At 45.3% G+C, this 60,948-nt stretch overlaps 2 protein-coding genes across 4 annotated transcripts; both read left to right on the top strand.

Annotated features, from left to right (window-relative positions):
• The first annotated feature begins 236 nt into the window (after window positions 1–236).
• LOC119656714 (monocarboxylate transporter 9) lies at window positions 237–30,315 on the top strand. 3 transcript variants are annotated; one of them, XM_038063234.1, is made up of 8 exons: window positions 237–326; window positions 13,713–13,842; window positions 13,930–14,200; window positions 14,497–15,007; window positions 15,067–15,214; window positions 15,278–15,422; window positions 29,794–29,914; window positions 30,003–30,315. In XM_038063234.1, the coding sequence occupies exons 1-8, from the start codon at window positions 265–267 to the stop codon at window positions 30,235–30,237; spliced, it is 1,623 nt and encodes a 540-aa protein (XP_037919162.1). In that variant the 5' UTR covers window positions 237–264; the 3' UTR covers window positions 30,238–30,315. The 3 variants fall into 3 exon arrangements, with proteins under 3 accessions (XP_037919162.1, XP_037919163.1, XP_037919161.1); XM_038063235.1 differs by having other exon boundaries at window positions 266–332; XM_038063233.1 differs by lacking the exon at window positions 237–326 and adding an exon at window positions 5,166–5,270.
• A 10,653-nt stretch (window positions 30,316–40,968) lies between these two features.
• On the top strand, window positions 40,969–48,552 carry LOC119658361. Its single transcript, XM_038065721.1, has 4 exons — window positions 40,969–41,007; window positions 47,852–48,013; window positions 48,082–48,252; window positions 48,321–48,552. The coding sequence occupies exons 2-4, from the start codon at window positions 47,858–47,860 to the stop codon at window positions 48,495–48,497; spliced, it is 504 nt and encodes a 167-aa protein (XP_037921649.1). The 5' UTR covers window positions 40,969–41,007; window positions 47,852–47,857; the 3' UTR covers window positions 48,498–48,552.
• Window positions 48,553–60,948: the final 12,396 nt, after the last annotated feature.

Below are 60,948 nucleotides of genomic sequence, written 5' to 3'. Positions count from 1 at the left end.
TTGCTCACTCTGCGGCTACTCAGCAGTAAATCTCAATTCAAATGAAATTGAGGTAAGCCGAAGTGCCATAAAAAAACTTGAAATAGGTGTAAGCATTGCAAACTTCTTTCGGCCTTCCTTGAAGAAGATCAACAGAAACAGTGTAATCTCAACGTTCCCGATAACGATAGTGCGTGTTTGCGGAGGCGCTCTAGTGTCACGAGTAAATGTTTTAATGAGGTCCCAACTCTTCCAAACTTTAACATAAAGTGAAATTATCGTGAAATGCAGTGTTGGTGCCAATTCATTGATGAGGTTTTCCTCCAATCTGTTCAACCAACAATTAGGTATGAGTAAGTGAAAAAAGTCCAGCTAGGGTCCATATCCAATCTTGTTTGTGTCAAACCTAGCACCGAAGAATTTGAAGAAAGTATCTGGTCTATGAAACTCACCAAATATTTCAATTACCCCTTCAAGTATCAGACTTAGGTTGTTAGATAGAAAGCCTAATGGTGAAATTGTCCATTCCTTACCAGTTAGCCCATGCCCCCCCCCTTTGCCCCTGTGCTAACAATTAAAATTAAGCTATTGCCCCTGTATTTGGATTCCCCCCAAATCCTCTTGAAAGTTTAGCTTAGATCAAAGGCATTACCCCAGGTTGAGATGTTAACCTATGAGCCAGGCTTTACAATTTACTCTGTCGCCAAAGACGGTATCATCTAAGTTAGATTTCCCCAAATCTCCTTAAAAGTTTTACTACTATTCCTAACCTAATTACATTCCTCGAGCCTAAGGAAGTAAAGGATTCCTTTTTTTTGTTGAGGATGCTGGGAGTCCTGACTGCGCATCCACTTGATGACGGAACGCACCATTTGGGAAGCAACTTACTTCCTCTCCTGTAACCCAAAAAAAGGAGTCCGTGGACCACAAGACAGGAGGTAAGTTGCTTCCCAAGTGGCCCAGTCCGTTATCAAGTGGGTGCACACTCAGGACTACCAGCATCCTCAATAAAAAAAAATTTTTTTCGGCCTGATGTAGGTTTGAACTTAGGACGGATTTTATTATTATTATATAATTCTCACTCATGTCGTGTTTGCGATTATATATAAATGGAGCGATTACACACCTGTCGCCAATTTCGGTCACGCTGCTCCCAGAGCGGAGGTGAGGCAACGTCTGATGATTTGCCTCTGCCCTGGACGAAACCGTCAGTCAATATTTTTTCTTTCTATTGTAATCAGGTTCGTTATTATGAGCTTCTGGCATTTATAACGTCCGCAGCCCTCTTTATTACGCCATGCTCGTTAGCATAAGGTGGATGTTCCTGATGCCCCAATTTTTTCAAATGTTTCCCTATGTGCTTTTTTTGTGCCCTAGGGTAAATGCACTCAAAGCTTTTTTTGCTTTCAGTACCTCCCTGCAAAAATTCCCAAATGCAGAAAAGAGATGCTGCCCAACAAGCTCCTCCGGCTGCACTGGCCATGTTTCAAGCTCAGAAATGCTTGCATTTACTAGTCTCTGCCTTGGATAAGATGGTTTCCGCCCTATTTCTAGTTCCCACTCCGTATTTGCAAGGGTCTTACTTCCTCTGATCCATAAGCCTAGGTACGCGAGGTTTGTCACCATTTGTATAGTAATGCCTTGCACTTTCAGCTGTGGCCTCCTGGACAATCGTTCAACGGGATTTGCGGCGTTTTACTCGCTGAGAGTTTATTTGAAATTACTGCACCTGTGGCATTCCGGGTAAGGTCTTCAATTTCGCACTACTAACTCTTTTTTCTTCCCTCTGGAAATTGTCCTCCATTGCTATCCTGCGGTTCCTGAGAGAAATCAGGCCATAGAACGCAGGGCCGCACTCTCTTGCAGCTCTTGAAGTACCGCTGGCCACCAAAAATGGTCGAAGGCTCCTTCAATATCAAAGGCGATAAAAAGCACATAGGATTTTTGGCTGATTTACACAATATTTTCCACTTTGTAAATTGCATCCTCGGTGCCCTTCCCTCTATGGAACTGTCGCTTCGTAACTCTTGGCCTGTCGTTAAGGATAGAATCCAGTCTGTTAAGAATCAGCCTTTCCACCACTTTGCCAGCCACCGGGAGCAAGCATATTGGCCTGTACGACTTCATCTTTGTTTAATATTTTCCCTCCCCCTTGTATATCGCTCAAATTGATCCCATCTTCCTGATTGGAGGGAAAACTTGCTCCGCAAACATCGATCATACATGCCCAGCATCTCTTGTGGAATCGCATCTACCGCCCTTTTAGGGATTTCCACTTCGATTTGGTCGACCCCTGGTGCCTTCATTAGCATCATCATCAACGGCGCAACAACCGGTATCCGGTCTAGGCCTGCCTTAATAAGGAACTCCAGACATCCACCAATTCGATATCCCTAAAAGCTGTCAGGCATCCTAACCTACGCCATCGCTCCATCGCAGGCAAGGTCTTCCTTGTCCTCTTTTTCTACCACGGATATTGCCCTTATAGACTTTCCGGGCTGGATCATCCTCATCCATACGGATTAAGTGACCCGCCCACCGTAACCTATTGAATCGGATTTTATCCACAACCTGACGGTCATGGTATCGCTCATAGATTTCGTCGTTATGTAGGCTACGGAATCATCCATCCTCATGTAGGGGGCAAAAAATTCTTCGGAGGATTCTTCTCTCGAACGCAGCCAATTTTTCTTGCTCCGAGTCTCCGAGGAATACATGAGGACTGGCAAGATCATTGTCTTGTACAGTACGAGCTTTAACCCTATGATGAAACGTTTCAAGCGGAACAGTTTTTGTAAGTTGAAATAGGATCAGTTGGCTGACAACAGCCGTGCGCGGATTTTATCATCGTAGCTGTTATCGGTTATGATTTTCGACCCTAGATAGGAGAAATTATCAACGGTCTCAAAGTTGTATTCTTCTATCCTTATTCTTCTTCGTGTTTGACCAGTGCGGTTTGATATTGATTGGTTGATTTTCGCTGCTGACGTTGCCGCCATATATTTTGTCTTGCCTTCATTGCTGTGCAGCCACAAGATCTCGCGCCGATTACTGCCTGCTCGATCTGGATGAAGGCAGTTTGTACGTCTCGGGTGGTTCTTCCCATCATGTCGATATCGTCAGCATAGGCCAGTAGTTGGGTGGACTTAAAGAGGATCGTACCTCTTGCATTTACCTCGGCATCACGGATCACTTTCTCGAGAGCCAGGTTAAACAGGACGCATGATAGCCCATCCCCTTGTCGTAGACCGTTGTTGATGTCGAATGGTCTTGAGAGTGATCCTGCTGCTTTTATCTGGCCTCGCACATTGGTCAGGGTCAGCCTAGTCAGCCTAGTCAGTCTTATTAATTTCGTCGGGATACCGAATTCTCTCATCGCCGTGTACAGTTTTACCCTGGCTATGCTATCATAGGCGGCTTTAAAGACGACGAATAGATGGTGCAACTGTTGTGCAAAGAAGTTGCCGGCTCCAGAAAGAAATTGCCGAAAACAAATCAGCTGATTTCAGGGGATACTGGATGGTATTTTTTGCACGGTAATTCGATAAAATCTTCATGACGTTTGGAATTAATAATATTCAAAACATATGTAGGTAAGTTGGTTTTATCAGAGTCCATGGTTAGTATGAGTAGATTTTATATTACTTTTCTGAGTTGCCTATCTTTGGACAAAATTCATCGGTTTGAATCTTCGCTTAATGCGGGCGAAATATTATGGGGATAATGCAGATCTTTATGAGAGTTATCAATACTGGAACGGATACGATCTATAGAAAACAACCAAACGAGATAGATAACTCGGTTTTTAAAGATTTCTGCGAACATATGAATATTGAGTACCTTTATTCTGTTATTTACTTAGGATATCCTTTTTTTAAATTCAAAGCCAATAATGGAGACGAAGTTATTGCGTGGGACTTGTGCCGTGGCCTTGATCACATCCGAAATGAGAATATCCGCGATTGATACGGGGTTGCACCGATCCTGGAAATTTACGATTTTAAAAATCTAATGATAAATTCACGTTCGACGTCCACAAAAACCTTTATATTTCATTTTGGACCAAATTGGTAGATATTTTTTTTTATCCGCCATCTTGAATTTTACTCATTTAACTTCAAATTCCTAAGAAAAGTCTTATAAGAATTGATACTGGTCGTGATAACTGTCTAAAAACTTTAAACGTGTTTTTCTCGAAACCATATTTTTCATCATATCTTCAGGCACAGGTCTTGATTCATTGATCTAATTCACATCGTTCAAACTCTGCCCAACAGAATATACGTTTTTGTATGGTGTATACCTTACCGAGAATGGACAATTGTTAGTACATAATTTTTGAGGAAAGTCCAGGTAAAAAAACATGAATAATTGATATGATTGATTGATTTGCTTTATATTTTGTCCAAATTCATTCTAAATAGGTATAAGCCACAGATAATTTCATAAACTATAAGGACTTTACTGAATTCAGTTCACTATAAGAGGCTGTAGACCTAAAATTTGCAGACGATGTTGAATGGCAGACGAGAGCCGTCATTTCTTAGCCGGAAGTCTGTATGCCTTTTTATTATTCCACAAAAAAATATTTTCGACGGAATGGAAAGAACCATTCCTTAATGGAGACAGTAGAAATCCTCACCTCCACAGTGAGGTGCTGTATTCAAATAAAGCTAATGATAAGATACCATATTATTGTACTTTTTCAGGACTTAACTGCTTCCTAATAGAAAAAAAAAATTTCGAATCAATATAAGTCATAATATAACATAAGGCATGATAGTCTGAATCTTTTACAAAATAATGTTACAAAACCCTCCATATCTGAAACACCAAACTACTGGTTTCTGACTTGGATTCTTATACTTTCATCGGTAATTAGGATTGCAGTCAATATATTAACGACTTTTTCAGGTATTTTTCACTTCACTTCACCTCCTCATGGTTGATTAGCATCTCAAAAAATTAATTCGTTCCGAGCTTAATGCTATTTTCTGGTTCTCAGCTTTTTGCTACATTATTCTCTGAGCTCACCTCAGCATTCGGATGTCCCACTGTGATTGTAGTTCATTCATCAATTTTTGGGGAGTGGTGCTATACTGCTATTTTCTCCTCTTACTTACCAATGGCAGTTCATAACAAAATTCTGCTTGTGAAACGGCTTACAGACCGCGAAAATACCTTGTGGAGGTTGGCACTGTATTCACAATGTCTTCAAGAAGGCTAGCCAAAGTACAACATGCAACCATGGTATTATGTTCTGAAAAGCAAGGTTCGGCTCTTTATACAGGGTAAGTACGATATCAGCAGCCACAGGGCTACAACGCTAGGAAGCTAGAAGGTAGTTGGATGGAAAGTATGTAAAGTAAATGTACAACGTCTTGAGATTGATTGTGCCCCTTCGGTGGTTATAGTGTTCTTAGCACAACTATAGCATGTGAGTAAATCCTATTACCGACAAAAATGTTGAGTCCCCTATTTGTAAGTGCTGCAGCGATTCACCTGATATCGGGCGTATCTTCTGGGTGTTTCACTTTGATGGTTCGACTTTGAATTCTTTGAAAATCTTAGAAAGTCACGTGCGCTCCAGCCCCGACGCACAAACGTCGGAGGTAGAGCGTGCACAGGTAGGACTCGCACCCTCTAAAAACCACTCCTGTCTCTCCAGCCCCAGCCCCGCAGAACCACCATTTAGGTATTACTTCGCGGGGTGAGTTTGCCCCTAGGCACTAGTCCTTCTCCTCCTTGTTGCTTTCCTCCTTTAGCAACTCCTGCTGTATTTTTATGATTACGGAGGAAACCGCTGCTAACTTTGGGCAGTGAAACACTATATGCTCTAGATCCTCCGGTATGCCACCGCGTCTAGCAAAATCCGGTAAATCATCCAACCTAAATCGGTGCGGATATTGCTTATAACAACCACCCCGTCCCATTAGAAGGTGGGTAATATTGTTGGAGGGGGTGTCACCTCCTATTGCCTGCAATGTGCCAATGATTCATACCCTCCTTCCCTTCTCACAGTAAGCAGAGTCAGCTGCACAGTCCTTGCTGATATGGCCTTCCGCTTCGCATCCTCTGCATTAGTTCAACCTGTTATTTGAACTAGTGCATGCCTTCGCAATGTGACCGAATCCAAGGCATCAAAAGCATGGTGTCAATCCCCCTGCTCCCTAAGCTGCCACATAACCCAGCCGATTGTTACTCTTCTCGATGCTTGTAGTGTGATCTATAGCACTGTCGGTTTCCTCTCCTAATCCGATTTGACTCAAGAATTTTCTGCTGCTACATCCTTGAATGTTTTGAGCTCCAATATAAGGTCTTCTCTCTGATATTTATCCCCTCTACCATGGACGTGGCTTTCTTTGTCTTTGCATTCTGTTTGCTGTTCTCCAACTGTAGTGATCTTCCCAATGATCCTGTCTGGCTGCCCAGCCTCATGGATGTATATTTCAGTATTGCAGTATTACGAAGACTTCCGATACATTAGTTTGTATCTGTTATTAGAACTCGTTGTTTGTTAGTTTTTGCTTCTCTGTTCTTGCTGGAGTTCATTTAATCTTCATGAGTGTGACCGCCCCATAACCCCCTTAACTCAGAGAGACCAACATTGCTCAATCCAGATATCAGCGAGGCTTCATTTGAATACAAGTAGTGGATATAGAGGTAAAGATTTTGAAATGACGCTACTGCGCTCTGTTGACGTTGAAAATTACCTCATTCTCCCACCCTTATCCCCAGATGGCTACCATGAAATGTTACTTCCCAGGTAAGAATCTTGTCTACACCAGCAGGTTTAGGTCATTCCAGTTCTTAGAGGATCCTTTGGATTGTGACTATTGCAGTGTTTACTCCAATGTAATTGGCCTCAGCATCTTTCTACAAGATTATGACTTCCGATTTCTACACTGAAGGTACTATTCAACTTTTTTCCTCCTAGAATACAGTGCGCACCGGGTCCTGGAATGTGACGACCCCTTCGGGATAGTGAGGAAACTCGTTCAAACCGAAGTGAAGCAAATAATTTCAATAATCAGGGCGTCTCATTTGCTAGAAAATCAAAGGAAACCATTCCCACGATGATACACACTGTCTCGCCTGAAACTGTCCGAACTGCACACCGTCAGCGCGATAGCTGGTAAGCGCCGAATTCATCCTACTTCGCCGCACATAGGAGAATAGATTTTCACTACCTTTTCGATAAGGAGTCAAAGAATATATTTGGACCGCCTGATATTAGATATCATCTTCACTAGAGATGAATGAACCTTTGCTGTCTTTTCCCGTCCAAGTGCCTTCGAAACTCAGCTTATATGGCTACCATTCACCCCTTCGTGGGATGCAGCGCGTCAACAATATCCACTACCGCTTCCAATCACATCACATATTGGCACTAGGTCTCTGCAGCGACCAAATTCTTCGTTTTTAATAGTCTCAGGTCAGCGTACTCCGATGATACGATGCAAACAAGTGTTGGCTAAGGTTTGGAGCCTTCGAGTGACAGTCGGGGTCACATTCCATGTGCTACTCCCATATAGCAATACAGAAAACACACTAGCATAGAAAAATCTTGACTCAATCTTGGTATTGAGATATCCGCTTTTCCAGATTTGAGACAAGGCAGCCAAGGCGGATCTAACGCGCGCCTGGCAACATCCAGTTTGGTACTACGATCGGCAGAAACCACACTTCCTAGATATACAAATTGATTGACGCCCAGATAAGAAGAATACGATCACCAGTCAGACTGAGAACCTTAGTTTTGTTGGTATTTATCTTCAGTCAAACTCTAATTACCTCTCTTTCCAAATCCAGAGCCATTTGTACTTGTGCTGAAATCATTGGGTTCTGCCGCTCTTTAGCCAGTGCAATAGCAAATTCTCTCTTGTCATGACGTACTCTGCGCTGAACGGGGATTTCACACGGTATCAAAGTTCGAGCGCATCACACTCCCATCGCTCGCAGCGGTCAATGGATCCTTCAGTCCCTTCCGTTCATCAATCTGCTTCCTTGATTTCGCAGTCAGCCAGATTCTATGAAGCCTCTTTGGAAGGTGGCCGACGACTTCCGTAGCACTTCAGAAAATACCATTTTTGATGGCAGCCCAGTGCTCATCGATATTCTCAGCTGAGTTGTATCTGCCGTTCGGTCAGCAAGATAGCTCTCCCCCTGTCGGGCGACAGCTGGATCATAAAAGCGGTCGATGTTGAACTTGGAGGTCGCAGGTGTGGTAAACATAACATGCAAGCAAATGTAAGCGATAGCCCTTGCAGTACCTCTCCTGTTATGCACATCTAGGAAACAACTCCTAAATCTACTGCTGATCGCAAAATGGTCAATCTATCAGTAATAGAGTGTCGGCCATTTGAAACCCAACTGACTTTATGGCAGGGTCTGTGCTCGAACAATTTGCCACCAAGGACGAGGCGGTGAAAGCTGCAGAAATCCACGAGCCTCCTACTATTATCGTTACGGTCGCCAAAACCATGCTTCCCCATCACATATCCGAGCAAATTGTTGTCAGAGCCCACCATGGCGTTCAAATCAACCATAACAATCACAATGTCATCTTTAGAAAGCATCTCCTGAACTGCATGTAATTGCTCGTAGAAAGCATCCTTCTCCACTATATCGGATTCCGTCCCCACGTACTCGAGGAGGGTGATCAGACCCGAGTCTGCAAGGAACTCATCTGAAGTGGCTCTGCCACGAAGCCTCACCGAAGGTTATCTGGTACCATGGGAACCGGGATGGCCCTCTGAGAGCATATGCTCCAGGAGAATTCCTGGAGAATGTGTTCTCGGCCCGGTTATTTGCGGTTGGCCTCCTAGTGGGAGTTTCATGGTGGTTGTGGTTATGCCTACGTCGCGGGCAGAGCTCCTCGGAGCTCAAGCGTGGAGTTGCGCTGTACAACTCGGGCGCTGTACCCCTTAGTTGCGACAGAGGTGTTAAATAGGCCTCGCATCCACTGGTATGAATGCTGAGCCTGCACTCAGTATAAACCAGGACCGCTGTGCTTGCATGGCGGGGCTCTGATTGTGGTCACAAAATCAATCCGCGTCCGAAGAGGACTGTGGGATTAAGCCTTCACGGCAGGTACTCACGTTAAACCCCCAGGACTTTCCACTATATCGGAAGTTTCCGTTGGTTAATAGCATTATACAATTGTGATGCTTCTTAACCTAAACTTAAATCTTGCAGTCAGTCGTCTGTCAGCAAGTGATTCAAGATTCAAATGAGCTTGTGAACCTCTCGGGCCTGGTCTCGTTTGGAGTACCGTCCACTCCTCACCCCCCCCCCCTCATCCTTTCCGTCTCTGTTGCCCTTGGACCGTGACCTCCTTCTAAGAACGAAAGGAATGCCTCTTCCTCGAAAGTCTCAGTAAACAATCCAACCAGCCTGGCTTTTCTATTACGAGTGTGACTTCGATTTCCTCTGTTTCTAGTCTCCAAGAAGATGGCCTGATGATTGTCATGGGCGTAGTTCCCACTCACATGCCAGACCATCCTTCTCATTAACGAGGTATTGCGGTATGTCAAGTCGTTGATAGAGCCTAATCCTCCTAATTTCGGAAGGTTGACGCACATCTAATATTTCCTAGTACTAGTACAGCTCCGCAAATATCATCCGTGCTGTCGCCCTTTATGGTTCTGAGTGTTGGCCGACTATAAAAGACAATGAACTGCGTCTTGCGGTAATGGAGACGAAGATCTTGCGTTGGACTAGTGGCGTGACACGTTTTGATCACATCCGAAATGAGGATATCTGCAATTATTATGGGGTTGCACCGATTGTGAAAAAATTGAGAGAGAGGCGTCTTCGATGATATGGTCACGCAATTGGTGCTAACGAAAATTCACTTGTCAAGATTGGTCTGAACATCAAAGTCCACAATCATTGCCGACATTTGGAGCAGTTCCACCAGTCAGCGCAACTGAAGTCGAGGAGGCAATAAAACAAATGAAATCGGGGAAAGCAACAGGATCTGACGACATCGCATCTGAGCTCTGGAAAGCGAAGAGCTGGGACCCAACACTGTGGCTCAGTGAATTCTTTAACCGGGTTATTCAGGAAGGAAGAACACCATCTGACTGGCAAGAAAGTACCACTGTTCCAATATGGAAAAAGAAAGGTAGCCCAGCAGATTGTTCAAATTACCGTCCGATCCGGTTACTTTCCCATACCATGAAGATTTTTGAACGCATTCTTGACAACCGTATTCGCCAAATCGTTGAAATAACCGTGAATCAAGCCGGATTTGTCAAGAACTGCGGAACTACTGACGCAATACACGCTGCGCGGTTACTCATGGAGAAACACCGTGAGAAGCATCGCCCTCTTTACATTGCCTTTCAGGATCTAGAGAAAGCGTTTGACCATGTACCACACGAACTCATCTGGTATGCTTTACGACAACACTTCGTGCCAGAAGAACTCGTGCGCTGGGTTCAATTGCTCTACCACGATCCGAAAAGTAAAGTTCGAAGTATGGCGGGTGTATCAAAACCGCTTCGTGTCTCTGTTGGAGTTCATCAAGGAAGTGCCCTCTCACCACTCCTCTTTGTTCTTGTTATGGACACCGTCACACGGGATATCCAACGTCCAGCGCCCTACACACTGCTTTATGCAGATGATGTTTTAATAGCATCTGATAGCAAAAATGATCTCGAGCAACTTGTTCAAAAATGGAATGATCGCCTCATGCAACACGGTCTCAGATTGAATTTAAACAAAACTGAATTTTTGACGACCGATCCCCATGAAACAGGCACAATCACTGTCAGCGGCAGTGATCTGCCCAGAACTGAGCGATTTAAATACCTCGGGTCAACGCTATCAGCCAATGGAGAACTGCGTTATGAAATTGCTTCACGCATTAACGCAACCTGGATGAAGTGGCGTTCCACAACTGGTCCTTTGTGATCGACGTATCAACGAACGTCTCAAATCTAAAATTTACCGCAATGTCGTCCGTCCAGTCGCTCTCTATGGTTCTGAGTGTTGGCCGACCATAAAAGACAATGAACGGCATCTTGCGGTAATGGAGACGAAGATGCTACGTTGGACTAGTGCCGTCACACGTTTAGATCACATCCGAAATGAGGATATCCGCGATCGTTATGGGGTTGCACCGATCGTCGAAAGCCTCGAGATTGCACCCTGATCAGGCATTCGATAGAGCCAAATGGCGAAGCCGATCACGACGAGCCGACCCCGCTTGTGAACGGGACAAAGGCTGAAGAAAAAAAAAATAACTGCTACCTTTTCCCTTGGGCGGGAAACAGTCCTTCCTCAAAGCAAAATTCAAATGAGCTTGTGAATCTCTTGAACCTGGCGGTAGCAGCCAACCTGAGTAACTTGTTCTAAACACCGTCCATTCCTGGGGCATTCTTACCTCCAATAATTTCGTAGACCGCCACAGTTTCTCCTTAATAACCTCAGGAATGGAGAGAACATCCTGTCGAACCGATGGATGAGGACCACCCTCCGCATACTAGAGAAAAAGTGTGGCAATTATTTTCAACAAGATCCGCTTGTATTTCAATTGAGTGAATTTTGCCCACGTATCTTGTACATTACAACCTTGAAAGCACCGCCCCACAGACTCGTATTAGCGTGGAAGCTAGCTGCCTATAACAATTCCGTTTGCTTCGCCTTGCTCTTTGTGCGAACTGTGCTTGCTCGCAAACACAATGATCTTAACAGTGAGTTTTCCTGGTTCCACCAGTAGTTCTGTTGCGATGCCAACTCCCTCGAGGCGTCATACGGTCGCATGCTCCTGTTATACGTTAACACACTTAACCTACCATTCCTCTCATACCGTAACTGCCTTCCAAGATCCAAAGGAATGGCTCTTCCCAAAAAGTCCTGGTAAACAAGCCAATAATCCTGGCTTTTTTAATACGAGTGCGCCTCCGATTATTGCTTCCTCATTTCCAGTATCCGGATGGTCCCATGATTGACATGGGCGTAGCCCCCACTCATAGGCCAGACGATCCCTGTCACGAACAAGGTATCGGGGTATGTCAGATCAACGATCGAGCCTAATCCTCTATCTCGGAAGATCGATACACTTCCAATGTAACACTAGTACAGCTTCGCAAAAATTTCAATGAGGTCTTGGCTCGGAATACCTAATTAAGGTCCACGAAACAAAATGGTCGGCTTTTGTTTTAGGGCTATAATTCCAAGCAACCAACACCAAGCTATCGAACATCTGCTCACACTGTGCCTTTGTAGCACCGGAGGGAGCATGGCAGCTATATATATGGGCGTCATTGGTGGAGAGGCGTTATTCTTCTTTGCTCCTTGCCAGGAGCTGCCGGAGTATTCAGCTCCCTGCCGTCAACTGCATTGACGTTACCACTTGATGCATAGGCGTTTTTCTCTTCATGCCTATAAAGCAGCTTAATGCCCCCCAGAGCCTGGATGTTTTGATGGGTATCCCACCTCTCTTTAATAAACTACCGCAGTTCATTTACACATTGTTCAAATGGAAGAAACGCTGTTCCGGTTTCGTCCTTTTTACTCAATTTAAACAAAAGATCTTTCCAATTTCGTAACGAACAACGCAAGGTCATCTTTCCCTCTAGTGGTAACCGCCCCCCCCCTACTCACTTGGATTTCTTCCTGAAGGATCCGGCGCAGATCTTCTCCCCTTCTACCTCCTGTAGCATTAGTTATCCCAGCAGTCGAATTTCCCGGTGTTGATGTACCGCGTGCTCACTGAACTGGGTTTTCTAGTACATTGTGTGCCATACCACATATTAAAGATCTTGGAGAATGAGCATCTAGGTCTCTTGGTGAGCTATAATCGCTTCGATCTATCCTGCAATACACTGTTTGACCCTTACTGAAAACATTTTACTAAAAAGAGATAAGTGCGAACATGTTTGTGTCCATATCCACATGATGTCGGACCGGACCAAATGGAGAGCCACTTGCTCCCACCCGGACTTAGGACTCCTCAATCTTTAAACAAAAATTGTCTAGCTCCAGCCAAGCTTTGGCCGAACTGTGGGCGGATTTACGTTGGATATAATTCGTACCCTTGCTGTGTTTTTTACAAATTATAGAAAGGGAGCTTATAACACCTGCGAGCCGCTTTGGTCACGCTGCTCCCATGACAGAGGTGAGGCAGCGTCTGATGAGTTACCTCTGCCTTGGTGCGAAACTTTAGCCGTTTTCGACCCTCTTTTCATACTTTCCAAACTAAGTAAAAACATTCGGTTGCTGGTTGCTGGTATTTACCTGGTGAATAATATGCAGAAGAATGTCTCCCTTGTTTAGTATCTCTCTGTCAATACACTCTTAAGTAAATTGTATTCCTTCCGAATTATACCAAAAGCTCTTCTTAGACTACCTACTCACATGTAGTCCACTAAACGAATCTTAAAAAGGCGTATACCTATTATGCATGGTCAGGTATCTAAACAGGAAGCACCTACTAAGTACTGCAAATAAACAGTGCAGACCAACAGTAGCTCTGCCTTTCAATTGTCTGTTTACCCCGTGTCAAAAGGAGAGTGCAGTTGAAAACAATCTATTCAATTCCACGCATCAAAAACAACTTGACACCTAATTTGAACTGCTTGGAAGATGCTAAGATAAAAATCAAAGATAAGAGAAATCAAGATAACAACAGCAAATAAGCTGCTGAAGCTACTGATGAATCTGCGAAAGAGATCTCCTCAGTCAAGCTCACAACTCAACTAGTGCAACTTTGAACATTCCAGCCAGCCACCGTACCTCAAAATGAAGGAGAAGTCGAAGCAAGGCCCAGAGGATACTGCCAAAAGATACCGGTTGGAGCCACCAGAAGGAGGATGGGGCTACTTAGTCGGCATAGGAATGGCATTGCCCTTTGTAAGTGATCAGTGCTGTGTTCGCTACTTAGAAAGGATTAGTAGACCTAACCCGTTTTAACGAGAGATTTAATTCCTTTAATCCCAGATTTGTGCATTCTCATCCATGCCTTGCTTTGGACTCATATACAATGACTTTTTGAAGCAACTTGGGGAAGGAACCAGTGCGGTCGCAGTTATCACCAGTTCGTTTTTCAGCGCCATGAGTTTTGCCGGTCTCTTTTCGAATACTTTGTTTAATAAATTTTCCATGAGAAAAGTCGGATTAGTTGGAGGAATTATGTACTTTGTTGGTGCATTGTTTCAGATTTTTGTGCAGTCCACGACGCAGTTATTTGTCGGATTCAGTTTACTCCAGGGTAAGATGTGAAATTTGTTAACTAAGTTGTTATGTTATTTTCGAAAACTGATTGCTGTTATTATTGACATTTTTGAGTGTATTTCGTCTTTTTTGTGTCATAAAGTAAACAATTTATTTAATATGATATTAAACACAACAACATTCCTGTTGCCGACCTGTTGCCAACTGTTGCTGACTTTCATAGTGCTGTTGACTCGAAACTCAGCGATAATATAAAAGTTGCCAACAGATAGGCAACACGAATGTTGCTAGATTTAACAACTAATTTAATAACCCAACAATATGTTCACTTAGGAGCTGCAATTGGGCTCATAATCCCAACAGCCTACACCCTCTTCAATCATTACTTCGTCGAGCGGCGCGTGATGATGATGAGCATTGCACAATCTATAATTGGCGTTGGCATCATGTTTTACCCAGTGCTCACTCAAAAACTCATGGAGTGGTACGGTTTCCGAGGTTGCTTAGCGGTTTTAGCGGCCATAAGTTCCCATGCGATATTTGGAATGTTATGCATGCATCCTGTTGAATGGCACATGAGGAAAGTGCCCATTCCCGAGGACGAACTTGACTCACCAGAATTAAATGGAAAAGCAACGATTGATATGCATCATTTGGAACCTCTAATGGAAGATATTGTATCTAAGCCTAAGCCTCGAAAATCTGTGGATACTGCACCCAACTCTAGGCTTGCCAGTGCACTAACGTCTAGACGCCCTTCAAGCATTGCTAGCATGGGCAACTGGACAGGGCCTGTCATACTGAGTGAAGCTATGGAATACAGTCCTAAACCGGGAGGAAAATGGTTTGTATGAAATTTACGACTGTTGCACCAAGATTTCGGTATCAATTGAAATTTTACAGGCAATACCTTGTGGACTTCTTGGATCTGACTTTGCTGAAGGACGCAGTCTATGTGAATATTGTGCTTGGAATCTCATTCGCCTTATATTCGGACATCGCATTTCTCACCATTCAGCCCATGTACCTTTTTGAGATTGGATTCACAGAGGTATGCATTTGCTGTAGTTCTCACTGAGCTTCATCAATGTCATCTGACATTCTCTTCATTCAGGTTGAAACTGCTAACATAATCGCAATGGGGGCTGCAGCAGATTTATTTTCAAGAGTTTTCCTAGCCGTTAGTAGTGCGTTTGTCAGTGTCCCTTCAAGATATGTCTACCTTGCTGGGTCTTTGTTTTCGATTGTTGCAAGAACAGGTAAGTGAAACTATTGTACAGTATATGAAGCTGTGCTTTCCCTGCTTCATATAATATATTCACTCCAGCAGCACCCCATTTCACGTTGGACGAAATATTTTAACATTTTTTAAAGAACATTAAATCCATTGTTCTCGTTCCTCTCACATTTTTACATTACATACTTAGCAAGCTAAGATGTCAGCGTCTGTTTTACCACCGACGCTCTGGCAGCCACGCCCAGAATGTTGTGTTTAGTTGACCCAGTTAAAGCAGTATCTGTTAAGCCCGCCATCCACGAACAGTACGGCCTGTCAGTTACAACTCAATAGTCCGCATTCGTCCGGCGGTCGTGACGTGGATGAAGGCTCTAGCCTGTCAATTTAGACTGACATGAGAGAGAATCGGTGACTTATCCTGAATGCTGAGAATTGAAGGCTGTTGCTGTAAATGGAAGGAACGTCAATGCTCCAAGGCTTAATCCGGGCGATTAGACCCGAGTTTGCACGGGGATTCGTCTGAAGTGGCTTTCGGTCACGACACCTTTACCGGGGGTATACTGGTACCATGGGAACTGGGATAGCCCCTGAATTCACATGTTTCAGAAGAAATTCTCAGATCGGTTGTAGCGGTTGGGCCTCTAGTGGGAGTTTCATGGGGGTTGCGGTTACGTCCAAGCGGACAGAGACCTTCAGGCCTCAAATGGCCTCAACAAGGGTGCCCTACTCCAAAGTTCGGTAGAGATTCAGGTAGGCCTTGCATCCACCAGTATGAAGAAGATGAGCCATGTACTCGGTATGGACTGATACCGTAGTGCTTATCTTAAGTTAACCCTCACGTTAAACCACCAAGACGTAATTCCTTGTAGATAGACAAGCTGTTGGGGAGTGTCGTCCTTATGAAGCTTCACTGGAGGTTGTTTGGTACCATGGAATCGGGATGGCCCTCTGAGAGCATATGCTCCAGGACAATGCCTATAGAAAGTACTCCCGCCTCGGTTATTCACGGTTACCCCAATTATAGAAGTTTCATCGTGGTTGTGCTTACTTCACGGACTTAAGCGTGGAGTTGCGCTGTGGATGTGTTAGATAGTCCTCGTGTCCACTGAAATGAATGCTGAGTCCGCACACAGTATAAACCAGTACCGTGTTGATAATCACGGCTGTGAATTGTGGTCTCGAAATCAATCCATGTCCGAAGAGGACCATGAAATTATACCTACAGGGCAAATACTCACGTCAGACCACCGGGACCTTCACTTCTTATGAATAAAATGGCTAATCACAGTAAGAAGCGGATATGCACTGCTTCTCCAAACAAAAGTGAAATCATTTCGGTCAACAAGATCGCTGAGCTGGACGGTTTCTCGACGAAGAGTGTAAAAATAATAGTTGAGATTGTCTTGCCTTAAATCTAGCAATGTAATTATCTCAACATCCACATTAAGATAGCCCATTCCAACCTTTATTGTTAGAAATACCACTCAGAATAGTTTCGACCGGTACACCTCCGGGAGGTTCATCACATTAATTCTTCTGTTTCATCCTCGAATTTTCCGAAAACACCAACAACAATCGGTACTACCATTTCTGAGAAAAACACGTGTGATAGACAGACAGACAGGCAGAAGCTGTTAGCGACTGAGAAAGTTCGAATTGGATGAGTAGTCTACCGTTTATAGTATGCCTTATGGCTCATGCTTTCGTATTTAGTGAAGGCAAACATCAGCGGCATTGATTTATCCGATCGATACTGAAGGTATGGGAAGCTTAGCTTCGGCTTCTGAGACGCCGCTGCCTGACTCTGTCTAACAATACTGGCATCACATCTAAGTTTCCCTGGTCGACTAATCCCCCGCCTTTATGTACCACACACCATCCGAGAGACATGGCAACAGTCAACTGGGTTCCAATCTTCTCCCCACTAACGTGTGACCAAGAACTAAACACCTTCTATATCACCTTATCTGATATTATTCCCTATTACGTCCCCTCCTCTCCTAAGTGCTTGCGCTTTTACCCTGTCTGGTTCACCACTGATCCAGTCTTCTAAAACTTATGCTGACTTAGTTTCTTTTTTAAAACTCTGCGTTCTACGGTCAAATCCTTAATACGTAAATCCAGAAACGAACATCTGACCAGTGCTGAAGACTCACTGAAGCGCGGAAACCTGAAACTTTTCTGGTCCCACATTCGTAACTCCCGCAGTTTTGCGCAGCTATCCGCTCTATCCATTAAATTCTGGCTCCTCGGCTAACACCCCCGACTATCTTGTGGTTTACTCTGCCCCCACTTCCCCTCAGTCTATGTTCCCTCTCCTTCCTTCTCTTCCCTTCCGATAGTGGATGTAGCCTGCCCACATCGCCTACCATTCCCCTCCTTACCACTCTTCTTGTGCAGTATCCCATTGGCAAACTTGATGCCAATGTCGGCCCTGGCTACGATGGTCATCCAAGCCCCTTTTTGATTAAAACTGATCAGTCCATCTCCCTTCCCCTATCCCTTATTTTCAATAAAAACCACGAAAGAATCATATCCCGGCTTGAGGAAAGAGGTTCTCATCATCCCCATTCACAAAAGCAGCGATCGTACTCTTGCCAAGAATTGCCGCCCCATTTGACTCAAGACCTCGGAACTACTTTCTACGGCTCCATTCGGAAGCGGACGTAAAACCGTGAGGGACGCCTATAGAATCATCATTTCCACAGATCACGTGCCCATCCTCCATATTAAAAATGTTCTAAAGGTTATTCCCCAGCAAGAGAAGGATACTGAATCTTCCAGTAACCTCGGAATGTGACGCCAATACTACCAGTCACCAGAGACGAACTACTAGAGATCTGCAACAGAATAAGCTGGACGAAGTACCAAATAAGGCTCTTAAAATCGCAGTGAAGTCCAGACCGGACATGTTTGCTGAATTCTTCGAAGCGTGCATGTCCGAAGGGATATTTTTTACGCCATTGAAGCGCCAGTATTGCTGCCTAAGGCTGGTCCATGTCAGCCATCCTCATGTAGACCCATATGTCTTCTGGACACTATGGGGAAAATGTTAGAGCGTTAAGAGAGGAGGACTTTCAAATCGATATCGTATGGGTTCCGTAAAGCCAGATCAACCATTGATGCATCAAATTGGTAACTGGCTTGACCGACGATGCAATTCACAGAAAGGGTAGTGCCAGTTACTATTGCGTGGTAGTGACGCTGGACATTAGGAATGTATTCAATTCGCCCAATTGGAATCTAACACGGAAATACCAGCGAAAATTGGCATTTCCACCTATCTCGCAATTATTGTTAACTGTTATTTGGCAGCAAGGAGGCTTTAGTATGAATCCGATAACGGATCTCAGGAGTACGTTGCTTTCGCGGGTGTCCCACAGGGCTCAGTATTGGGTCCACTACTGCGGAATATCATGAACAACGATACTCTTAATCTTCCCCCCATGGTAGTGGGATACGCCGGCGACATAGCACTGGTTGGGTTTGCACAGCATCTCGAAGATGCTGAATTATACTCAGACGAAGCAATCAGTACAGTTAAAGGTTGTTTAGAAAGTTCTGATATGACACTTGTGGAGGAAAAAAAGCAAGTGGTCCTCATCACCAAGCGCCGCAAAAAAAAATTACCCCCGCATTCAAATGGGAGAGACGGGAAGCTCAGTTACAGGCAACAGTTGCAGTATGTTTGGGAAAAAGTGGTGAGCTCAGTCATCGTCGAGGCGTTGCAAATATCAGTTAACGTTAACAAACTGAGTTCGGTCTACAGGAAGATAGCCCTGAGGTGTACTCTGCCTTCAGGACTGTTTCAGATGATGCAGCGTTTGTTATCTTGAGAATGATACAGACATCTTGGCAGATGAGATAACGAACATATACAATGCGAAGCCAGTCTTCCCCTTAGAGATCTCCCAGAAATCTATGAATAGATGAGAGGATCGTTGGGAATGCTCCGGAAAGAATCGGTGGAGTCACAGGCTCATCGCTGCCATCACGGCAACTATAATCAGTTTCTCGCAGGCCATAGATGATTACGCCAGTACCTGCACAGGTTTAAATTGGATACCTTACCCGATTATCTAAACTGCGACGGGTGCCAGAGGTCTCAGAACATGTATTCTTCCACAGTCCAAGATTTGCGAAAGAAAGGAGGAAACTAGAGGAGACTTATAGGATAGGTGCTGGTACCAAAAAATCTGTTACCGAGAATGCTAGCATGGGAGAACAAACTGCGAAAGGCAAAGGAGATAAGAAAAGCGCAGTTACGTACCCGCGTAGAGAAGAAAGGTGACTAAGCTAGAATGGGCAGACTGTGCCCCGTAGGTGGGAGTCGGGGGTGGTTTCAGTGGGTAAAAATCCCACACACTGGCATGTGAAGTACCAAAATTCCACCTCCTCAAAAAAAAGAGAGACAGACAGTAAATAAGGCTTTGTTTTACACAAAACCTTAATAAGAGCCATAAGGCAGCAATCCTATTTTGTATTTCATTTCATCTCGAAATGAATGAAAGCTAGATTTAGGACCGTTTCAGGGGTCGTGGTAATAAGATTTCTGATATTTGTGGTTGTGTTTTTAATTGAAATTCTTTTACATCGAGATGAAATTTTGATGGAATACGAAAGCATTTGTTGGCATAAAACAGGCAGAAAAGACAGAAAAACCATCATTAAATTTTTCGGCACCCAATAAAAGGTAAATCTAGCCAAGTATGCCTTGTAAAATGTAATGTAATTATGTGTATTTAAATATTTCAATGATTCCAACTAAAAATACCCAAACATATCGGAAGTATTCCAATAGATAATTTTAAATTTTCCACTGAACGGAACATAATTTCTCTGAACAGCTGATTATCCTTGTGTGTTTCATTCCCTAACGTTCTATAAGTGGAACGTCATTGTCAGATGCCAGATGTCATTAAAATGCATAAGGCAAATTTTCCTAACGATTTGTGAGTGATGAGCTGCAATGAATTTCCTTTCGTTTCAAAATGTCCTTCAGATTTCTGACGAAGCTATTTAGCTTTTTGGAATAGCTCTGCCCTCTTGGTTGACATTGACAAACTCGGATGATAATTTGGCCAGCCTGTAAACTACTTGGCCATTACACATTTTTTGCCCGAATAATTAGCAGAAACTATTTCTATTTAGGACCAATACTTTGTGGGCTACTTGGTTCCTTATTCCCCAATTCTGAGGTCACGGCTGGCACGAAAATGCAAAGTTTGATACGCGATGATATTTCTGGGGTCCAATTTACCAATCTTTACAACTACTATGAAGTCCGTTCTAGCAATGTGGTTTATTGTTAATGTCAGTTGGGAGTAGAATTTGCACTTTGCTCTTTTGCTAACTAGATAATTCTCGATAACTCATATTAGCAGAACCCTTGCCTCATTCTTCTTCCCCCAAAGACAGGAAATCTTTGGGAGACTGTTGATTTTCTGATACCGGATTTATTTCACTGTCACACGCCTAAAAGATAAATAAAAAAAATATCTTTCTTTTATATAACACGTGCCCCCCAAAAAATCAAGATCATGGGAAGATATTTGATAATCGCATCTTAACGCGTAACCGTAATCATAATCTTAACTGGTTTATTGTTGTTGAAATACTTGCAAAATTTATTGTCTACTCCAAATACTATATTTAACTTGAAAGATGGATAGCGTAAAAAAGCTTTCTGCTGAATTCTATTTAAACATTTAAACAAGAAAATTAACAAAAAGTTTGTCAACATGCGATAAGGGAATGAGAAAAAATTTAACCTGTCACATGTGGTTGTTAACCGGGACTAACAGATCCATTTTTTTCCCAAGAACTATGGCGAACCTTGGCTGGTAGTCGACCTAGCAATGGTGCTAATTAAAATTCGGCTTAGTGGGGGATGAGGTATGATTTTTGTTCAGATAGTTGGTCTTGACAACATAATTACGGGAAATGGCTTCATCAGACGCTGCCTTACCTCTGCCCTGGGAGCAGAGTCGGCGAAGTAGTTCGCAGATGTCAAAGGCTCCTTCATATAATTCGCAGAACACGACATGACAGCGAATCATATCATCATCATCAACGGCGCAAAAATCGAAATCCGGTCCAGGCCTGCCTTAATAAGGAACTCCAGACATGCCGGTTTTGCGCCGAGGTCCACCAATTCGATATCCTTAAAAGCTGTCTGGCGTCCTGACCTACGCCATCGCTCCATCTTAGGCAGGGTCTGCCTCGTCTTCTTTTCCTACCATAGATATTGCCCTTATAGACTTTCCGGGTGGGATCATCCTCATCCATACGGATTAAGTGACCCGCCCACCGTAACCTATTGAGCCGGATTTTATCCACAACCGGACGGTCATGGTATCGCTCATAGATTTCGTCATTGTGTAGGCTACAGAATCGTCGTCGTATCCTTAAACAAAATGGAGAATTGTCTTTTTTTGAAAAAAATTTCCCAATATAGGAGTGTAAGGTACAAATGCAAGAATTTAAAACCAAAAAAGTCCCATGCCTAAGGAAAGAAAAAAGTCATATGCTCCGCATCGAAAGTGTTAAAACAAAAAAGCATAACCATATATTTTAAAGACAAATTTTATCTGCTTCATTACGTTGGTTTCCTTTACCTATTTCTATATAAATATGGACGTTGCTCAGCCTGTCCTGATGAGGACCAAAAAATATGGTCTTTTCATCCCCATGTACATGTATATATATATATATAAAAAATGTTTGTAGAAATGCCTTTGTGGGTTAAATTACAGAACGCAGACATTTTTTCTCAAATTTATGAAGATAAAAAAATTGGTTAACTGGCGCTCTTGCAAAGCTCTGTGGATTTGGTAGGCGCAATTTTTCGGGGCTTCTGTGTAAATGAACCACTAAGATGGGTAATCTTAATTGAAGATAGATAAAAAGAGTGGAATATCATGCATGCATACTGAAGGAGCCCGAATAGTGGTAGGGGAATGGGGAGCACTTACAGTAACAGATTTTGAAAAATACCAGTCGTTTTTAAATTAGAGACCTTCCAAATTGAGTAGGTTTACGCAAAGAGGATGGGACTCTCGCAACGGTATACCATGGACGACCAAGTAAACACCTCCCTATCGTCAGAGAGCAAGCTGTAATACATTACTTCGTACTAGCCACTGGTCTCTCACCCTTGGGAGCCTTCAAGTCAGGAAATTCCTTTCACCACCAGGAGGGAGGAGGAGACAAAAATTAGGACGGAGAGGAGGAAGGGAACTGTTAGTACAACCACCAGTCGAGCTGTAGCTTGTTCGTAGCAAGAAGAAGTCGAACTTATTGTGAAACAGGGGTCCATCTGTTAGTGCTCCTCAGCATCTCTCTGACAATGTCGAGGATCATGTCTTCCCACTCTTGTGCCAGTAAGACTGACAACCTCCATGCTTACTTCGAAGCTCGGTAAGGAAATAATCAATCCTACCACGCGATTCAGCCACAGACCTAAGCTGACGATGAGTCGTGCAGTGCATCCGTTTCTTCCCTAGATTTGCCAAGAGAGTTTCCACTAGTTTAGTGCTGTGTGCGCTGCCATTCCTTACGAGCAGTCGCCACCCTTGAGTCTTCTCCCTTTCCCTTGAAATAGTTTTACCTTGCTTAGTAAGAAGAGTAACGGGAATGACTCCGCGATCACTTTCACAACCGATTCTGAGACATTACGATAGGCAGACTCTACCCGTAAAGCTCTCCACCTCTGCACTTGCGCAAGGCGTTGCACTCATTAGAAGACGCTTCCTGCTAGATGTAGGACCTCAATGTTTGCCATTAGCCAACTTAAGGCCAAAACTCCGCTACAGGCTTCTATGCTTCCGCTTTGATTGGCTCAAAAAGCTCATCTTCAAATACGGCGTAAATCTAAGGCTTTTGCTCTATTATCAACGCGTCAATTGACATGAGACGCAGGAGCTCCGCCCTAGGATGATAAAAAATAAAATAAAATATCCGTAAGATATAGCCCGGGACATAGACTAAATTTTTTATTGTGCCTAGCATGTCTTTCAATCTTGCTTATCATTTTCTAACACCAAGGGTTACGAAGAGCACCACGTTCAGGATCGACGGCTGTGTGACTGAGCACAATCAACCCCATCCACAACCTCTATGATAGCATCCCCCCGTGGGTCTTCTTGCTCTAAAGCTGAACTGTCTTGGAGATAAATCCCCGGCAACACGTATCGCTCCAATGAATCAACTCCGGATGAGCTTTTTGAGCACAACCTTATTAAACATTCAGAGTGGACGATATGCAGACGGCAGGTCTACTTTCCCTTTGTTAATCAGCGCAAACCTCACAACTTTCCAGAGAGGAAAAATGGCTCTTTCATACAAGTGTTAGATATTGATGGAACACCTGTTTATATATCTCTACCAGGAAGAACGCTGGGATGGTGCGCACTGAGAGATGGTATCAGCAACTTCAAGCGCGATGTATTGATGGTTACTTGCCGAGAAGTCTTCCAAAGCTCGCCACCCGTTCATCAACGACACCAGTGATTCCGACGTGGAGGTTACGTCCGGAGTGCTTCCTTCGCAACACCGACAAGTTGGCGTGAACCCGAGCCCTGTTCTTGACCCAATTTTGAAAACCGATTTCACTCTGGAAGGCATAAAAATTATGTCGAAAATCTAGCATCGTCTCATTCGGTGTTAGATAGACTCTGAATAATGTTATTATTAAACACTGATTCGAGGCAAAGCCATCCCCGGATTCGGACAAGAACTTGAACTCGAGTGCCGTGCCGAACCCAGATGTCAGCGTTACCTGATAAGTCGAAATGCTATGAAGAGGGAGGGTGTCTTTTTTCTGACACTGTTCGTTGATTAACCCAAGATCGGCTTTTATATCCTACAGTCCGTCGCGGATGCGCATGATGTTAGCTGCGTCCTAGCTTTTCCATTTTCGCCTTGAAGATCTAATACCCCCAAACCCATGTGCAAGGCTCTCACTAGACGCGGCGTGCTCCCTGTAGCGAATCCAACTCTCCCTTTCATTGTACGTTTCCGCTTTATACCCTCTTGTAAGATCCCCGGCAGGTTATAAACGAGTACCCATAATCCAAGCATCTGTAACCCCAATTCTGATTTTCCCGCCGTTAAGAAGTTACTTTGGGTTTTGCAGGACAACTTGCATCCCAAGGAATTTTCGGCCTCGAGAATTCGTAGAGGTAGTAGCTATTCGGACATTGGTTATCTCTAGGCATTCATGCTTGACGACCTTTTCATCTACGGTTTTTTCTGTGAGACAGTCAAGATCTCGGATTTCAGGGAGTACATAGGTTCTAGACTAGAAACTATAGGCTTCTCTAGCAGCCCCTTGATGGCTTTATCTTGCTCGGACAATATTCATTCAATGAGAACTCCGCCACCCATAGTTTTCTGTGTGGACAGCACTTTTGCTCCACTGATTTTGGACTTGATCTTACAGTGGATATTGCGTTCCGTCAGTTTAATAAGCAGAGTTGGCGATCTAGTCCTCTTTCGTTTCCTCACCTTTACCTTTGGTGCTTCAGCATGCATAGACGCCGGCGCCACGTGTTGCTACCTGTTACACTTTTTCGCCTTTTCGTGGGATCTACCTGGTTGAAGTCATGCATTTTCTTCTTTTTGCTTCTTCCCCAGTTCACTCTGCAACGGACTGTCGGCAATCCATTTAGCGTCTGATAATTTGACGTGAACTGCCGTCATTTAGGCCTAACCCCACGGTTTTCTTAAGACAAGAATTGAATTTACGACCACAATCAGAGCCCCGGTGTGACAAGAAGCTGAGTGCATGGTTCAGCTTCATGCTGATGGATGCAAAATATTCCTAAATCTTTACTGAACTACGTAGTATGGCACCCGAGTTGTAGGCGCAACTCCCCGCTTGAGGTCCGAAGGTCTCTGTCTCCGATCGAGACACCACAACTCCTATGAAACTCCAACTAGGGTGCTAACCGCAAATAACCAGGTCGGGAACAAACACCCCAAGGATTCTGCTAAGATGGATGAACTGAGTGGGCTGGGTTCCCATGGTATCAGATAACCTCTGGATAGGCTTCATTGCTGAAGTCGGTGAAAGATGGATAAAGGCTTCGCTTCCTGCATTACCACCATCAAGTCAATGTGTATACAACGTTTTCCGGTGTCACAACGTAGAGGTTCTTCTCGACCACTTGGTGTGGATCCAATCGACAGGTTTGCTGTCGCATCTACCTCCTCACCACCTCAGAGCACCATTCTGAAAGTGTTAAAGTTATGTACCCCACTGGAATAAAACGATCAGTCCAATTTTGTTAAATTCTCTCTTCCCGGTCCTCCGAGAAAACTCCGAGCCGAGAGAAAGTCACCTCCTTCCCTTGCTCTGTCATCTGGCCCGCTTCCTCAAAAAAGCACTCTAGACATATTGATGGTAAGCCTCTAGTCTACCTAAATTTTTGAGATAAGAAACCTGAACTTTTTTCTAGCCAAAAACCATTGATTAATCTTGAGATAAGTGCCACAGACTTGATAACTTTAGAAAACATGAATCAGCATTCAGTCGCCTTCCTGGCGAAAAAAATCGAGCAACTCCTCGGAAAGTAAGAATTAAATGTCGAGTAGATTTTTAGAAGTCAAATACCTTGGCAACCTCCCCGAGCGAGAGGATGGGAGGAGCGATTCCTTTCAAACCCGAAGTTGTGTGAGGGTGTTGAAATAGAGGGACCTTATTTTGTTAAGGGAAAGTCGCACCGCGTCCTTGAAGAACTATTGTGCCCTAGAGGGACCTTAACAAAATCATATTCATTGTTCCTCATCTTAAAGGACACACAATTTTCATACGGGCCCGGATTTCCTCCCTATAGTACAGGCAAATGAATGGATTTCAAAGAATGGTGGACCTCGGCCCAAAACCGGGATTCCGTAGAGTTCCTTATTAAGGCAGACCTAGACCGAATACCGGTTGTTGTGCCACTGATACCTCAATCAGACAACCGATGCAAATCATTATGTCTTACATTTCCGCAGTCTGGTTGTGGAAAAGGTTCTAAGGTGGGAGTGTATCCGAAGCATTGGAAAGGTCAACGTAGATAGATTTATCAAAGTTTTTCAGAAGACTTGGATAGAGCTAAAAGTGCTTCCATCAAACGTCCATGACTTTTAAGGAGCCATGAACTCCCATAGCTGACCTATTGAGAGAAGATGGAGGAAGAGGGTGATTCCCCTAGGCCCAGCGTTTTTGCAAGAGCCCCGAAGCCGAAGCATGTCCTTGTGACTCTGTTATATATTTTCTCTAATTTAGCTTCGTATATATTTTTTGCTAGATTCCTACGATAGTCGCCTTACTATAGTTTAGTTTTGGTGCAGTCTCAATTAGAAGAAGTTGACCCAAGATGAGTAGGGAGAAAAACGGCAGGTAGCCGAGAATAGAGGCTCAAAAATAAGCTGCCAGTCTAGGCGATTCATGTAACCCGATCCCCCAGTTCATTGGACGTGAAAACACCAAAACGACCAATCACCTTTCCCTTCCCCGGGTCAATGTAATCGGTCAAGAGAACTAAATAGAGGACTGTCCCCTAATCCATGATGGACAAAAACTACCACCGCTGAATCCAAGCATGGAGTTAAAACAGGATTCTATCTGAATAAATGATCACCTCTGGCCAGAAGTCCGCAAGGTATCATCTCGATCCAAAGTGTAAACCAAAGTCCAATTTGTATTTCCTTCTATTATTGGGGCAATGTTCAGGTAGAAGAACGTCTTACCAAGAGGTTCAGCAACCTTACCATCTAGTATGCAGATTGTATGAACATTAACCTCTCCTTTTAGCGCTAGCTCGCGGTATGTGATGTTCATTCGTGCCTTCATCGACTAAGTGGAAATATGGCCCGCACTAATTGTACAGACCCTGCACTTCTGTCGTGAGTGGGTAACTCTATAGACCATACGGAAAATAAGAAGTTACCACTAAGTAGCCTTGCTTATTGTCCTCTGCGGGTGTCATTGTTAGTAAGCTTACCTCTCATGTTCAGGAGTTGCTACCCGCCCATTCAAGTACATAAAACTATGTGCAGACCCTCATCTTTAGGTAAGTAGAATATCAGTGGCCACCCCAAGGAACCCAATTAGCGCGGTGATGCTTCGTTTATGTGCTACAAACTCCTAAGGTTATGTAATGTTGTAACAGGAGCAAGGAGGCAGAGTCCAGCCGGTACATATCTTTAGAGCTACCCGTAGCATTCACGAAAAAAAACAGCTCTCCCCCTGCAGCATAAAATCTCTCTGAAGTCCTCGAAAAATGGTTTACCTAGTGACTTAGAGCTAGGCAATCGCAAAGGAAATTCCTGATGGTTTGCCACTTTTCTCCGCAACTTCGGCAATCCGCAATCTTGTATGCATTTGCACGCGTCTGGCACAAGACCTCTCGTGATCGGGTTTTGTTATAAGCGTGCCAAATCCTCCTTGCTTTGGCACAGGTGTGAGCCTTCGCCATCTAAGGTCCACGGCTATTAAGCAGTGTGAATAGATTCCACCCTTGACCCTCGCCAACGGGACATAGACTTTGAATACCGAAGGACTGCAAAGAACAGAGTCTCGCTTGGCCAGTCCGTCAGCCAGCTCACTTCCCTCTATGTTTCTATGACCGAGAACCCAAAAAAGGGTGACCTCGAGCGTACCAACCAGACTATTCAGCGCGTTTATGCACCACCAACCCTAAGGATGTTGCCGTTGAGTAGAAGACCTTAATGGTTGCTTGGCTGTCGATCAGAATGTTACACTTGAGGCTCGGATCATGCCCCAGCCGTCGACTGGCTTCCAGGATAGCCAGTATTTCCACTTGGAATACTCAGCGAATCCTGAGAAACCGTACGATTTGAATACACTATTTATATCCGATCCGTCGGTGAAGAATACTGTGTCATAGCCCTGCGACACGCCGCCGATCTTACACACTGCCCTGGTTGGAAAGTCCACAGCAAAGTTTATCCTGACGTTCGGCTTGAGCGTGGCGTAGCGCGTGAAGAAAACACAGAGTTCCCCAGGTACTTCGTCTAGGATGTTACTATGGTCGTATCCAAATCCATCCAGCATCCAAACTCACGTTGTCTGACAGCACTGCATGCTACAATATATTTTTTGTAGAGGTCTAGGGAAAGAGGTGTAGGGGTACATTGAGAGCATCTGCCGGGCAGGACTGCAGAGCCTCGGTAGCACCTGCACACGCTGTTTTTTGAAGCACATTAAGCAAGAAGTACAATATCTTGTTGTTGTTGGCCAAGGTGACCTTTTTAGTCGCCTACTTCAGCCGTCATGATTGATTCTTAAGACGAGGCTTATACGATTCCCATATGTTGATTATGTTCCACTTTTTGCTTTTAAGACCCATGCCCTGGGTCTTCAATCTGCATTCAAGATATTTGGTATCCAGACGACAATCCTGTTAGCTTAAATCACCTCCCCATAAGGTGAAAAGTGCTAACGTGACCCGTCTTAAGACCGGCTGATTTACATAGTTCACAATCTTTCCGCCACTGCCCAAAGTAACTGAAGCACAGCTCCATATCTCCGACAGAGTAGTTCTTACACCGCGTTGTCTATTCCGCAATCTGGGTATTCTTCAAACTCCACGGCTATCTTCAGAGAAACTTGTGGCTTTAAAAGTTTCCTCAGAGCTTATTGATCCGCCAGGTCTTATCTGCGGATTATTCTCACCATCCCCAGAGATCTTTCGAACCAGCTTTCTCAACGGTGTGCTTACTTTTGATCAATATTTTCTTGTTTAATTCGTAGTCTTATTACCAACTCCGATCTCTGCAACAGGATGAGGTCGTCTACGCTGTTGATGAGGTCTCCTTGCTCATTCTATGGCCTTCCGTCAACTTTGAGCTCTGTCTGGAGTTTTTTTTTCTGATATGCCTAATTGTGAAGTACCAGACGTGATATTGTGGCGCAGTAGGGTTAGCAATTTATTCGAAATTTATTTCGAATGTTGTTAATTCGACTGACAGATGCCACCACCGGTGGTCTCCGTGGCATATTCGAACTCGCCACGAGGCCAATTAAAAAAGTTGCTAGCGTTTCACCAAACAGGCCGCATTCATTTACATGCTATTTTACTGTTGAATTATATCCAATCTTATCATTTTGAGAAAACGGAAATATAATTCGAAATGCAAGAAAGAAATTTCATTTGTCATTCATTAGAGGCAAATTAGTGCAGATCTGAAAATCCTTAAAACCAAACTAATTTCGTGCATCACTAGGGAGTATTAGTCAGAAATAATTCAAAGTACACAAGATACCTAAAATATCATCCAGGGTTTAATCTGCGCAGTTTGTTCTGTTTAGATAGGTTGAAATCTTGTCCCACCCCGAATTACAGTAACCAATTTTCAATCTATTATTTTACCACTTACAGCATTCCTTACGGTGTTCGATTTTCGCGGAGTCGCAATTATGACGATCATAATCGGGTTCCTGAAAACATGGTTGCATGTTCCACTTCCTCTGGTATTCGCCGAATATTTGTCGAAGGAAAGGTAAGTAATCAGGAAAACAAATTCAATTTGACATATCCTGTACTACCCGCCCTCATATGAAATAACTCATGAAAATTCTTCAATCTAGGTTCCCATCAGGATATGGACTTTTCATGTTCTTGCAAGGAAACATAATGTTCATTGTCGGACCCATTGTTGGATATATTCGCGACGCTACCAAGAGCTATGAGATATCCTTCCACTGTTTGAATTTCTTTATGGCAGCTTGTGCGTTCCCGTGGATAATTGAAATTGTATATTTGAAGTGCAGGAATCGGTGGAGAAGGCGACGAGAATCAGTTGCACTACGTGATGAAAACTAAACGGATAAGTAGGGTCTAAGCATTTTTAAGACTTGTATATATTGTAAACTGTACATCCTAATTGTTGCCTAGTCTCAGTAAAATATGTCAAATAATAAAAACTTTTTCAACTTAAAACTTGCTCCTTCAAGGCAGCACCTTCCCTTCAATATCACTTCATCGAGATCCTTACGCTTTATGTAGACATCATGTTTGGGGGTACGCGCTGCGGCATTCTTCCTCTTGAACATTAGAACCCCATTCTGGGTTCTTCGAATTCTGTTGATATTTCCTGTCAGATCTTTTGAGCTAGGATCAGCTTTAACATTTTCCAATATCTCCGCGTAAAACAGATATCCCTTGTTGAAAATAACAGTCGTATCTTGGCGAATACGCGCTTTCACGCTTCACTTTTTTCTTGGTGACTTTGATCCACCTATTCTTTTTGTCCCCCTTGGGTTTCGGTATACCAACCAAGGTTCGCATATAGGCCATATGCTTCCCCCCCCCCCCCCCTGAACTTTCAATTCCATTTTTCCGAACTGCCTGTGTGCCTCTTTTCCATGTGGGTGTCCATTGACTTCCTAAAGGATCCCCTCTTTCTCCCGTACTCTTTCATTTGGCTATAATTCAATGGCCATACACTTCAGTCACTTGTGACACTGTTGGGGTAGTAGGTTCCGGTTTTTTCTTTGAATTCCTTTCTTCCTCCGGCGATCTATCATAGAGAGAGTCTTTTAGCTCTTGTCCTTGATAAGCTTAGACAATTCAACTATTTTAGCCCCAGACTGGATGAAGAGTAATTTCTCCAGATCAGGACTCTGCTCCCTATGTGTCCTGCCGGGGCTACTACTTCTATAGAGTCCTTCATCATTGGCATATGTTAAATTTCCTCGTACGTTATCTTTGACAGTGTTTGACATTGGCAAAGCCTGAGTGGATCTTTCTCTTGGTCCTGTCGCTCCACTTGAACAGATGCGGTTTTATCATCCAGCGATCTACTTCCACTCATTTTTCTTCTCTTTTGTTAGTACTGGGTTCCAAGTCCCTGAAACGTGAGTTTATCCGTCCCCTTGTATTCAATGGTGGGCCTATATTTTGTGTATCCTTCTCATAGCTATGTTGGTCTACTCACCAAAGATGAGCAAACATTTGCCCATGTACAATTTGGAAAAAAGGTACACGAATATTTCTGGCTCCACAGAACAGCTCTGCTCCGAATAGCGACGTCATTACTCCCTTCCTGGATAGTTTATCCGCTGCATCACTGCCTTCTAATATATAATGTGGTCTGGAACCAAGGGTATCCATCTATTAAGGCATTCCGATATCAGTTTGGAGTTGGCCTGGTAGGATCCAAGTGCTCTAATAGCCTCTTGGCTATCAATTAGAATAGCAATGTTCTCCTCTCTACAGTTCCTTTGCAGTTTGAAATAGATACATCTATCTATGGCGTATATTTCCGCCTGGAATATGCTACTAACTCCGCATCCAGTTGGTGTTGTACTTGCTTCTTGTACATTGACGGTCTACGGGCCCCTCCTTTTTGAGCTAAATACCCAAATTTAAAAAAGAAAAATGACTCTCGGTTTCGTCCAAGTCAGACGAAACTCATCAGATGCTGCCTCACCACTGCCCATAGAGTAGTTGATTCTTTTGAGACATCCCCCATAAAATTAAGTGTTTCTGTAAGAGGCTCCCGGCATAAATCGGGACTGTCCAAGACACATCCTGTCAGAAATATAAAGATCGATTCTTATGACACCCAGCGATAGAGGAGGTAGGATTAACATATTTGGGAACCCATCAGAAAGGGGTTTTTTTCCAAGTGCTATTCAATTTTCGGCGGTCAAAGGATAGTATAGGTCCCAGGGCGAAATCTGGATTGGTACCCATGATGGAGTATAAAACCTAGGAAACGTCTGTTAAACCAATACCAACAGCTCTACTACCAAACCCTATCTCCACTTCCACGTGGTATTCGCTGGGAATTCTTTCTCAATGAAAAACTGCAGCGGAGAGGGATGAAGGCGAGACTCCCGCGCCTAAAAGCCAAATAAATTGTACGTACTATCCAATCAGGTTGGGGGTTGGGTAGGGCTGACAACCCTATACGGAAAACCGACGCTACGAAGCTACGAAAAGAGCCTCGAGCAGGATGGAGTTTACAACACATTGGATGGGTAATCTGTCGCCTTAGAGGGCAAATCTCGTTGAAAAGATGCTTCAAGTGTCTCTTGTACGGATATCTGGCAAGAAGACTGACTTGCGTGCTCAATAACATGAGATCGCTATACAGTGCAGGGACCTAGATAAGGTAACTTCTAAGGCGGATTTTTTGCTGAGGATGCAGGGAGTCCTGAATCCGCATCCACTTGATGACGGACCGGACCACTTGGGAAGCAACTTACTTCCGCTCTTGTAGTCCACGGACCCCTCTTCTTGAGTTAAACGGCCATTTTTTTTTCAAAGGTGGAAATCTGCACTGCCTTAGCGGATCAGTCCAAACTGCACGACTTGCAGGAGTCATCCAATGTAAACCTTAGAAAGGCGTGTGGAGGCACACAGATGGCGACCACCCTGCTACCAGCAGAAGCAGCGCGCAAGCTATTGAATGTCGGGGAAGTCCACATTGGATGGGTAATCTGTCGCCTTAGAGAGCAAATCTCGTTGAGGATGCTTCTAGTACCTCTTGTACGGACATCTGGCGAGAGTGTGCACAAGTGCCGTTGACCGAGCTAACTGTGAAGAAACAGGTCACATTGCTCGGGAATGTAACAAAAATCCCAGATGCATGTTGTGTGATGAAAAGGAGGGCCTGGACAGCGGGTATATTGCCGGAAGCGGCAAGTGTCCCTAGGTCAAAAATGCGCTAAATGCAGTGAAAAAATGAGGTTGATCCAAATCAACCTCAATCACTGTAGGGTCGCTCAAGACATGTTCTCGCACCCACGAATTAGAAATGCAAGTGGCTATAATAAGCGAACCCGGTAGAAACCCTAATAATAATGTATGGGTAGTCGATCCTAGAGGTGGGGTGGCCTTGTGGGCATGCGGCGACAAAACCATACAGGAAAGTATGGAACATTCTACAAGGTTCGAATGTGCAAAAATAGACGGCATATACGTCTACAGCTGTCTACTCTCCAAGCCTGACGTTGACTAAATTCGCGGACATGCTGTACAGATTGGTCTTGGATTCAAGAGGACGGAAACCAAAAGTCGTCGCCGGTGACGGTGCAAGAGAGCGTTGTCTCTTGGAGGCTTTCCCTTAATTAGATATCATATTGGCTAACAACGGTCAGGTTAATACTTACCGGAAAATGGGTCCGGTTCGGCTGTTGATCTGACTTTTGTTAGTCCTTCAATAGCTCGCGATATGTCCTGGAACGTTAGTGAACACTACACTCACAGTGATCACCAGATAATAGTCATTGACCTGAGGAGCAAACTAAGCGGTTAGAAATTTGCTCGTACAGGAATGAGGAGAACTTCAGGTTAGTCTGCGAAATCAATTGCCAAGCAAACATTCATAGATGTGTGGTTGGACGAGACACTATACCAGATACACCCTTGGAAAGAGCCCTCCCTATTTAAAGCTCCGCAAATTACATGTCCCGATCTCCTACCACCAAATGTAGAAGAAACAGTCCGTGCAATTCATCGGCTTAAAAATCATAAGTCGCCAGGAGCCGATGGAATTACAGCCGAATTGGTTAAATATGGAGGCGACCAATTACACCAAGTGGTAGGCTGGATAACCTCATACGCCCACAACATCATTGGCGCATACCACTCCAGACAAATCAGCAACAGATCAGATTTTCTCTCTGCGGCAAGCGATGGAAAAACTGTCGGAACTGTCTACCATTTTTTCATCGACTTTAAAGCCGCCTATGATTGAATAGCCAGGGCGAAACTGTACACGGCCATGAGAGTATTTGGTATCCCCACGAAATTGGTAAGACTGACTAGATTGATCCTGACCAATGTGCGAGGCCAGATAAAAGCAGCAGGATCACTCTCAAGATCATTCGACAACAACAACGATCAACGACAAGGGGTTGCAATATCATGCGTTCTCTTTAACCTGTCTCTGGAGAAAATGATCCGTGATGCTGAGGTAAATGCAAGAGGTACGATCCTCTTTAAGTCCACCTAATTACTGGTCTATGCTGACGATATCGACACCATCGGAAGAACGACCCGACATCGAGTAGGCGGCGCGAGATCTTGGGCTGCACATCAATGAAGACAAGACAAAATATATGGTGGCAACGTCAGCACCAAGAACCAACCGACCAACAACATCAAACCGCTCTGGTCAAACGGGAAGAATAAAGATAGGAGAATAAAACTTTGAGACCGTTGTTAATTTCTCCTATCTAGGGTCGAAAATCACAAGCGATAATGGCTACGACGATGAAATCCGCGCACGGTTGTTGGCAGCCAACAGAGCCTATTTCAGCTTACGAAAACTGTTTCGCCCGAAACATCTCACCATAAGGTCAAAGCTCTTACGGTACAGGACAATGATCTTTCCAGTCCTCATGTATTCCTCGGAAACTTGGGTTCTTATCAAGAAAAATTGCGAACTCTTGGCCGCGTTCGAAAGAAGAATCCTCCAAAGAATTTTTGGCCCCTTACATGAGGGTGGACGATTCCGTAGCCTACATAACGACGAAATCTATGAGCGATACTATAACTGTCAGTTTGTGGATAAAATTCGGCTCAATAGGTTACGGTGGGCGGGTCACTTAATCCGTATGGATGAGGATCATCCCACCCGGAAAGTCTATAAGGACAATATCTATGGTAGAAAAAGAAGACGAGGCAGACCCTGCCTAATATGGAGCGATGCCGTAGGCCAGGACGCCAGACAGCTTTTAGGGATATCGAATTGGTGGACCTCGGGCGTTCCTTATTAAGGCAGACCTAGACCGGATACTAGTAGTTGCACCGTTGATGATGATGATGATGATTTTATTCTAGGCAGAGATGGGTTAGTCATTCTTAGTTCAGCTGCTTACTTAATAATGGGTTTGCATTCCGCCGGAGCTTTTCCAACTCTTTTAACGGACTCTGGCAGAGGGTTCTTCCTGATGATGTGAAACTTACTTTCTTCTAATTTTTTGCGTACTAAGTCGTCGTATGCTGTTTTGTCCACGATGACCACTGCGTTTCCTTTGTCTGCTGGCCAGTATAAAACAGGTTTCTCTATCAATTTTTTAATGGTTTTGTGGTGGTTGGACGATGCTCTTGTGGCCATTCGCTTGGTGGGGGTCAGTAGTCGTCTAATTTCTCCTTGAGTGCCGGTTTTTTCTTCTTGTGATGTATATTTGATTTCTGCCTGCCCTAAATGAGGATAGACGATACCGCAGCCTCTATAACAATGAAATCCATGACTGATACCACGACCGTCTAGTTGTGGGTGAAATGCGGCTGAAGAGGTTGCGGTGGGCGAGGCACCTAATCCGTATCGGTGAGGATAATCCAGCCCGGAAAGTTTCAGTCATCAGATCAAAATGTCGCTCTATCAGAGGATCAACGCGGGATACCGACGGTTTATACTAAGTCTAGAAGAAAATGTTTGCCAGTTTCTAAATGGGACTTCAAAAAGCTTTATTATAAGGATTCAATATTGTCAAGCAGACCTTCACGGTAAATTTCACCATTTTTTTAGGTTTTTGTGATAGCTCTCCTCTTTTGGTTGTCTACGGCCACTCACGATTGTATTTGGATCATCACCAAATCAAATTATGTCATTACACGTTTTTAAGAAACATCAATAGTACCAACTTCCTAACGTTCGCCGTGAATTTAAGCGATCACATACTGTGTGCCCAAACTTGCCGATAATTATTACGGCCAGATCATCCGGAGGGGGTTCTTTAAAACCCACTGACTTCCGTCCGATCAATATGTAGACCTGTCCCAGCATGTAAAGGATCTAAATCATTAGCAGCAAATCGATTTCATGCTGTTTTCCAGCCTCACAAACTGCCGCAAATGAGGGATAATTGAAGGCACCTTTGATGTCCAACTAAATGGTATTCTTTTTTGGCCATCACCATCTCAATTCCTGTCATAAGCCAATAGTGTGCTGTCTCTGTAGATTTGCCTTTCTGGTAGCCTGCAGTATATGTATGTAGCCCTTATGAACCGATCTACTAGTCTTTCCAGACCTTTTAATAGAAAAAAAGTTAAACTGATCGGTCAGACGTTAATGATGTTGGGGATGCGCAGTCCGGTTCCTACCAAGATTCAAATTGCCTTGGTTCTCTCATGTTGATGTTAAAACTTCCCCAACAGATAAGTTGGGTCTTAATAGCACATTTTGCTACAACTCCCATGCCGAGGACGAAGATTAATAGGGTTCAAAGAACCGTCGTAGTAACATCCTACCTCGGAAACTCTGGGCATTCCCCATGGACTACGACACACGCAAGCCGAGCTTCACGAGAAAGCCGGTTGTGGACTTTCCAACCAGGGTAGAGTAGAAGACCAGCGGCGAGTTGGAAGGTTATGACACAATATCCTTCATTGGCGGATCAAAAATTGTCTGTGAAATCGGTGCGGGAGCTTTCTCGGATACACCCAGGGCTCGCCAATGCAATACAAGTAGGAGTACTGACGATAGTGAAAGCCTGCCGATTGCCGGGGCATGATCGGAGCCACAAGCGTAGCATAGCGATTCTAACCGACAGCCAAGCGGCCATCAGTGCCCATATCCAGTGGTGACATCCTTCAGGCGGATGCGCAGCACGTTCAAGATCAATCTCCTCTGGGTTCCCGGTCATCAGAACATAGAGAGGAATGAACCCCTCCCTCGGAGGTACAGTCTGACTCCGCTGAGAATCGGGATCTAATCGCACTAATTAGCAGCTACGAACCTCAGATGGCAAAGGCTCACCACCTGTACCAAGTCAAGGAAAATTTGGTCCATTTATAACAAAACCCGATCGTGAGAGCTCTTGTGCCAGACGTGTGCAAATGCACACAAGATTACGGCGGACTTTACGGGCGCTGGCCTGCCTATATGAGACCATGCGTCAGGCTCGGCATATCCTGTAATTCGCATAGCCGGAGCTGCGCAGAAGAGAGGGGACACTCAGTCACTTCCTTTGCGATTGCCAACCTCTAGCCCTTTGAGGACTTCAGACAAATCTTTTACTGCATTTGGGTGGGAGGGCTGATTTCCTTCGTGAATGCTACGGGCTGGCTCTGAAAATCTGAGCCCGCTGGGCTCTGTTTCCTTGCTCTCATAACAGCAGCCAGGGTCTTAGGAGATTGTGGCATCGAAACGGCGTAGCACAGCACTAATTGGTCTCCTCGGAGCGGGCACTGACACCTCCATACCTACCTACCATCAGGGAACACCTTGAAAAATTGAAAACACCGAAAGAAAGTAGGTCAGTTTCCACTCATATCCTCCTATGCTGGCTACATCAGCACCTTGCAGATCATTGCTTCAGCTGCACTTTATTGATATTTGAGGCGGTATTGGTATACCGGTAGAAGCGATATATGATGGCGTATCATCGTAAAATTTCAGAGGAATTTTAAGTCGGAGTCGACCATGGCTATACGATGCTATTGCTTCCAATTATGGATGACGCTCTTCATGCTGCTTTTGCTAGTGAACATATAGGGATTCAGCAAACTATGACACCTGTCATTAAACGATAAGACTACGTTGATTGCATCCTTTTGCTTTAACACCTATCAGCTTGTACTGATGAAGTTGCTTCCGAAATATATCTGTACACTGAAAAATAAAAATTGTTGTTTGGAGGAAGCTATTGGTCTATCAATCTTAAAACCAAGGTTCTCGGCCTGGCAGGTTAACTCATTCTTCTTCTCTGCATTAATGAGGCAGTTTGCTCCGAGCTTCTTATTTTTGCTATTAGATGCTAGGAAAACATCATCTGCATAAAGCAGTGTGACGGTGTCCATAACAAGAACAAAGAGGAGTGGTGAGAGGGCGCTTCCTTGATGAACACCAACAGAGAAACGAAGCGGTTTTGATACACCCGCCATACTTCGAACTTTACTTGTCGGATCGTGGTAGAGCAATTGAATCCAGCGCACGAGTTCTTCTGGTACTAAGTGTTGTTGTAAAGCATACCAGATGAGTTCGTGTGGTACACGATCAAACGCTTTCTCTAGATCCAGAAAGGCAATGTAAAGAGGGCGATGCTTCTCACGGTGTTTCTCCATGAGTAACCGCGCAGCGTGTATTGCGTCAGTAGTCCCGCAGTTCTTGACAAATCCGGCTTGATTCACGGTTATTTCAACGATTTCGCGAATACGGTTGTCAAGAATGCGTTCAAAAATCTTCATGGTATGGGAAAGTAACCGGATCGGACGGTAATTTGAACATTCTGCTGGGCTACCTTTCTTTTTCCATATTGGAGCTGTGGTACTTTCTTGCCAGTCAGATGGTGTTCTTCCTTCCTGAATAAACCGGTTAAAGAATTCACTGAGCCACAGTGTTCTCGGGCGACAGCGATTGCTTTCTTTGCTTCCCGGTTGGGATTTTAAAAAATTTGCCAATTGGCCAGTGTTTTCATGGCCGAGAAATTTATGGTAGAGGCGTTTCTTTTCACGGACCTTCATTTTAACATCGTCATTCCAAAGCCAAGTATTTCGGTTGATGTACCACTTACCCGGCTTGGTAACCCCGATGGTTGCAGAGGCCGCTTTGGGGATCGTGTCTTTCATTTGGTTCCACGATTCTTCCACATTCGTAATGGTTGGCAATCGCGTGAGTGAGATCATTTCTTCTTTCTTCTCACCAAATCGCCACCATTTAATGCGCCGCGGGCCAGTGCGTTCCTCATGCTGTTTTATCGGTGGCTTAATTCGCAGGACGGCAATCAGTGGCCGATGTTGAGGTGCGATGGTCTCATAGGAAATTTGCGTTTTACTGCTCCCACTATAAAATGTAGGAAGATGAGACAATCGTTTGATGAACCATGTATTCATAAGTACAAGGTCATGGGTGTCCTCAAAATCGATTATACGCCCGCCACCCTCATTGCGCGCTCCGAACCCCTTTCTTCCATGGCACCTGCTACCCTCTGCCTTTTCACCTACATGACCCTTAAGGTCGCTGACAATGATAATATAGTCGTTAGCAGCCACGTGACAAGTTGCCAGAAGGCATCTTTCTCGGCATCAGGTCGATCCGTGTGTGGTCCGTACCCAGTGAAGAAGTGAATCGTGCGATCAGCTGATATAATGGTGAGCTTCATCTGTCGATCATCAAATCGTTCGACTTCTTTAATGGTATCACGGAAACCCTATTAGATGGCAATGTCAACACCATATTGAGTGTGTGGACTACCAAAATAGAGTAGTTTGTAACCATTTTTACCGCATTCGTTTTCAATGTCGCAGCTTTTGGAACCAAATCATCGGGTTTCTTGCAGAGTGCAGATATCAATGCGCCTTTTCCGAAGGGTTCTTGCGAGCTCTTCGATTTTTCCAGTTAGGGTGCCAACATTTAGCGTGCAGACACGTATTTGTTTTGTTCGGACTAACTCTCTTACGTCCTGACGCCGTCCATGCATCAAGAACCCTTGCCCATTTCTCGACAGGACCGGGCCCCGTCCTGCCGCATCAACTGAGCTGGACGCCCTAGCATTTCTCCGAGGCTTTTGACCCAATTCGATCATCATGTTTGTAACGACATTGTATGCATTTTCTTGGGCGACCTGTCGCGGGGCCTCAGCAATTTATTTTTGTTTTACTGAGGATAGTACAGAGTACGTTGCCTTAAACCCTCCTCCTTTACTTGGGCTTGGGACCAGCATACTATGTTAATAGCATTGCCGAGTTTATGTCAGATTTAATGTCATTAATTATAAAAGTAAGAAGTGATAGCAAGTCCTGTGGATATTTTACAAAGGCGAGGGATCATATTTATGGAGAAAGATATTTTTGGGAACCAAGATCCGTCTGCTTTAAGGCCACTTCTGCTTGTCTAGACTACATGGCATATATCCCGAATATTACACTGGAAGTCGGAAAGTCTACAAGTCAATATCTATGGTAGAAAAAGAAGACGAGGCAGATCCTGCTTGAAATGGAGCGATGGCGTAGGTCAGGACCCCAGAAAGCTTTTAGGGATATCAAATTGGTGGACCTCGGCGCAAAAACGGAATATCTGGAGTTCCTTATTAAGGCAGGCCTAGACCGTATACCGGTTGTTGCGCTGTTGATGATGATGATGAAAGGGTCACATTTATGGAGAGGAGTATTTTTGGGAACCAAGATCGATCTGCCTTAAGACCATTTCTCCTCGACTAGACTAAAGGTCATATATCTCGACTATTGTACTGATTTCTATCGAAACTAACAACGCGATTTACTCTTGATTTCGTGTAATACGTAACCAAAATCATGATTTATTAGTAGTAAATACATGCATTATGAGTATTATACCATTTATTTGTTATCACAAACCAGATTTACTTAGAAATTATTCAAACGCTTTTGGACAATTTCATTCTAAGCGGTTACATCCTGTATTATTCAAGTCAGTGAACCATTCAGATAAGTTAGGGATTCCACGCAAATAATAATCAGTTGTCCAAAATGGTTCGAATTGAACGTGTTGCTTATCTCCCTATCTTCTGTTTTGTAACATGGCATTCTCATCTAACCACTTCTAGAGTGAGAATAATTTCATTTATATTTTTTAAATAAAATAATATTTCATTTTAACTTCTACTGTCACTACATAAAGCCGCAAATGCACTATATGGAGAGACTAGCAAAAGTTCGGTAAATTGACACTTTTATTTTTCGTTAGGGCATTTTCATAAATTGCGGGTTATTTGTCATATTTTAACTATATTTTATGTGGAATTTCATAAAGATCAGTGAAAATAGAAACCAGAATTCGTAAATTTTGTGAATGCAACTTCACCGCAAACTACATCGAAATAGTTTAGAAGCTTCCAAACAGGACATTGTTCCTTGGAGGATGACCGCAACCCAAAATATTCGAAGGATCACAAGTATGGCGCCCCAGTGAAATCCAAAATTGACGAAGATCCCAGATTGACCTAAGAAATGGTTGGTAATGAACTAGGCTTGAAGGACATGTCTGTATCACGAACATTTGATAGTTATCTGGGTTACACGATTCTTTCGTATTTTAAATGACGATCAAAAGGAAGCTAGTGTTCACTTCGCTTTCGAACCCCCGCATTCCTCACCTTTCCAACAAATGTCGAAACCAAGACCGGCTTTGGAAAGTACTCACCGAGACTTTTCATTTGATATCCCACATGACTATATTATAGAAGAAAAAATTCACACCACCCTTTAGCATGTATAGGGATCCCCCCCCCCCCAAATTCGACGTAAAATGGTTTAACTCATCGTATGCGTAAGCGTTTTTAGTTCCCACATTTCCACCGAATTTGGTGATAATCGCTATAACCGTTTCCGAGAAAAGTGCGTGTGACAGACAGAAAGATAGTTGTTTTACACAAAACCTTAAAAACGGCCGATCTATCATTTTTGACGAAGTCATTACAGGCCTAGAAGCTTAGTACCAGTCCATGGTATGAGGCCCAGAAGAGGCCAATTCGCCCGTCAAGGCAAGAGAACATCAAAGGTGACGATGTCAACTTATTTCACTGGGGCCAAAATTATAGCTGCTGTTCCAGTGGAAGCTGGTTAAATAGTAAAGTCACAGTTTGACACCCCTCCCCCCCCCCGAGTGATGTTGCCATGTGGAAGTTTTGGTAGATATGTTCCTCGAATTCGTGGTGGATTGAGTGGCTTCCGACTAATTCTGGAGCTGGCCTTCTGGACGACGATAGAGGCATCGGTATTCGATGAACTGGCTCGGCGGGTGACGCTGGCTAAGCTGTCGATTTGCTGTGGCTCAGTTATATTGTTTGATGTAGTTGGAACATCAGCGAAACACGTCGGTGGTATCTCATTTTCGCTAGTGGTGTCCCGCTCATCAGGGACTTAAGAATGGAACGAAGGAACGTCGGTGCAACTAAAGGCTGGCTTAAGCCTCTCTGTGGAGACATTACTACTCTTTCCGTTCACGTCGATCGTGTAGAGCACACTAGATATTCGGGGAATTACACTGTGGGGTCCGGTGTATGGTTGCGAAAGTGACTTCTTTACTGAGGGAACTCGCATGAAAACATGACACACGCTTTGAGACCTTTGTGGACGAAGATGGTACGAGCGTTGCGATGAACCACGAGCGTTGGTCGAATTTCTCGCATTTGTTGATAAAATTGGTCGATAAACAACTTTGGATCGCTATCGGCATTATCGTTGACGAACAATTCTCCGGAAAGTCGCAGAGTGGTTCCAAAAAGGAGTTCAGTGCAGCTGGCGCCTAAGTCCTCTTTGAACGAATTTCACAGACCCAAAAGGACATTGGGCAAAATTTCAACCCAATTGGCTTTGTCCTCGTGGCACATAATAGCTGCCTTTAGGGACCTATGGAAGCGTTCGACTAATCCGTTGGATGCCGGATGGTATGGAGAGGTAAGCATACGTTTGCATCCCAGAAGTTTCGTATGCGATGTGAAGAACGCGGATTCGAATTGAGTTCCCTGGTCGGACGTGACGATGGTAGGAGCTCCATAGCGGGAAATACATCCAAGGCGTCGGCGATGGACGCAGCACTTTGATCTGGCAAAGGCACTGCTTCGGGCCAGCTTGAAAATCTGTCCACCATTGTTGAGCAATAAAGATAATCGCGTTAGTGATCCGACGGTATCGATGTGAGCCTGCTGAAACCGTTTATCGGGCGTTCGAAATGGTTGGAACTCGTTCTTCGTGTGCCTGCCAGTCTTGGATTTTTGGCAGAGAATCCAAAGCTGATGGAAGAAATGGTAAAAGAAGTTAAAAAACGGCAGGAGGAAGTTTACAAGTTGCATGAGAATGCCAGCCAGGATATTCGAAAATCGCAAGAAATGATCAGTGACTAAAGGGCAGGAGCGAAACTACCGAGAAGTAGTAGACCATGAAGAGGAGGTCATAGATGAAGGTGGAAAATCGCAGGAGGAGTCCATATGAGAAGTTACGAAACAGCAGGAAGAAATTTGAAAGCAAGATGAGCAAACTTGGTGGGGCAGTGCAAAGTCAGAGGAGGTGACTATTCAAGAAGTCATAAGTTGGCAGACGGAAAGTGTTGAGTGGCGAGAAGCGAGCGACAACAACTTGAGACCTTTAACGAAAGAGCTTGCAACAGACATATGCTGGATGGCCAGGAATCTAACAATAGCGTAGCAGATTAGAGAAGAATAAGTGCGCCGCAGCCAGGCGGGTTCACAAAAGTGACCCGGAAAAAGCGCCGCAAGGCGACCGACAGTCCGACCGCCGATCTTCAGCCGGAAAGCACTGACGATGAGTCCGACTCGCAGTCGGGGTCTGATGAGCCAGTAAGGAGCTCAACTTCGGTTGGCGCGATCCGCAATAAGGGCGCCCTCCGAAAACAAAACAAGAAACTGATGAAAAAGCTCAAGGAAACCCTCGAGCATAACCGCCAACACGAACAACGAATAAAGACACTTACTTTCGTGATTGCATCACTCGAGGCCACGATCGCCGGTACTTTCAAGGCATCGAGCCCTCCTACGATGCCGACCACGTCAATTGAAGTAAGGGACACCACCGTGCACGTGAACCAGGTATCACCAAAGAAGCAGAAGGTAAGCAGAAAGATACCTCCACTTGTAGTAGAAGAAAGTGCCGAAATTTTTGAATCGATCAAACAATCGAGTTCCCGTGCACTCCCTAACAACTACCTGATCACAAAATCAGGTAGTTTACACCAAATCCTCACTAAATCGCCAGAAGGTTCTTCGACCGCCAAAAAAATCCTTGTGGAAAACCATAATAAGTTCTTCACATATACTCTCCCTTCCGAGAAGACGACATCTCATCCTCCGAGCCCTAGATGCGACGTTCTCCCATCAGGAGATTGTTGACGAATGGAAGGATCAGGGAGTCTCCAGCACCCTGAGCGCTAAGCCCTTTGAACAAAAACCAATGACATCAACCTCGACTTGTGATTGATCACGTTTGAAGCGACTTTTATTGAGAAGCAGTTGCATAACATAAAAGCTATACAACTTACGATCGTCCGCTTTGAGCAGGTAAAAATTAAGCAGATGCTGCAATATAAAAAATGCCAGCGCATCGGACACGCGGCAACCAGATGCGTTAAATGTGACCAGCTAACCGGCCGTGGTGAATGCGCCAAAACTGTTGAGCAGGCACCGAAGTGCGTTAACTGCGGAGACAATAACGACCCCGCAAACTACAGGAAATGCCCTCGGAGAAGCGCACAAAAACGTGCGCTTCCCATTCACCCTCTCCCCACAACTGCCTCCTACCTCGCTGGTCACCTAATCACAAATTCAGCCTTGTCCAGTTCGTCTGTGTCCTTCGTAGGCGCCGCACGAAGCGGAACCTCTCCCCATACACCCAACCACTTGAACCAACCCACCACCATCTCCAATCCAGATTTCCTCAAGTTCGCCAGGAAATCGAAAGAATTCTTGCAAATGTTCAACTCAATGGTCGTTAAGATAATCTAGTTGTACATCAACTTCATCATCGGCCAAGCTCGCAGACACGAGTTCGAGCTATTCCTCGGCAAGAACAAACCCGATACAGTTCTCCTATATGAAAATAGGTTGAACTAAAGGTACAATCCATCCTTTCCCAATTTCATCCTCTTCCAGACTGACCGACCACAGGTCAATCTTCAAGGTCGCAACACGTGCGGTGGAACGGCCGTCCTCACTTCCGATAAATTCCCAATCGCACAAATTCACCCACCTCCCAATAGCTTCAAATCAATTGAAACCACCCTAATCTGCTTCGAATCCCAATCAATCTCGGTCCTCCTAGCCTCAGTTCCCGGCTTCCACCACGCAAACTAGAAACACATCAACCTGGTCCTCAAGACCAAACTTCAGTCTCTCCTACTCTCATCCAACTACACAGTTCCTAACGACTCCATTGACCAAATGGTCCGTCAATACACCGAAGCAATTCGGCAAGTATGTGACGATCTGATCCCATCCCGTTCCTTAAACTACCACCACCTAATCTCCCTGCCCGATGACATCCTAACCTACATCCAGTATAAAAAGACCCTCGGGCGGAGATTATTTTGAAATAGATACTCTCCGCAATCGCCTCACCTTCTCTCCGAAATCCACGAACTGGACAGGTCCATCCGTGAAAGAACCCTAACTTTCTACACCCAATATCTCCACAATCGCCTCTCCAACACCGAACTGAACCCAGGTACATACAGGGAGCTCAAGAAAATCTGTAAATCGTTCAAATAAAACGCGATCCTACCCCAAAACATCCCCCCCCCACAGAAAAAGTGAACATCCTCGCTCACCACTTCCTTCAGGCACACCACTGCACCCTCCCCTTCCATGAACCACGTTTCGACAGCGAGGTAAACGCAAAAATCTTCCAACTTCTTTCCCGCCTTTCCTTCCTCATTCCACAACCCACACAAAATCCCTTCACCCACGCTCTCGCCGACCCAAATCAAGAAGAAAAGAAAATATTCTCTCCATCCACTTCGTTAGTCCAGACTCCGTCAGGGCATCCATCGTCGCTTCCAAAAACAACAACAAAATACCCTCCATCATCCTCAAGAAATGCGCCCCTAGCATTGCTCACATCATGTCCCCCATTATCAACCATTGCCTCATCAACGCTCACTTTCCAACAAATTGGAAGAGTGCTCGGATAGTTCCTATCCCAAAAAAGAATCAAAATCCTCTAAATCCCAATAGCTACAGGCCTATCTCGATCTTTTCATTCTCCGCCAAGATATTCGAGCGGATCAGAAAAGTCATCATCAACGAGCACTGTGACTCCAATCATTCACTCCCTCAGTTTCAATTCGCCAACCGGACGTCCTCCTGGACCTCAACTGGAACGCGCCGACCACAGCCTATCTCCTAGACATAAAGAAGGCTTTCGACTCCGTATGGCAATACGGACTCGCCTATAAGCTTTCCTCCATTTCCATCCGCACCTCTGCAAGTTAATTCTTAGCTTTCTTGACGGGCGGAAATCCCAAGTCTAACTCCATGAATCCCGGCTGGCACCCCACACGGATCAGTCTGTTCACCGCAGACCTACTCAAACCAACTTCACGCCCAAATCCAATCCGAACGCTCCAAGATCACCCGTCTCATCCTCTACAACTGCACCAGAATCATTCCCATCGGTGAAGCCCGCGTGAATTCCTATTTGGATGGCCTGGAGCTCTTACTACTTTATCCGCTGGAAACTATCCCTGAATCCGCAGAAATGCAAGACTATCGTATTCGATAACGCAAAGATGACGCCAAAAATAAGGAGCGACATATCAACCCTATCCCTGAAAATCCGCAATCCCAACCGTAAAGAAAGTCACCTATCTCGGGGTGACTATGAATTCCCGTCTATCCCACCTCCCACATATCACAAGGTCACTAAGCCGTGCAACTGATGCCTTCAAATCCCTTTACCCAATCCTGAAATACAGCAGCCCAACACCTCCGAAGGTCAAGCTGTTTTGCTAAAAGCAGATTATCCGTCCCCTCCCTATTTTCGGCTTCATCTTCTGGTTCGGCAGTTTCCCTACCTAAATCAAACGACTCCGCCTCGAAGAACGGAGAATCCTACGCCACTGTTCCAACATCTACAAAAACGAAGACCGCTCCAAATATATCTCCAACCAGATCCTCTACAACTCCTGTCCTAGCTCGTCATGCCCTCAAATTCCCCACAAATGTCTATCCCATCCAAATGCCCTTCTCTCCCAAGCCATGCAGATTGAGATCGTCGAAGAGACTCTTCTACGAACTCATCTGTTCCCTTAAATCCTACTATCTCTCCAGACCCAAAATCTCCTTTTCGACCCCGACGGTAGAATAATCTTCTACAACGGTAGCTACTCCTCACTCCAATTTTCAAAACTCACCCATCTTCAGCGCCATTCCTAGTTTCCTTTCCCAAGCCCCTCCCGCATGCTCCCCATCCCATCCCACATCTTAGTTCCTTCCCCCACCCACAGGGGGTTCTAGATTAAGTTAAGCTGTCAAAGTCCATAAGTTAGGTTAATTTAGCTTTGTAGAGATATTGGTCTATAAAAATGTTAGTTTTCTCGGAGTCAGTCTAGTTCTAGAGCTAGAACAGATCGCGTCGGATGTAAATACGCTTCCAATTGTACCAGTTGAAGGAATTGTTCTATAATTAATTATGCAGTAGAACTGGTTTTTGTCTAATGCTACGCAATCCAGTGATACAAGCTACGTAAAATAAGAACGTAAAAGCATAATCACTAGTTATTTCCAAAGTAAATAAAAATTAGGTAGGAAAAGCCTTTATTTCCAATGAAGAGATCATAAATGCAGTCAAAGTCGAAATTCAAAAATGCAAAGGAACGATTTCAGGGATTGTCCATCTTTCAAATTACGTCGAAAACACACAAAGGGTTCAAAAACTTGAGAAAAAATCCTGTTTGTTAATTTTTCTACAAAAATTTACTGAACTTCTGTTGGTCCCCTCGTATGTATCTTCAAAATAAAATAATATATTGTATCTATTCTATCACGTGAAGCCGCAAATGTACGACATCATGGTTACCAGACTGACTTGTGAGGACTCTGATCCGAGCCTAATGGCCATTGCTTCCTGTACAACTCGCAGCTTAAATCGAACCACCAAATCGCATAATATAACTGCAGCCACCGCCCCGAACGTCACTCTGAATGAAATCTTTGTAAGTACTTGCGTCTACCTTTGTTATGTGCCTAAGATCTATATATATATATATATGTACCTGCTCAGATCAAAGTAACATTCCATATGAGGATCAACACAGGATATCGACGGTTAATAGCAGAGGTAGAGGAAAACTTTTGTGGGTTCCTCAATGGAACTGCAAAGAGTCTTCTAATTAGTATGATGTGGCCGTTCCTAAGGACTCACAGTAACCTGGATCACAAATGTCCTTTCTTTGTAAGTGAAGTCGATATTCCTGAATGTAAAATATAATAACTTCCATAGTATCCTTACATTCATTACAGGGAAACTTCTATGTGCGCGATTTCATAATAAAATTCGACAATCTCCCCCCTGCTTTACCCGAAGGACAAGGACGAGTTATCGTACATGTTCGAAACGGTCGGAAGCGCGTATCAATAATGAAAATTCAAGTGCTCCTTGAAATAAAGCCTAAAGGTGCCGCAACCTTAAATTTCTGAAAAAAAAACTAAAAGAGAAAAAAGGACGAAATTAAACTGTGTTGAATATTTTCTAAGGAGGGTCTTAGTTTCAAAAAGGACGATTCAAAGTTACTCGTGTTACCCGTGTTTCCTTATATCTTATTACGATTTTTTGGAAATTAATTACAAGTTGTGTTGAGAAATGGAAATATATATTTAAAAAAAATCATAAACATTGTCAATTTGTACAATTATAGTGTGACCTCCAGGATATCACAGAGTCAACGAATACGGAATCTAATAAACACGAAAATGGGTGGTTATCACAAGGGATGCAATCTAAAGCCAGCATATTTACGAATTTTTTAATAAGAGTCAACCCATTGTCCTCCATCCTACCCTACAATAATCTCTTAGTTAGGTGCCAATTACCAGGACCTGTCAAAGAACTTTTGGATTTTGAATCTACTTCAATCTCCCATACTCCACAACAAAAACGGTCCTCTTGGGATGCTACACTCTTCAGACTTTAAGAACCTCATAAAAGAGAGTCCTCTCCAAAAGCTAGTTCTGAAGTAGGCTCGTCAAAGCACCCAGGAATACCAATTCAGTCCATCATCAACCTGTCTGCAACCTGCTTGACTTTACCAACTTTGTCGCCAAATGTCTAAATTCACGGCAAGAAGTGCATACCATTTACATTGATTCCGCTAAAGCCTTCGACACTGTAAATCACAAGATACTTCTATCCAAACTCTCGTCTCTAAGCGTTCCCATACCACTTGTTTTATGGCTTGCCTCTTCCCTTTCCAACCGATCCTGCCGCGTCTCTTTTGACGACTGCACTTCCCGCTCCTTCTCCCCTTCCTCTGGCGCCCCACAGGCATCTATTCTGGACCCTTTATTATTTTTTATTAACGACCTTCCCCCCTTTTCTTTACTTGTCCCTGTTTGCTCTATGCAGACGACCTTAAGCTGTTTTTTGCAATATCGTCGCCTATGGACTGTGTTTCCCTTCAATCTAATCTAGACACTCTGGCTCGTTGGGGTTCGACTAATGGTTTAGCGCTGAACGTCAGAAAGTGTCACTTTATGTGCTACTCCCTGAAATCCTCACCCACTTCTTTCTCCTATTCTCTTCAGGGACATTCCTTATCCTACTTAAATTCCGCTCAAGAAGTCGCCAACCGAGCGACAAAATTGTCAGGCTTTATAATTCGCTCCTCCTCTGATTTTGATCTTGCCCTCGAGAATGTACAACGTATATTCACCCGCTCCCTCTTCATTAAGAAAAGCTTCCTTCGTGTTTTTTTTTTGGGGTAACTGTCAGTTCAAGGAACCCCCTGCCATCCGGCTCCTCCACCGGTCGAGTTCTATCTTCTTAGCAACGAGAAGGGCCCGAACGTAATGGGCAACACGGTTCCAGCTGTCAGCAGTCCTCAGCATCTCTTCCACAATGTTGTCTGAAGAGAGATCCCCTGTGTTTAAATAGAGCTGCTGACGAACCCCATCCCACCTTCCACAAGAAAAAAAAGTGTGGTGGGCATCGTCCACAACTCCATTGCAAAACACACAATCCGGAGAACGCGCCTTTCCAATCTTGAGCAGGTAAGACTGAAAACCTCCATGCCCACTTAAAAATTGGGTAAGGAAATAGTCAGTCTCACCATGCTTCCGATTCAGCCACGCACCTAAGTTGCCGATGAGCCGCGCAGTCCATCTGCCTCTAGTTTCATTTTGCCAAGAGAGCTGCCACTCGTCTAGAGTGTGTTGCCGTTCTTCGCGAGCAACCACCTCCCTTGGCTCATCTCCCTTGCGCTTGTATATGGCCTGACGCTCCCTAGCAAGAAGGGCAACGGGAATAACTCCCGCGATCACCATCACGGCCGGTTCAGAGACTGTGCGGTACGCAGACGCCACCCGCAAAGCTCCCCGTCTCTGTACTTGCGCGAGGCGTTTACGACATACCTCCTTGTTAAGAGCGCCAGCCCATACCTCTGCGCCGTAAAGCAGGACAGACTGCGTTGAGCTCATCAGGAGACGTCGCCTACTAGACGTAGGACCCCCAATGTTTGCCATTAGCCTACTTAACGCCGAAACTCCAGCCGCAGCCTTGTTCGCTGCTGCTTGGATTTGCTCAGAAAAGCTCATCTTTGAGTCAAGAGTCAACCCGAGGTACTTTACCGCTGATTTTGACTCGATTATCGACTCGCCGAACGATATGGGACGCAGGGTCGGAATTCTCTTCTTAGTCAGGATGACTACTTCGGTTTTTTCCAGTGCAAGGTTGAAACCATGAGTAGTCATCCATCCGCTTACCCGTCGCATCAATATGCCGAGTCTGCTTTGCGCCTGTTCGACAGTGCGTCCAGCAACAAGCGCTGCGACATCATCTGCGTAGCCGACCAGGCGTGACTCTTCTGGCATGTCGAGTTTAAGCAGACTGTCATAGGTAGCGTTCCAGAGGTCCGGCCCTAGGATGGATCCCTGTGCTACCCCCGACGTGACCTCCATCCACCTTTGACCCTCTAGTGTTTCATAGAGCAGGGAGCGGTTCCTCAGATAGTCCCTCAAAATCTGTAAGAGATAGTTCGGCACGTTGAAGGTATTGTCTAGTGTGCCTAGAATGTCTTTCCATCTTACGGAATTGAAGGCGTTTCTGACGTCAAGCGTTACGAGGAGCACCACCCGTCGAGTTCGGCGGCTATGTGCCTCTGCTCGTCGAACGGCGTCCACGACCTGCATGACAGCATCAATTGGCGATCTCCCTGCCCTAAAACCAAACTGCCGGGGAGATAAATCTCCGGCAGCGCGTATCGCTTCAGCGAGTCTACTTCTGGTGAGCTTTTCGAGCACTTTCCCAGCAGTATCAAGCATACATAGTGGGCGGTATGAAGACGGCAGTTCGGGATCGCCTTTCCCTTTAGGGATCAGCGCAAGCCTCGCAACTTTCCAACGAGCATGGAAAATGCCCTCTTTCAGGCAAGCGTTGAATGCGCCGAGCAGTAGGTCTGGCCGGTGTTGGAATACCAGTTTGTACACCTCTGCTGGAATACCATCGGGTCCTGGCGCCTTCTTGTTTTTCATAGAGAGGACTGCTTGTTCCAACTCTTTTACAGAGAAAAGTGGACAGCCCTCTGTGCTCTCCGCGCCGACGTTACCATCCCATACGGGGCGTGCAGGGAAGAGTGCCCTCACAATGCGGTCCATCTGCTCGGCCTTAAGTGAACAGGGTTTCCGCAGAGCCCCGATTTTTCGGGTTACAAGTTTGTAACCGAGTCCCCACGGATCCCCATTCACCTCGTCGATCAGATCTTGCCAGCAGCGAGCTTTGCTCTTGTTTATTGAGCTGCGGAGTCTCCTTTTGGCTGATTTGTACTCCATCATTATGGTACATGCCTCCTCCCGGTCGCCTAGACGTTGTGTTAAGCGGCGGAGCCTGTGACATTCCTTCCGGAGCTCTGCGATTTCCACTGTCCACCAATACATGGAAGGTTTGCCGCGCCTCGATGTCTTCCTGGGCATGGAGGCTCCGCAGACCGTCGTTATCAGGTTCATAACTGAATTTGCGACAGTGTCAGCAGCGGCGCCACCGCCCCCAGGAGTACCCTTCAGCGTGGCCCCACCTGTTCCCAGAGTTTCGACAAACTTCCCGGTGTTCACTTTCGCGACGTTCCATACACAGAAAGATCGTGGGGTGGCGCACACCGAGAGTTTGTGTCCACCACTTCGAAAGCAATGTATTGGTGGTCACTTGCCGAAAAGTCTTCCAGAACTCGCCACCCGTCCACCAGCGACACCAGTGATTCCGATGCGAACGTTACATCTGGAATGCTTCCTTCGCAGTCCGGGCGCCAGAACGTTGGGGTGGATCCGGTGTTTAGAACTACCAGTCCTGTTCTCGCCGCCATTTCCAGAATTCGTTTCGCTCTGGAATCTGTGTGAGGCATGCCCCATTCAAGTGCCCTAGCATTGAAGTCACCCCCGACCAGGATCCGCCCATCCGTGCTTAAGACAGCGTCCTCCAAAGCCTCAAGCCTCCGACGAAAGTCCGGCATCGTCTCATTCGGCGTAAGATAGACACTAAAAAACGTTATCCCTGAACACCGAATCCAGACAAAGCCGTCCCCTCGGCCTTGGGCAAGAACCCCCAGGAAGGTGCCGTCCCGAATTCAGATGGCAGCGGTACCTGATATGTCTGGGTACCATGAAACTGGGCCCTTGTTTCGGTACTGCTCACTGATGAGTACTAAATCAGCTTTAGTCTCCGCAGCGAACTGCGCTAGCAACTCGTGAGCGGTTGCACTCCGGTGCATATTGATTTGTAGGATGCGAATCATGTTGACCGTATCCTAGCTCTTTCCAGTTCTGCTCTGAAAACTGGACACCGCCCCGATCCCGCAGTGTGCGCAATGTTCTCATCAGTCGCGTCACGGTCCCTGCATAGGACGCAGCTTTCCTTTTCATTGCAGCTGTTCGCTTTATGGCCTGCCTGGCCGCATTTACGGCATGTTGCCCTTCTGTCAGGTCCCCGACAGTTTGCAGATGTGTGCCCATAATCCAAACATCTGTAACAATGGTTGGAGCGGCCCGAATTCGTATCCTACTCAGTACCCAACCAATTCTTATTTTCCCGCTGTTTAGAAGCTTCCTCGCGTATTGCTCGGCAACTTCCACCACAGCGAGTTTTTGGCCTCTTGAGTTTGCGGAGGTGATACCAATCCGGACATTGGTTACCTCCGGGCATTCGCGTTTGATGACCTCTTCTACCTCGTTCTTTTCCGTGAGACAGTCAAGGTCTCGTATTTCTAAAGCACACGTGGGTTCCAGACTCGAAACCAAAGCTTTTTCTCCTAGAAGCCCCTTGACTGCTTCACAGAACGTGACTTTATTTATAGTCTTCGGGGCTAGTTCGACTAAGACTCCACCACCCTTCGTTTTACGTATGGAAGACACCTCCGCTCCGTTGTCTTCGGGTTAACTGTGATTGTCTTGCCCTAGAGAATGTACAACGTAAATTCACCCGCTCCCTCTTCATTAAGAAAAGCTTCCCTCGTGTGGACTACCCCTCCCGTGTCTACTTACTTGACAGCAGTGGACTACTTCGGCGAGTTGCATATAAAGTATAGCCGAACCACGCCCGCATTGTACGGTCATGGAGACATATTGGCGCTCGTAGACAAGGAAGACCTGAAAAACGCGATCACCAATGTCCTGACTAAGATAGGCCCGTTATATGAGGTCCAGAAAGTTCCACTAGAACGGCTGTAATCGGAGAAGATGGCCATCCCTCGAGCTACAGGACGCCGCCGGTATCTGGTCCCTCAAGTCGACATCAGCACTCTCGAAGTTGACTTCAACCAAGAAAAATACTTCGAACTTGACCAGACCTCGCTAGCATCATGTTTGCAATAAGACAAATCCGTCCTACGTGCACCCAAGGTTGTCACCTTGGTAGACGTACCCAGCTTTGTGCTTCATGCACGATCTCGAAAGAGTTGATGGCAAGAAACTGGCTGGCTGTATGTAACCAGTGCCTCGACCATATGTTGAGTAACCTGTAAAGGACGGAAGTACGAGGTGGCTCTGGAGGATGTAGGAATAGTACATACCAGCGATGGCTGCACTATTCAAGTAAATGGTATGTTCCTCCACTCAACGATATCAAAGACAAGAAGGGAAGCCTTCTCCAAAATAATCCAACCTGCCAACTGGACGACGGGCCAGAAGAATGCTTCCCGTCTAGTTCAACTCCAATACCGAAGATAGACAGCCAGGTACTCCACCAGTCTCCCCTCGATTTCGGACCAACGATACCTCCAGTCGACCATCACCATCATCGTTACCATTGGTCAAGTGTAACCGTGAGTCTCGGACTCGGTGCAGCATTTATCATCCTGGGCGTCCTGGAAACGTCTTACCGACAGCAAATCCCCGTCTAGCGGAGAAGCCGTTCGAGTCCGTCACCAATGTCAATATCTGAAAATTCCTTGTAAAAGGAGGAAAAAATGTTGACTGACGGTTTCGTGCAGAGCAGAGGCAACTTATCAGGAGCAGAGCTGAGTCACTGAGTGGTTAGAGCGGCATCTGATGGATTGCCTCCGTCCTGGACGAAATCGTCAGTCAAGATTTTTCCTTCATTTTGAGCTTGGGTGTTTAACCCAAGAGAGGAGTCCGTGGACCACAAGACAGGAAGTAAGTTGCTTCCCAAGTAGTCCGATTCCCTAGGTCGACCAAGTGCTTCCACACCATCCATCTCGACATCATAAGCTCTTTGCGAGATTCGCACAAAGACAAGTATTGCCTCACAATCGTCGACAGGATAACGCGGTGGCCTCTGACTGAATTTACAACACAATCATGTGCCGAGGTCCTCTGTAAAAAATAGATTCCCAGCTTTGGTCTGCTAGCCGTAACTATCACAGATCAGCGAATGCAGTTTGGTCTACTCTTTTCTCGGAGTTAGGCAAGCTCCTTGGTATCAAACGCCCAGGAACCATCCGCAATTAAATGGGATGCTGGAACGTTGGCACCGGACACTAAAGGCCGCTTTAATGACTCACAACAATCCGACGTGGTCGCAGTCCTTGCATTTCGTCCTCCTCGGCCTTCGCACAGCCCACCGAGAGGAGTTTACGGACAGCCCCGTGGAGATGGTGTACGGGGAGTATCCCCGCCGACCCTATGCTGGATATCGGTGCATCAGCATACTGTATCTTCTCAGAAACACGGTTGCGAAGCTGTGGCCGACTCCACTTTCCCGACACACGACGTCCGAAGTCGAAATCTCCAGGAATTTCGAGAGATGCTCACAAATCCTCATTAGGGTAGATACTTCTAGGAGGCCGCTGCATCCACCGTACGAGGGCCTCTTTAAAGTCCTGGAGCGACGAGAGAACTCCTTCAAGCTCGACGTTCGGGGCAGGCCCAAATGGGTATTCTTGTCGAGGCCTTGGCTGAACCGGGGAACGCTTCAGAAAAGCGTCCACGAATCGTCAGGTTCTTCCGGTAACCCCAGTGGCGGGATTACGTTGACGCATTTCTCCGCTGAACCCGCGCGGTTTCACCTGGGAACGGATGTGATGTGGCGGCACATCGGGGGAGTGCAATGCTGACCACATTGAATCTCTGGCTCCCCTTGCTTCCACCTGTTCCGTAAATGGTGTAGGAGAAGTTATTAACAGCTAGGGTTTACTCTGTAGTCCCTTCACCAGTGCGAACAACCATATAGGGGTTCCCCCACTGCATGCACTATCCTCCGGACGCAGCTCCATTGTGGGAGAGCGCACCGAAGAGGTTGCGGCTCCTCCACCGTTCGAGCTCTATCTTCTTTGCAACGAGAATAGCCCAAACGTAATGGGCAACACGGCTCCACCTGCCAGCGCTCCTCAGCATCTTCTCGACAATGTTGTCTGAGAAGATCCCCTTAAATAGAGCTGCTCATGAATCCCATCCCACCTTCCACAAGAAAAAAAGTGTGATGGGCGTCGTCCACACCTCCATTTGTGAGATTGTGCCTTTCCAGTCCTGTGGAGGTAAGACTGAAAACCTCCATGTCCAGTCAAGAATTGGTAATCACCATGCTTCCGATTTAACCACGCCTTCTGCCTCTAGTTTCACTTTCCCGAGAGAGTTGCCACTTATCTAAGGTGCGTTGCCGTTCTGCACGAGCAACCGCCTCCCTTACCTCTCCCCCCTTGCGCTTGTATATGGCTTGATGCTCCTTAGTCAGAAAGGCAACGGGGATAACTCCCGCGATCACCATCACGGCTGGTTCAGAGACAGTGCGGTACACAGACGCCCCCCGCAAAGCTCCCCGTCTCTGGACTTGCGCGAGACGCTTACAATATACCTCGCCTACAATATACTTCCTTGCCAAGAGCGTCAGTTCATGCCTCTGCACCGTAGAGCAGAACAGACTGCGTTAAACTTATCAGGAGACGTCGCCTACTAGACGTAGGACCGCCAATATTTGCCATTAGCCTACTTAACGTCGAAACTCCAGCTGCAGTTTTGTTGTTGTTGCTGCTTTAATTTGATCAAAAAAGCTCATCTTTCAGTCAAGAATCAGTCCAAGGTACCGCTGATTTTGACTCGATTATCGACTCGCCAAACGTCATTCATCCGCTTACTCGTCGCATCAATATGCCATATCTGTTCTGCGCCTGTTTGACAGTGCGTACAAAAACAAGCACCACAACACAAACTACATAACAGACAAGGCGCGATTCATCTGGCATGTCGAGTTCGACGGCTGTGTGCCTCCGCTTGCATGACTGTATCAACTGTGGATCTCCCTTCTCTAAAACCGAACTACCGTGGAGATAAGTCTCCAATAGCGCGTATCGCTTCGGTGAATCTACTTCTGATGTCCACCAGCGACACCAGTGACTACGACGCGAACGTTACGTCTGGAATGCTTCCCTCGCAGTCTGGGCGCCAGAATGTGAGTCCTGGCATTGAAGTCACCCCTGACCAGAATCTACCCATCCCAAGATAGCGTCCTCCAAAGCATCAAGCCTGCGTCGAAAGTCCAGCATCGTCTCATTCAGGGTAAGATAGATACTGAAAAACGTTACCCCTAAACATCGAATCCAGGCAAAGCGGCCCCTCGGCCTTGGGCAAGAACCCTAAGGAGGGTGCCGTCCCGAACCCAGATGACAACGGTACCTGATGTGTCAAGGTGGCATGAAACTTGGTCCTTGTTTCGGTACTGATGAGTACTAAATCAGCTTTGGTCTCCGTAGCGAACTGCGCTAGGAACTCGTGAGCAGTTGCACTCCGGTGAATATTGATTTGTAGGATGCAAATTATGTTGACCGCATCCTAGCTCTTTCCAATTCTGCTCTGACGACTGGACAAAACCCACCCGCAGAGTGCGCAATGTCCTCATCAGAGGCGCCATGTTGCAGATATTCACTTTAAGGCCTGCCTGACCGCATTTACGGCATGTGTTGTCCTACTGTCAGGTCCCCGACAGGTTGCAGATGTATGACCATAATCCAAACATCTGTAACATTTTATTGAAGCGGCCCGGATTCGTATCCTACACACTACCCAATCAATTCTGATTTTCCCGTTGTTTAGATGTTTCCTCGCGATGTTTCCGCAACTTCCACCCCAGTTTTTGGCCTCGGGAGTTCGCAGAGGTGATACCAATCTGGACATGGTTACTTCCGGACAATCGCGTTTGATGGTCTCTTCTACCTCGTTCCTTTGTGTAAGGCAATCAAGTTCTCGGATTTCAAGAGAGCACGTGGGCTCCAGACTGGAAACCAAAGCTTTCTCTCCCAGAAGCCCCTTAACTGGTTCAGAAAACATAACTTAATTTGTTGTCCTGGGTCCTAGTTTGACTAGGACTCCACCACCCTTCGTTTTACGAATGGAGGAGACTCCTGCTTCGCTATCTTCGAGTTTGATCTTGTAACGGATTTCACTGAGGACTTTCGCAAAAGTCCTGCCTTCCGTCGACTTAATAAGCAGAACTGACGGTCTAGTCCTCCTTCGTCTTTTAATCGTCCATCCTTCGTGTCCGAATTAATTTTAAGCAATGGTTTTTCTGATAACGCGGCGTGTTGTTGTCTCTTGTCCCTATTTGGCTTCTTCTTTTGAGCCCTGAACAGTACTTGAGTCAAGTCTCCTTCAGATGCTCTTTCATCCTTTCGCTGTTTCCCCAGTTTGCTCTGCAATGGGCTGACTGCGATCCGTTTGGCGCTCGCAGTGTTCTCATCGGGAGGTGCCGTTGTTTCTGCCGCCATTCCCGGAGGATGGTAAATTGTCCCTCTGACATTTTGCCATCCTTGGAGGAAACTCCCGCATACATCCTCTTCCTCCCCGCCTTCGTATCGGTATTCCTATGGAAGGGACAAGCTTCATTGAGATCTCCCTCGCTGATTTGATCGCCTCCCGGCAGACCAGTCCTAATCCCCGCGGGACGCGAGGAACATAATAAAGCGTTGGCTAGCACAGATGTGTTAGTCTTGCGTTTCTTGCGCACATTACTGCTGACGGAAGAGTCTGGTGTGTCCAGTGTGGGTCTTACAGGGGCTACCAGTTTATCCCCACCTTCCGCCACCGAAGATTCCGCTCCTTGCGTCAGATTTCTCTGGACATTACCGTAGCTTGTGGTGCGGTCACATTGATATCTTCATTCCCAGGTACTTCATCTTCCTTCGCAGTGCTTTCTTCTGCTGCCGGTTTGGGACCTTCCCAGGTCCACGGTGTCCGGGCCGCTTGGGGCATTTTCATATCTCGGCATTAAACCAGTAGCGTTCAAGTCACCAGCTTCGCTTTCATCCGCTCCTCCCGGTAAGAGTGAAGTAGACAGACAGGATTCAGCCTGTGGTCCCCCCTCCTTAGTGGCTGAAGTTTTCTTCTGCCAAAACTTCCTCTTCCGTTTGCGGATAGATTTGGGCTGAAGCCGGTCGTAGTCGGATTTCCAGTTTTCCCAAGTTAAGAGTTTAAGAGGAGGAAATAGAGTCAAAGGACCCAAGCTATAGGGCGTTGCAGGACCGGCATAGCCTGGGGTTCGCAGAGTGGAAATAAATTTCGAGCTCCGCGGAGGGTACATCAAAAATGTCCACACTACGTGTGTTATAAAACGAGCCGATACGGAAAGTAGTATCCGAGTTAGCGGAGCAGTCCTTCAGACAATTGCAGAGTTTGAAAAGAGTACAGATATCAAGGAAGATACGGCGTTGCTGCAAGGAGATTGGGAGGAGATTGAGGGTGCGAAGTCGTGACGAATAATCAACCCGCGGAAGACTCTTTTTGTAAAGGAGGGTCTGGGTGAATTTGCGTTGTACAACTTCAACAGCGCGGCAGTCACGAATGCGGAAGGGGGACCAGACTACACAGCAATATTTAAGGATGTTTTTGACAAGGGAATTGAAGAGTGTTAAGGAGGGCTAAATTGAAATAAAGTCGGAGGAGGAACGTAGGATAAAACCAGACATTTTGGAAGCTCTATTGATGAAGCCAACGAAGTGGGAATTAAAACGAAGTTTGTCGTCGAATATTACATCCAGGGCTTTGCAGGAGGTCAGTAATGAAAGGGCTTGTCCACTAAAAGAATAGGAAAAGGATGTCGGGGAGGGTTTAAGCGAATAGCATATCCAGTGGCATTTGTTGACATTCAGTGTTAGCTTGTTGACCGAACACCAACGGAGTAAATTATCAAGGTTGCACTGTAAGAGAGCACAGTCCAGGGAGACGAAACAGAGGTAAATCATTTAAGGTCACCTGCGTAAAGTAAACACGAGCAGGTAAGGATGAAGGCGAGGTCATTGATAAAAAGCAGGAAGAGTAGCGGGCCAAGTATAGAGCCTTGGGGAACATCAAAGGAAGTAGAGAAGGAACAAATGAGTAACCATAGAAAGAAACTTTGCAGGAACGGTATGAGAGATAGGAGGAAAGCCAGGGGATGACTGAGGGGGAGAAGTCTAGTAATGAAAGTGTAGAAAGGAGAATGTTATGGGAAACGGTATCAAAGGCTTTGGAGAAATCGGTATAAATGGCATGTACCTCCTGTCGTGAATTAAAGTTGGTGAAGACCAGAAGGTTTGAAGCCGTAGATCTGTGTTTCATGGAACCATGTTGCTCTCTGACAATGAGGTGACCGAAGTCAACCAGTCGTTGACGTATCTTTTGAGGGTTTTGGAGCAAGAGGAGAGAAGGGAAATGGGGCGGTAATTCAGACCACGAGAAGGATCTCCGCTTTTGAGGATAGGGATGATAAGGGCCTCTTTCCAGAGATGGGGAAAATTGCACTCTTCTAGACTTTTGTTGTAGATTATACTTAGGGGGAGGAAAATTTGTCTTCTACAGTTAAGGGGGAAGAGGTTAGGAAGACCATCGGGGACAGGTCCGACATTGGGGTCAAGATTATCAATAAGGACCTCACCCAAGGAAGGCGTAAGGAGAGGAATGGCCAGAGATTCGGAGCAGCCTGCAGTTTTGAGAGGTGTAAAGGGTGGAGGGCTCGAGGGAGAAGACACTGAAGAGAAGTAAGTGCAGAGAAGGTCCCAAGATTGTTATGGGGAGTTGACAGTGGAGTCAGCAAAACTGATAGAAGAAGGGAGAGATTGAGTGGGATTACGAGAATTGCGAGCGTGAAACCAAAAGGGTGTTAAGTTACCGCGTGCAAGGCAGCTTCGACGCTCAATAAATACCTTTTACGCGCTTTCTAACCATTGACTTTGCAGAAGAGCGTATAGCCTTAAAGTGAGCAAGGTCGGCGTCATTCTTCGAAGCCCGAAACTTCTTCCGCAGTGTATGTTTCAGGCGAATATTAATAAGAATTTCCGTTGTGAACCAAGTTGGCTACGAACGTAGGCAGGGAGGGGAAGAAGGGACATAACAAGAGAGGAGATCGAACAGGATATTATAAAAAGTGTTTGGAGCTAGATCGCACGATAAGTTGGTTAATATATGTACCCGGCTGGAAGACGCTAAACCTGAGTTAAAACCTTCAAAAGTGGCTTTGAGGAAG

This window comes from Hermetia illucens, chromosome 5 (assembly GCF_905115235.1).
Source record: "Hermetia illucens chromosome 5, iHerIll2.2.curated.20191125, whole genome shotgun sequence".
Taxonomy (NCBI): Eukaryota; Metazoa; Arthropoda; class Insecta; order Diptera; family Stratiomyidae; genus Hermetia; species Hermetia illucens.
Note: the sequence above shows the minus strand (reverse complement) of the source record. Positions and strands in the feature narration are given on the sequence as shown.

What these genes read in the sequence shown, in the direction of transcription:
- LOC119656714 (XM_038063233.1), top strand. Translation starts at nt 5,188, where the DNA reads ATGTCTTCAAGAAGGCTAGCCAAAGTACAACATGCAACCATGGTATTA. An exon ending in TAGGAATGGCATTGCCCTTT is followed by an intron (nt 13,843 to 13,929) that starts GTAAGTGATCAG and finishes CTTTAATCCCAG; the next exon opens with ATTTGTGCATTCTCATCCAT. An exon ending in TTGAGATTGGATTCACAGAG is followed by an intron (nt 15,215 to 15,277) that starts GTATGCATTTGC and finishes CTCTTCATTCAG; the next exon opens with GTTGAAACTGCTAACATAAT.
- LOC119658361 (XM_038065721.1), top strand. Translation starts at nt 47,858, where the DNA reads ATGTACGACATCATGGTTACCAGACTGACTTGTGAGGACTCTGATCCG. An exon ending in TCACTCTGAATGAAATCTTT is followed by an intron (nt 48,014 to 48,081) that starts GTAAGTACTTGC and finishes GTACCTGCTCAG; the next exon opens with ATCAAAGTAACATTCCATAT. An exon ending in ATCACAAATGTCCTTTCTTT is followed by an intron (nt 48,253 to 48,320) that starts GTAAGTGAAGTC and finishes CATTCATTACAG; the next exon opens with GGAAACTTCTATGTGCGCGA.